The sequence below is a fragment of the Acipenser ruthenus genome, chromosome 39, assembly GCF_902713425.1.
Source record: "Acipenser ruthenus chromosome 39, fAciRut3.2 maternal haplotype, whole genome shotgun sequence".
In the NCBI taxonomy this organism is placed as follows: Eukaryota; Metazoa; Chordata; class Actinopteri; order Acipenseriformes; family Acipenseridae; genus Acipenser; species Acipenser ruthenus.
Window position 1 is genome coordinate 6,785,125 of NC_081227.1, and position 65,012 is coordinate 6,850,136.

At 47.2% G+C, this 65,012-nt stretch overlaps 3 protein-coding genes across 6 annotated transcripts; 1 reads left to right on the forward strand and 2 right to left on the reverse strand.

Moving 5' to 3' along the window:
• Nucleotides 1–162: 162 nt before the first annotated feature.
• LOC117966497 (probable ATP-dependent RNA helicase ddx6) lies at nt 163–12,565 on the reverse strand. 2 transcript variants are annotated; one of them, XM_034912583.2, is made up of 14 exons: nt 12,454–12,565; nt 9,293–9,883; nt 8,578–8,641; nt 8,199–8,303; nt 7,353–7,482; nt 6,744–6,890; nt 6,059–6,153; nt 5,597–5,719; nt 5,334–5,462; nt 4,981–5,097; nt 4,799–4,862; nt 3,959–4,060; nt 3,592–3,777; nt 163–3,238 (listed from the first exon to the last, which is right to left on the reverse strand). In XM_034912583.2, exons 2-13 carry the CDS (start codon nt 9,493–9,495, stop codon nt 3,602–3,604), a joined length of 1,455 nt encoding a protein of 484 aa, XP_034768474.1. In that variant the 5' UTR covers nt 9,496–9,883; nt 12,454–12,565; the 3' UTR covers nt 163–3,238; nt 3,592–3,601. The 2 variants fall into 2 exon arrangements, with proteins under 2 accessions (XP_034768474.1, XP_034768473.1); XM_034912582.2 differs by having other exon boundaries at nt 12,394–12,549.
• Nucleotides 12,566–19,763: 7,198 nt separating this feature from the next.
• LOC117397434 (C-X-C chemokine receptor type 5) lies at nt 19,764–26,210 on the forward strand. The gene is made up of 2 exons (XM_033996304.3): nt 19,764–19,917; nt 24,292–26,210. Exons 1-2 carry the CDS (start codon nt 19,882–19,884, stop codon nt 25,399–25,401), a joined length of 1,146 nt encoding a protein of 381 aa, XP_033852195.3. The 5' UTR covers nt 19,764–19,881; the 3' UTR covers nt 25,402–26,210.
• A 2,266-nt stretch (nt 26,211–28,476) lies between these two features.
• On the reverse strand, nt 28,477–60,744 carry LOC117966530 (B-cell CLL/lymphoma 9-like protein). Of its 3 annotated transcripts, none has more exons than XM_059009427.1 (9): nt 59,830–60,744; nt 39,923–39,992; nt 39,272–39,662; nt 36,595–36,732; nt 35,776–35,953; nt 34,947–35,031; nt 31,848–34,380; nt 30,835–31,161; nt 28,477–30,088 (listed from the first exon to the last, which is right to left on the reverse strand). In XM_059009427.1, exons 3-9 carry the CDS (start codon nt 39,570–39,572, stop codon nt 28,962–28,964), a joined length of 4,689 nt encoding a protein of 1,562 aa, XP_058865410.1. In that variant the 5' UTR covers nt 39,573–39,662; nt 39,923–39,992; nt 59,830–60,744; the 3' UTR covers nt 28,477–28,961. The 3 variants fall into 3 exon arrangements, with proteins under 3 accessions (XP_058865410.1, XP_058865409.1, XP_058865411.1); XM_059009426.1 differs by having other exon boundaries at nt 36,595–36,735; nt 59,830–60,743; XM_059009428.1 differs by having other exon boundaries at nt 30,928–31,161; nt 36,595–36,735; nt 59,830–60,741.
• Between the last annotated feature and the right edge of the window lie 4,268 nt (nt 60,745–65,012).

A 65,012-nucleotide genomic window follows, 5' to 3' on the forward strand; every position in this document is an offset into this window, starting at 1 on the left:
GTCTCTCCATCTCATTCCCCCCCCCCCAAACAAAACCACAAAAAAATTAACCCACCTCCCTCCATCCAAATTGATTCATTTAAAACTTAGATGCCCTACCCCACCAAACTATAAAAAAAAAAAAACCCTCACCTGCTATCTTGCGCAGATTATTTTAACCCCTTTTTCTCCCTCAACATGCTCAGAAATGTCCACTAGTTTCTTTTTTTTTTTTTTTAACCCCCCTCAATAAACTCCAGTGGAAATGTCTCGAGTGTCAGGGCTCAAACTCCGGAGGGAGAAACAGGGTTAACCCTTCCAGTGTGGAGATGCTGTAAAGGTTTGGAGTGTTGCGTGCCGGGGTGGGAGTTGCATGATCTCATGGCGAGGTCTAGACCTTCCTGCTGGCTCTCTCTCGTTTGACACACTGCACCACTCCAAAACCTTTACAGCATCCAGACTTCAGAAGCACCTTTTAAAAACAAAAAAGGACACTTCTTTATTAATACCCAGATAAATGAGCTACCCTCCGCTCAGAGCCTCACACCCTAGCTAGACTAGCACAGACCCCAAATAGAGGGGGAAGGGAGTCGTTGGGTGGTGAGACTGTGCTGGAGGGATAAGCTCGCACAATAATACTTTAGTTTATTATTATTACTGCCCTCCCCCTCCCTCCCTCCCCCCCCACATTTTCTTTTGTAAGAGCCAAGTTTGAGGGTCTGTGAAGCATTGTACCGATCTAAAGTCTATTAGAGTCTGCACAGCGAGCCCGACGGCTTTAGTCTCTCCCTTATTGATTTTGCAGCTCCTGTTCGCCAGGCGTGCAAACACACACAAGCTGTTTCCTCCGTTTCTCAGACGTACATATTTACAAAAGATCGTGTTCCAATACTCAGTGGCGACCCCTCTGTAGTCACAGCTCCGCTGCAGTACAGGGTACAGATTAGTTCAACCCCCCCCCCCCCCCCCCAAACCCCAGACACAGGGGTTCCATGCCCATTCAGAGTCGGCAGTCTGAGCATTACTGCCCTTTCCCGCTTGTCTGTACTTTGTTGCAGCTACAAACTGCAGTTGTTTTGTGCAGCATGTTTGTAAACTCAAATACATTTGCACATGAAAAAAAAAAAAAAAAAAAAAAATCCTATCTTTAGAAAGCTCACCCAAGAGGCACCAGCGTACACTTCAGAGTCCCAAATCCAGCACACAAGTGCACTAGCTTCTTACAGGCGCGACTGCTTAGCCCAACACTCGATTAGATTTCATAGATTTAGATATTGCACACAGTCATGTGTTTGAATGCTTACAAGACTTTGGGGTTTAAATAGCCCTTGCAAGTCTCATATTTCTAGGTGGGCAGCGACAGCAGCTTGAGATCTGTATAGAAAGCCATGGAAGAGAAAGCCTGCAGGATACAGGGGCCTCTTAAGCAGCCAGTGCTTAAAAGAGCTAAGGCTGGGGAGAAAAAAAACACACATCATAAATCTCTTCATATTAATATCGACCAGGCCAATCAAGCATGCTGTGAGGGACAAGGCTGCAAGCCAACACTGAATGGGGTGAAATATTAACAAAAAACGGATTAAAACGAGGCAAATAAACTCAACTTGGCAAGCAAAGACAGTATCACTCTCCACCAAGTCTCCTCTCCCCAATATGTCTTATTTCTTAGCTGTAAAAGGAGAGAAAGAGAATCTATTTAGATGCTTCCTAGTTATTCCACCCATACTACTGTATTTGACTGAAAAAAGCTCAGCAGCCAAATACTGGATGTGCCACAATGTCTGTTCAAAGAGTACATTCTTACCAGGATAAAACACACTTCCCAGCCAGCAGGACTTTACATTAAGGTATATATTAAATATTTTAATTTAGGTAGTTTACTTGGCTACTGTAAAGGCATCTTAATTGCACGACTCCAGAGAACTGGTTTATTTTTTTAATACGTCCAAAAAGGTCACAGGACACCCCATTGGTCAAGACTGAAAGTGATCTATTCCAGCTATATTAAATGTTATTTCTACTGCAGAAGGCAGGGTGGGGTGGGCAAGTTTCTCTGGTTTAAATGCGGTCAGACCATTTCGGAATCGAAGGACAGAGTGTATTTCACTTGTTTTAGGTAAAGATAGTAAATGTAGTGTTCTCTCTGCTTGTAAGAATTATTTCATCCCCAAATTGGGCATGCAACCAACTCTCACAGCAAATGCTCCAGCCTTGGCAACTTGTGTTCAAATATAAAACCTAACCAAAAACACACAAAAAACAAAAACAAAACACCATTTACAAAGTTTACACCGTGTGACACAGATTCCAGGGGCATGAGAAAGCACAGGGACTTCAACACAGATTACTTTACAAATCGCCATCGCTCGTAATCTCATTTAATGTTGCAGCTGAAAAGATATTTCCTGTTAGTGTTTCAACTGAGCATCAAAAAATGAGTTGTTTTAGTGTGCCAATTTTTTTTTTTTTAAATATAAAATAAACTTCTGCAAACAAATCATGAATATTTAGCCCTAGCCGTTTCTTCAGAAACCCGTCAGATGCGCGCGCAGTATTTTTGCAAACGCACACACAGATGGCAAGCAAGCTTCTATTGGTAGTTCAATTTCAACCTCTCCTGTTACTGGTTTTTCTATTTAAAAAGTTCCAGCCTGCCCTAGATGCAAGTTTGATGTAAAATACAAAATTAACTGCTGGGGTGGGAAGATTGGGCATCAGCAGGGCAGAGAAGTGAGCAGGCAGGGTTCTTATTCAGTGGTTCTGTTGCTTCGTAAGGCACTTCATACAAATAGCTAAAAGCCTTCAAATAAAAATAAAAAAATGAGGGAGGGGTTGGGAGAAGTTCAGATTGGCTGCACTGGTATGACAACGCTCACAGGTAAATGAAGGGTAAGGAGAGGTTTCACTAAGAGTCTAGCAGGTTTCTGTACCCTGCTGCAGAATTGCTTTCAAGTCCCATCCTCCTTCCCTTCCTTCCTTGCTCCTCCAAGTGCTTTTGCTCAACAGTCTGGTTCTGTTCGTGCTACTGAGACCTCAGCCTGATGCACGCAGTGTGGAGCGAAGTGAGCGAGAAGGCAAGTTCCACAGTATGCCTCTTTATGCTCAATCTCCCAGCAAAAAAAAAAAATGAAATGATGCGTTTCCTCTTTTACAAGTCCAAAAGAGAAGTGAAGAACAATATCCCCAAGAAAATGGTGTCAAACACGAGCTCAAAAACAAAAAAAAAAAAAAATTCAGTTCATCAGATGGCGATGTACTCCTGAAATAAAACAAATACAGGTTACAGGTTTCTGTAATTCAGAAGCATCTACACTCTGAACACTGAAAACTAGCCTTCTAAATCACAGTTGGCCTTTTAGCTCAATTTACTTAGTCCTTTATTTAAAGAGACTGCCAGCTGACATGGCTGAGAACTGTACAATGTATAGAACACTATGCAATAGAACGGGGCCATGTTTTACCGTTGTTCCTTTCTCTCCAGAATATACGGCACCCAAACTGTAGTTTCCTACCCGCTCGCGCATCCCGTGCCAAACGGAACAGCAGCAGCCGGTCCCATCGCTCAAGTCTGCAGGGTTCCCAGCTCCCCGTGCCCCCAGTCCGGTCCCTTACCTGGGGCTCCTCACAGCTTGTCCTCCTCCCCGGTCTCGCTGTGGTACTCTGCCACATACAGGCTCTTGTCGATGCTGCCGGGAATGGGCTTGATCTCCGTGCCCAGCTGCTCCTCGATGCCCTTCAGGTTGAACCGGTCGTCGTAGGTGATCAGATTAATGGCCAGACCCAGGTGCCCGAACCGGCCTGAGCAGAGACAGGGCAGAGTGACACAAACCACCAACACAGGAATCACCCACAGGGCTAATATCAGTAAACCTGTGCACTACCTTACAATCTGTTCACAGCATGTTATTTTATAATGCGCGTCAATGATATTCTGATGTGGTTCAAAACCAAAAACTAAACTCCACATTCTCTTGCGTACCGGATCTGCCGATGCGGTGCAGGTACGTCTCCGCCAGCTTGGGGAAGTCGAAGTTGATCACCACGTTCACAGCCTGGATGTCGATACCACGAGTAAACAGGTCTGTGGATCACAGAGGAGAGACCTCACTTTACAAACACGCAATATTCACTGCATTACAAAACACACGCAAGATGAACTGTGCGTTAGAGAAACCCAGGCCAGTGATCCTCCAAGCCCTGTCGAGGACTGCAGCTGAATCTGGAACACAGCTACACAGACTTGCTGGTGAAAGAACAGAATTAAAATACACTGGTTTGAAATCTCTGCTTGTGTACATTTTGTGAAAAAAAAAAAAAAAAAAAAAAAAGAAGCTTTCCAGTTCATACAAGTTCTAAATTGGGATTTAAATTCCAGCTGTAGAACAGGGTGGGATCTTCATACAGCTCATGCCAATTTATTTATGAACCCAAAAATGTAGGGTTGCAACCTTTATACAACTTGTTTTGCTCAGTGCAGCAGGGTACCCCGATGTATCTGTGTAACACCGAGTCCCCTGGTCCCATCCTAGTCTGTTAAATAAATGCTCATTGTCTGAAACGAAACACAGCTCAACGAAATACTTAGGACTGGGTGAATGTCTTTCTGCAAACTGTAGATAAAAAGGAGAGGTTTCTGTCTTTCTGAGCCTGTTTCTTGGACACTGTAGAGGCGCCTGCCTCTGTGCGATGACCTTCCAATTCTGGTTTGTGTGTTTGTTTTTTTTTGACAGTGTGTGAATTCCACCCGACGAACCTCCGTCGAATTCCTGGCTAGCGAACAAACCTTCAAAACACAGTCCTAGAAGTTTGAGAAACTCACCAGTGCAAACGAGATTGCGACACAGGCCATTCCTGAAGTCGTGGAACACACGGTTACGATGCTCCTGAAAAAAAAACACATGAAAAGAATGAATCCCCAGCCAGTACAGAACCCAGCGTCTTAATGAACAGTTAAAAACCCGGTCCTCCGAGGGAGAGATCCCCTCGCCGCTCCGTTCTTACCTGCCTCATTTTAGCGTGGATGTAGAAACAGGAGTAGCCCAGCTGGGAAATCTTTTTAGCCAGCAGCTCTACCCGCTGGGACGAGTTACAGAAGATTATAGACTGGTTTATCTGGAGCTGAGAGGCAGAGGGCAGGAGGAATTACATGTTAAAACAATAAAACACAATTAAAAGCTGAAGACCACCGGCGTTCATGGCTTAGATCAGGAGCTTGAAGTTTGATAAATAAACAGTTTTCTTTACACAGGACCTGAACAATTTTTTTTTGTTCAGCCTAGAAGCGTCAGCACTGGCTCCTGGTTTTCTGTAAGACACGCTTCATGTTGCTCGCTCGGGTTCCCCCGCAGACTCACCCGTGAGAACAGGGTGTTGAGACAGTGCACCTTCTGCCTCTCCGTCACGTAGGCATAGTACTGCGTGACCCCCTTCAGGGTCAGCTCCTCCATCAGGTTAATCTCATAGGGCTTCTGCAGGTGCGTGCTCTGGGGGTGGAGAGAAGGGAGCGCAGTGAGGGGCTGGTCACACAGTGGTCACCCCCCCCACCCCCCCATAAATCATGTAAAGTTACAGCAGCTACAAGGGGAGCAACAAGCCTGAGGAGCTGAGCCAGTCTTACCATGAATTTCTGTACACTGGTGGGGAAGGTGGCGGAGTACAGCAGGACCTGTCTGTTCTTGGCCAGAGTGCCGATGATCTCCTCCATTATCTGCACAAAGTCTTGGGAGAGCAGCTTGTCTGCCTGATAGAGAGGGAGAGGAGGGAGGCTGGATTACACGGATATCAAAACTGCGCTGTCCCGACACACAGAACACATTCCGTTTTCACAAAGAAACGCACAGAATAGAGGCTGCAGTTTTATCATGCATTAAAACATAAAAGCATCTTATTTTATTTAGGTGCAACTTGGTTGGAACAGAACAGTTCCTACAAAATAAACATTTTCTGAAAGTAATCTAGCATCAACAGTTTAAAACCCGGACAAAAAATAAAACCCTGATCTTGGGCTGCAGCTGGAACAATGAACTTTGGGGTATAGTGGTTAGATGATCACAAACAGCTTGCGGTATTTGTAACTCACCTCATCCAGTACAATCATCTGCACTTTGCTAACCTTGGCCACCCCCTTCTTAATGAGATCCAGGATGCGGCCCGGTGTTGCGATCACCACGTGCACTGCAGAACAAACAAGGAGGAGCGACAGTGTGAACTGAGACAGGTCAGGACTGCACGTGCACTACGAAACAAGGAGGAGGAGCGACAGTGTGAACTGAGACAGGTCAGGACTGCACGTGCACTACGAAACAAGGAGGAGGAGCGACAGTGTGACCTGAGAGAGTCGGGACTGCACGTGCACTACGAAACAAGGAGGAGGAGCGACAGTGTGAACCGAGAGAGTCAGGACTGCACGTGCACTACGAAACAAGGAGGAGGAGCTGTGTGAACTGAGACAGAGTCAGGACTGCACGTGCACTACGAAACAAGGAGGAGGAGCGACAGTGTGAACTGAGAGAGTCAGGACTGCACGTGCACTACACAGCACTGGTGAGAGGGACCCTTCTTGAATTCAATTCATTCACCAGCTCCTTTCAGGGTTCAACAAATGTTACAACTTCAGGGTGCAAATAAAATCAAATCCCCATCAAGATCTGAAGCATGACTGGCACCTTTTGGTGGGGCAAGACAAGAAAACAAAGTGGTTTGTGCTACAAAGCTAGTTAGCAGTTCATGTGAAGAATCAGTTTTGCATCTCCAGCAGGACTGACCAGTCTCGTCCAGCCTCATGATGTCATCGCGCAGGTTGGTGCCTCCCGTGGTAGCCATCACCTTGACTCCGCCCATGTGCTTGCTGACCTGGATGGAGATCTGGCTGACCTGCAGCGCCAGCTCCCTGGTGGGGACCACGACCAAAGCTGCGGACAGAAAGGGTCAGGAGGTCAGAGACACTGTATCCTACCCCCACTCTTCAGACTAGCAGTGATACCCCACACAATCCCCAGCTCACGAGAGGAGAGACAGCCTACATCAAAGAATGCTTTGTAACCAGGTTTCCTTCTATTACAAGACGAAACTCAAGTGTATTCATCATAACCAAGTCACATTTATTAAAAATCGACCACTTGGTAGAATACAATTCACTGTAGAATGCAAATTCAGTCAAGTCGTTCCCATGATAGAAGCAAAACCTCAGCCAGTCAAACAGGAGACAGAAAAAAACATGTCCTTTATCCTCAACATAAGGAGCTGAATCCTGCTTACGCAAAGAATGGTTAAACGTGTTTCAGCCAGGGTTAACGCACGCTTTTCCAGCTCTCGCTTCTGAACTCAACGCTTGACTCAAACGCTTCAGTGAAAACGTCACCGAGTCTCCTCACCTTGTATGCAGTCCTTCTTCAGGTCTATGCGTTCCAGTAAGGGGATGAGGTAGGCTCCACTCTTTCCTGTGCCGTTCTTGGCTCTGGCCAGAATATCCCTACCAGACAGTGCAATGGGAATGCTCTCCTCCTGCAGGAACACACACTCAAGTTACCACGGGGCGGTGCTGGCTGTGCACCAGCATGCACACTGGCAAATACGGGAGAACCCAAGGATCTTATCCATGTGCTGAACCGAGCAACATAAACTCCTCCCTTCTCTGGAGCACTTTGTTCCAGTAAAACAATCCAGGTTTTTGTTTTAACCAGGACCGAAATCTGAATCTCTTCCCCAGTTATGCCCATAATAGCATTCACAGCCTCCAGCATTGTATATCTGTGTGTTGCTGTTTTAAATTCTACTTTAAAATAAGTTAAATGCACTGTATACCTTATTTTAACTCTTTAAAAAAAGACGCTCTGGTTAACTGTAAAACGTGGACTGGCTACACCCTTGAGCTGGAGTTGCAATTATTATTATTATTATTATTATTATTATTATTTCTTAGCAGACGCCCTTATCCAGGGCGACTTACAATTGTTACAAGATATCACATTATACATTATTTCACATTATACAGGTATCACATTATTTTTACATACAATTACCCATTTATACAGTTGGGTTTTTACTGGAGCAATCTAGGTAAAGTACCTTGCTCAAGGGTACAGCAGCAGTGTCCCCCACTGGGGATTGAACCCACAACCCTCCGGTCAAGAGTCCAGAGCCCTAACCACTACTCCACACTGCTGCCCCGAACTCCAGCATATTCTGGTTTCCACAACCCACCCGGTGCTGCCCCTCACCTGGATGGGCGATGGCTTCTCCCAGCCCATTTCAAATATTCCCATCAGCAGCTCCCGCTTCAGGCAGTAATCTTCAAACTCGTTGCCTTTTGTCGCCGTCACATCCTGAAACACAAGGCAGGCGTGAGAGTTGTGATTGTGGGCTAAGGTATCAATTCCACCAGAGAGTCGCTTTTAAAAAACACACTACTGTTCAATTATTCAGGTACAGCAGACTGCAGTACAGCCGCACGCCATCCCCGTTCCCTCTTAGATCAGATCAATAACTTCATTTTAAGCTGAGACTGCAAACGTGTTCTTAGTAAAAGTTTAGTATTTAACGTCAAAGTGAAAACAGGTTTCCTAGGGGGGGTATGGCTTCCAAGTTAGTTTCTCTTACCGAAGTTTTCATTCTCATATCCTTGGTTGGGACTTGCAAATTCTTCTTCCAGTCATCACCTGGCCTGGAGGGGAGGGGAGAGGGACAGGCAGCATGTTGGTGGAGAACTCAAACACAAATTTACAAAACGCATTGAAAACAAAGTTACATTCAAACCCATTTCAAAACAGCGCTTCAAGAGGCCCACACAACAATCAAACTTAAAAACATGGGATTTCTGCTTCAGAAGCACCAAAATAAAATTCAATTCAATAAAACATTGACAAAGTCATTTGCTACTGAAATGTAGTATTTCTAAATAGTCTAACTTCACTGCAGCTGTAGACAAATCTGTTCTTGCTAACCCATTCAAATCTAGAGGTGCTTGAATGGCTACTTCAGTAGTTTCAACCAGGTGTTACACCAGTTTATATTCTGGGGTGAGGAGCACAGACTAGAGCAATCGCTGTAGCAGCACTCTAGTTAAAGTCTCACAGGCCGTCTGCAAGTGCGGTCTTTTTAAATGTGCACAGGAAAGCAATGCCTGATTAAAACAAATCAATCCTGGAAGAGACAAACACCTGTACTAATAGGGGGAGTACGCGAGGACCAAGGTTAAGAACCAAGGAGTCCAGATTTCCAACAGCCTCTACACAGCATTCCGCACCCCCCTCAGTTTTCCCTGGAGAGAGAAGAGGGGAGTCGGTCCAGTCCAGTCTCCTCGCTCACTACTCACTTGATGGTGCTGTTGGGGGTCTGTGCCGGATAGGGGTTCCCATTGTTCACGCTGGCGTTCTTGATCTGGTTGGTCTGTTGCGTGGGGGTCACCCCTCCGCCACCCCCCCCTGGGCCCCCTGGGGGCTTCACGGGGCCTCGAAGCTGCCCATTCTGATTGGACAAACCCAGAATCACCGGCGTCTCCATTCTCGCAGTGCTCATCCTTATACAATAGAGTCTCTGTTTTTACAAAATCTTTAATACAACGTTTGAATTCCAAAAGTCTGCAGCATAAAAAAACCTGCAATCTTATTTTATATATATTTATATGTATGTATATGTATACAATTCTCCAAAAAGAGATTTCTGTAGTAGTTTTTTGTCGAGATTTTTCCTTTGAATGATCTCTCGTTTTAAATTGTCGCTCAATAGAAGTTTGAGTCCCCAATATTGCGATGCAGGCCAGCACCTGTTACAGTCTCTCTCTGTGAAGCAGTCCGAGAGTCAAACGGCCCAGCTTCTGTGAAGTCAGAACAAATCACTGGGGTGTTAAAATCCACTCTCGTCTCGCTGCTCTAGCCTCTGGCGGTTTGCCACTGTTCTCTTCAACCTGCAAGGGCAAAAATAAATAAAATAAGGGGGTGGAGGGGCAACTTCAGCAAGAGAGATTGCATGAGATTGGCATGAAGCAGCGCAGTGCACAGCACAGGGTGACCAGGGGGTGCAAAACTCCAACATGACAGAGCAGTGTGTATACAATACACATCTCTATATATAGACTGAACTACTTCTCTTGCACGAGTGTCTGCCAGCCGTGTCCCTTTCATTCTCCGTTTCTGGAGCGTCAGTTTCTCCGGCTGTGCTGTAAAATGACTTCACGTTCCCCATGCTGGGCTAGATCATACTGTTCACAACCAGTAATGCCACGCAGCTCCCTCCCAGTTCAGCACTGCTTACAGGCACAGCAAGCAGTCAGTCAGTGCCAGAGTAGGGCAGAGCTTGGGACCCGGGAGCATTGTCTATTGTTTTATTGATCAATTAACAGCTATTATATTTATTTCTGTTCTCCCGCTACGAGTGGCACTGTGACTCGCTTGTTGCAGGGTGGATTTTGATAATTCAGTACATAAAGGATTGTGCAGACAGATTTGACAGCAGCTCTGAAGATCCACTCCCAGCTGAATCTCACATTCCTTATGCTAATGTTCCTAATTCAAGCACTTCTAAAAATCAGTAGGTCTACTGTTTTGCAAGCAGGTCCCCAAATTAATGCACAAACTTGCCGAAATAAATTGCTGTTACAGTTGAACACAGGATTTTTTGTTAATAAAATACATTAATATTGAACTCCTGAATACCTTGTAGTTACATGTTTGTTAATCTAGTCCTACTATTCAAGTGAAGTGTGATTTCCTGGTGGCTGTCCATTCACCCTCAGCAGGCTGCCATGGTGGCCTGTGGTCACATTTGGGGTTGTGACCGCTGATCTACAGGGTACTGTACCAGAGCAAGGCCCTTATATCTGATGCCATCCCATCATGCTTCCCCTACACTTCACCCTCCAAAAGCATCCCAGCAACACTGACGCATGGCGATAGAAACCGCTTCCAGCTAGTTCACCAATACAAGACTGCTCTGGCAAGACCACACTGTGACACAGCCGTGAGTGAACCCCACAAGGAGAGCTCACTGAACGGCAGATCTGTGGAAGACTATAGTCAACAGCCAAGGGGGTAATCCCGTCTGGGATCAATGATAAATAGGATTACAGATTGCAGGAGGCTCTTTCAGAAGCATTGCCTGATCAGCTAGGCTCGGCACCCGACGGTGAAGAGCCTAGCTGATCAGGCAATTGCATTTCCATGCAATTGCATTTCATGCATCAGGCAATTGCATTTCATGCATTTATAACTGTAACAGTGTCCTAGTCCTACCTTCTCTTCTACACTTAGACGGATTCCTTATGCACTCTTGCTCTCTCTGTGCTAAACTTGAAGTAGATTTTCTGCTTAACTATCTAGACCATTTATGATTTTAAAGACTTCAAATCGAGTCTCCTTTCCCTTCCTTATTCTAAGAGATTCAATTATTTTTAACCTGTCTTCGTTGCTCATGTCAAATCACAATAAAACCCCTTTCTTCCTGCATATTAAAAAGCAAAACTAAGGCCTAACCCACTATTGTCTATGTTATGGTGGAGACTGGACTTGCAAAAGGGACCACATGGGGGGGGAAAAAATAAAATAAATTCATAATATTTAATAGTTTAAAAAGTAAAACAATGTTTTAATCTTGCAAGGGCTTTATTTGAATACAAGAGCCCTCTAATAATACAAATTAACTGTAAAGGCATCGAATTGACCCGATGCAAAACAAAAAACCTAACGTTTTGAAATCCATGACGAAGACTGCGGAAGGACTGGAGTGAGGGGGCGGGCAAGCGCTTTCAATTCAAACCAGGCGTCGTTTTGTGTATATTGCAATTTTACAGTACAGTTAATAAGTTGTTACTTCTCGAAAGCAATATTGACGTTTCTATTGTTTTCTGTAAATAGACATACTGCAAAAAACAACGTACGATTGGTCAACATGTAACAGACTGTGTTATACAGTTAAATGTTATACAGGACAATTTAACGTGTTTATAAAACGCCAAGTTAAGCCACGGAATTATAAAAAATAATGAAACATTGAGTTTTTAGTCATTTCTTAGCGACAGGGTCAAACTGAAACAAGTGTAAACTATAACAGAAAAATATTTAACCGCTGTAAAAAGAAAACAATCAGCCGATGACGATTTAAAATATATATTAAATAAATCATAACATGAAATCCAGCCTGGTGTCGTAGGAAATTCAAAACTAAACACATACCGACATATCTGTGAAATGTCACCATATCGGGAAAAAAAAACACGTCTTCAGGTTTAAAACCAAAGACCAAAACATTCAAATACGTCTCAAACTGCATAAACATTGCATAGGCACATCACCGGCAGCTTAGTAAAATACATTTAAACACTGTTTAAACATCGTAACCGAAAACGATGACAACGTCCAACAACGTCACACCAAGAAAAAATATATAAATATATATATATTATAAACACTTGAATTTCACCTAACAAAAGTCAGCCCGAGCACCAGAAACGTCTCCAAGGTGCGAATAAAGCGTCCTTACCGCGGATTTCTGCGATAGTTGTCGTATTTCTTTAGGTTTTCATTCAGTTTTTTATTTTCGTGTCTGTTTTATTTTCTATAAACTGAAACTTCAAGATGGCTTCCTTCCTGATTTAAACCCTCCCCGTTCAGTCAGCTGACCACCGCTTAATTATAATAATCAATACATTTAAAATGACCTCAACCTTTACAAAGTCCATTTCGGTGTTCTCAAATTCTCTCATAAAACCCAAAAAAAATTAACACTATCAGCAGGCATTTTAATTAATTTTTTTTGTTTGTTTATCCACATTTTTTAAATGTAGCCACGCCTTCATTATTAACCAGTTAGCTGTTTTTTTTAATTTAACGACGTAACTGTGACATTTTTCCAAGGCTGTGTGTTACGCAGTTTGTGCTTAAGCTTGAATTTCAAGAGGCAGATTTAAAATGTTTGCCAAACTTCATTGCTAACCACGGTTTACACTTTTTTTTAAAAAGTCAGAACACTGCACAAGCAAGCCACAACAAAAGGAGACTGCTCAAGATCCTCCCGTAGAGGATCCTTCTAGACTGGACCATGTTCCTCCTCAGGATGCAGAATGGATCCAGACTGCCCGGCTCTAGACTGGGAGGAAACCTCCAGTGGAGGGGTGCAGGTCTGCCGGTGCCCCTTCTGTGCAGGAATGGAAGCTGCATTTGAGTAATACTGCAGCCTGTGAAGGGCTTTCCTTTAAGCTGGTTAACAAACTTGAAAAATATGAGCAAAGGTGGTTTAAATACATGGCACTATTCAAACGCCCTTGAAAACCTCATCATACCAGATGACAGCCCCGACCGTGTGAAAGCTTGCATGTTTAAATTGAAATTGCTGTGAAGGAGATTGATGTTTAGAACCATCCAGTAAGCAGGGTTTCATTTTTTTCATTTTTTTGTTTGTTTGTCTATTATTATTATTATTTTCATCTTATCTTTTTATTTTATGTCTTCATATATATATATATATATATATATATATATATATATATATATATATATATATATATATATATATATATATATATATAACCAATTTTTCACTTTTTCATTTAAATTCCGTTTGTAACTTTATGTCGTTGCTGTGCATGTTAAAAATTCATAATGGGTTTGAAGGAAACTGTCAACGACGCGTATTAGTTTCAATATCTCCATTAAAATCTGCAGCAGGATAGTTTACTCTTTCTCAAAGCAGTTATGTTTAAGTTATTTACAGTATTCAAACTTTTTTTTAGGTAAGTGATTAAATATATATTTTTTGTACAAACTCCACGTGTAATAGTTATTAATCGGAAGCTTACTTAACTTCAAACGTTTTTAGCATAAACTACATTTTAATGGTGTTGCTATACGCTATTTTATTTATCCCGTGCAAAAAATAAAGCACTCATCTCTGCTCTTAACTAATAGCCTGTCTGGTAAATAGATTTGTATTTTAAGCAATATAACCGATCATTCTCTAATTGTGTTTACCACCAGCTGAAGAAAGTACTTTAGTTTACACAATACCATTTTTCTAACAAACTGCTGCGTCACGTTGTTTTGAGCAAATTATAGATCTTAATAATATAATAATTCATACTGTGGTAAATATTGTGCAACTTTAGGGTTCTTTTAAAGTTTTTAAAAGTCTTTAAAAAAAATACATAAAACTGCTATGCCTTTTTTTCAGCTTTTTGGTGTAGTAAAATATGAAATTTGAAAGTTCAAATCACTGACTGTGTTTGACGGCGCTTGGATACACAATCATTACACCACAGAAGCACATCGGCTCGGTGTGCAGGACGGGAGTGTTTCATTTTAATGTGGTGGTGGGGAACGCAAAGGGTCTTATGCAGGGCTGTAGTTGTTTTAAAATATTTTATATATATAAATAAATAAATAAAAAGTTCCCCCTTCATCAGGGCCCCCCTTCGAGGCGTTGGGCCCGGGGTAATTTCCCTGTCCTCCCCGCCCTCTCGGTGGGCCTGTCTGCATCACATCTTGTGATGAAGTTCATTTTAAATAGCCCGATTTTAATGACATTCCCCATTCACAAACTGTTGCACTGCGGTACATGCATGTGCAAGGCTTTTTGTGGTCATGTGCGATTCTTTTGGCGGCTTTAGTTTGGAACAACAAGTTTATGCAAATCCTGAATCGCAAATTCCGATTTATAACGGAGCTAATTCTCTGGCTCCATACAGAAAAGCACGCCATGTGGTTAACACCTTTCATCACCTACACCTACAGTAGCAGCTGCTGCATGAAGCGAATTGGATCACCAGTAATTAGGTCACCTGAGTTATAACAGAAGATTTGAAGATAACGTATATTGGATTAGATACGATAAGAAATCGCTTTCGCTACAGCAGCAGTCTTGAGGTGCAATATGTAAAGAAGCGGGTGCTACAGTGTTGTTGACTAATAATATAGCTCAGTAAGTTTAGATCAGCATTATTTTAGTCAACTGTTTTTTTCCAGGTTGGCAGCCTCCAGTGCTGTAATAAATCTGCAGAGCTTGTTTTTCTTTCCCTGTGTGTTTGTGTGAGATACAGGTATATGCAGCAGTGCCAGTTTTAGGTCATATCTCCAGATCGTTGTAAACCACAGTGAGCACGCATGAAGCCTTCAGAACAAACCGGAGATACTTCGGAATCTGAAGAATATATCCTTACATAACATCAACTCCTCAAGCTTTTCAAAGATTCCAGGTTGGGACAAACCATTAGTCAGGTGAACTTAATAGAGTTCATTCAAAAAAAATAATAATTTGGTAGAATAGATGGATGGATTCAAGAATTTGGTAGATTGAGCCTAAACTTTTGTTTGGTAATGTCACGGAGTTGATCTAAACCCTTGATTGGCGAGGTGTGGAGGTAGTTCAGGTAGCCTCCTTGTCTAATCTATTATTATTGATTTCTTAGCAGACGCCCTTATCCAGGGAAACTTACAATTGTTACAAGATATCACATTATTTTTACACACAATTACCCATTTATACAGTTGGGTTTTTACTGGAGCAATCTAGGTAAAGTACCTTGCTCAAGGGTACAGCAGCAGTGTCCCCCCCACCTGGGATTGAACCCATGACCCTCCAGTCAAGAGTCCAGAGCCCTAACCACTACTCCACACTGCTGCCCCAATTATAGTTGATAAATGCTCACATTACTCAACTATAAATTTACAAGCAGCAACGATCTTACTCTAGGCATGTAATCTTAAAATACATACTAGCCTATTAAAAATCCTCTAGACTTGATATATCCTTAGCCAACCACTTTTTATGGTCCATTAATAAGAATCATGGGCTACTAATGGAAAAATCCAACCTATTGTTAAAAACACATTGTATTAAAATTGGCAACAGCTCAAATGGTTTTATTTCTCAGAGGTAAGAATGCAACAGTTATGAATTCACTTAACACTGAATTATAAAATCTAAATAAAAAGAAATAAGTTTTAGTTAAATATATATACATTACTAAAGAACACGTTATCATAACCCTGGTTAATACCCGCTGACTGTGAAAACAGCACAGACTGGGGACCAATGGGAAGCATGGCATGCCTGCAGTGCAGGGAGCTGACTGGAGAGCCATGGGAAGCATGGCATGCCTGCAGTGTAGGGAGCTGACTGGAGAGCCATGGGAAGCATGGCATGCCTGCAGTGTGGGGAGCCGACTGGAGAGCCATGGGAAGCATGGCGTGCCTGCAGTGTGGGGAGCTGACTGGAGAGCCATGGGAAGCATGGCATGCCTGCAGTGTAGGGAGCCGACTGGAGAGCCATGGGAAGCATGGCGTGCCTGCAGTGTAGGGAGCCGACTGGGGAGCCATGGGAAGCATGGCATGCCTGCAGTGTGGGGAGCCGACTGGAGAGCCATGGGAAGCATGGCGTGCCTGCAGTGTGGGGAGCTGACTGGAGAGCCATGGGAAGCATGGCGTGCCTGCAGTGTAGGGAGCTGACTGGAGAGCCATGGGAAGCATGGCGTGCCTGCAGTGTAGGGAGCTGACTGGAGAGCCATGGGAAGCATGGCGTGCCTGCAGTGTAGGGAGCTGACTGGAGAGCCATGGGAAGCATGGCGTGCCTGCAGTGCAGGGAGCTGACTTGAGAGCCATGGGAAGCATGGCGTGCCTGCAGTGTAGGGAGCTGACTTGAGAGCCATGGGAAGCATGGCGTGCCTGCAGTGTAGGGAGCTGACTGGAGAGCCATGGGAAGCATGGCATGCCTGCAGTGTAGGGAGCTGACTGGAGAGCCATGGGAAGCATGGCGTGCCTGCAGTGCAGGGAGCTGACTGGAGAGCCATGGGAAGCATGGCGTGCCTGCAGTGTAGGGAGCTGACTGGAGAGCCATGGGAAGCATGGCATGCCTGCAGTGCAGGGAGCTGACTGGAGAGCCATGGGAAGCATGGCATGCCTGCAGTGCAGGGAGCTGACTGGAGAGCCATGGGAAGCATGGCATGCCTGCAGTGTAGGGAGCTGACTGGAGAGCCATGGGAAGCATGGCATGCCTGCAGTGTAGGGAGCTGACTGGAGAGCCATGGGAAGCATGGCATGCCTGCAGTGTAGGGAGCTGACTGGAGAGCCATGGGAAGCATGGCATGCCTGCAGTGTAGGGAGCTGACTGGAGAGCCATGGGAAGCATGGCATGCCTGCAGTGCAGGGAGCTGACTGGGAAGCTGGGACCAGCCTTGCTGTTTGAGGGTGAAGAGGAGAACAGAAAAAGATGCGGTCCCTCTTGACCTGAAGAGAAGAGCTTGCTTGCTTGTTGATAGATAGTTTTTCTCATACAGTACAGTTGCATACTGCATTTTCGACAATTGAAAACAAACCGATCCTTTCTGGTCACTGCACCACTTTCTGTAAAAGCAGAACTATCGCTGTCTTTTCTTTTAACACCTTTTCTGTGAAGCAGCAACACCTCGAATTGTCATAGACTAGGCAAGAGCTAGGGACTTTTTCTCATGAAACATTTTCTCTCAAAACTTACACCCCTTATGGCCGTCTAGACAGTGTATTTCTATCAGTCAAAAGGTCAAATGGACGTGTTGAAATGTCCTTCACTATCAATGGAGAGAACCAAGTCCAAAACATTCATTTTGGTCTTCTGTACTCCATAGTACATTTTAAATGAGAATTAGAATCGTTGATATATTCTTTGAACAATATCAAATCTGCTTCAGAACGAGTCCAGAAAACTAGTTGAACCAGGTGTTTTTTTTGAAGCGAGTCTTGTCCTTTACCTTCTTGCAAATGTGTGGTGAAAGATCCATTTATCAATTCATAGGGCAGCAGTGTGGAGTAGTGGTTAGGGCTCTGGACTCTTGCCCAGAGGGTCGTGGGTTCAATCCCAGGTGGGGGACACTGCTGTTGTACCCTTGAGCAAGGTACTTTACCTAGATTGCTTTAGTAAAACACCCAACTGTATAAATGGGTAATTGAATGTAAAAAAAGAAATAATGTGATACCTTGTAACGATTGTAAGTCGCCCTGGATAAGGGTGTCTGCTAAGAAACAAATAATAATAATCTATTGCGTCAGTGTTTTTTTTTCTGTCTGAGCCGATTTTGGTGCCTCATTCCTGCAAAATTGTACAGTATTATATCTTGAAATTCAGATTAATGCTAGTGGAGTAAGTGTATTTCTTTTTTATTTTTGATGGACAATGGGGCCATTCTGATTTATTGCGTCTCCATAATGACAGATTCATCAGTTGTGCATTTTCTTTGTCAGGCCCGATTTTGATTCATCATTACTCCAAAATTCTACAGTGATTTCTCTTGAAATTCATAATAATGCTAGTCAGGTAAGTGTAATATATGTGCACAGTTTTATTTCTCACGGACAATTTATTTATTATTGCATCTCCATAATGACAGATTCTCCAATTCACCAAGTGCTGTTTTCTGAGCCAAGTTTGGGATGTAATTTCTCCAGAATTCTACAGTAACGTATCTTGCAACTCTAAATAATGACAGTATAGAGGGGGGGGGGGGGGTGTCTACTGTCTAAATTGTTTTTTTTAGCACTGACAGCTTGACCGCGAATTTGAAAGGGTCCGATAGCTTGACCGCAGTGCTTTTTAGTCCAGTAGACAATATTCTCCTGTGTATTTCTGCACATGCTATCCCTGTGATGCAGCTCGGTCCAGCACACTACCTAACTCACTTATTTTCATGTGAAAGTTTATATTTTATATTTCATTTTATTCCCATCATCATATCTGCAAGCTCGAAGCTTTCTGGAATTATGTTTTCCAAATGCTGAGATGAAACACGGGCTACCACTCTCCAAAGGGGGGGAATACCGCATCATCATATGAGGCTGTCATGCATTTGCGTCTTCCTTATGTCCCTGTATAAAGACAAGACGATTTCGTTTTTTTTTTCTGTCCCCATATGAGGTCTCCGTCCCATGCATGAAAGGGTTACGTTAGCGGACCTTGCTTTTGAACGTGATTTGCAGAAGCACACACTGTGACATCTTTCAAGAACTAAAAGTAAACTCCTGATTGGTCCTCCCCTGTTGAGTTCAAATGTTATTTATTTCTTTGTTTTTTTTATTTATTTTACCAAAATGACATCCCAGTTTCACCTCCACTCTGTGCATTTGACGTATACAAGTCTGTGAAAAGCAGATTCTGAAAAAAAAACTATTTGGTTAAAGTCTTTGTTTGGATACTGAACTGCTCCCTCCCTCCCTCTCTCACCCCTCTAAGAGAAAGGGTGCTCCCTCCAGTCCAGGGCAGGCTTGAGGCATGGAGACTGAACTGCTCTCTCCCTCCCCACCCCTCTAAGTGAAAGGGTGCTCCCTCCAGTCCAGGGTGGGCTTGAGGCATGGAGACTGAACTGCTCCCTCCTTCCCTCCCTCGCCCCTCTAAGAGAAATGGTGCTCCCTCCAGGGCAGGCCAGGCTTGAGGTATGGAGACTGAACTGCTCCCTCCTTCCCTCTCTCGCCCCTCTAAGAGAAAGGGTGCTCCCTCCAGGGCAGGCCAGGCTTGAGGTATGGAGACTGAACTGCTCCCTCCTTCCCTCCCTCGCCCCTCTAAGAGAAATGGTGCTCCCTCCAGGGCAGGCCAGGCTTGAGGTATGGAGACTGAACTGCTCCCTCCCTCCCTCTCTCGCCCCTCTAAGTGAAAGGGTGCTCCCTCCAGGGCAGGGCAGGCTTGGAAGCTCTACCTGGTTTATCATACTCTCCATTACATTATCTACCAAGTCAACACCCCCCCTCCTAAAAACATCAAAAAATTCATAAATAAAATCCTCCCTCCCCTTCCTCAGCTGAACAGGAAACATCTTGTGCTCGCTGTCACACGGCTGGGTTTGAACAACACTGTAACAAACAGATCAGACTGAGCCACAGAGCTGCCAGACACTCAGGGGCACAGGGCTTCACTTCTGGGGTCAAAAGAAGACTGGACAAAGGAGACGAGGCGATGGACGGATACGACACAACCAAAATCACGTTAGATGTAAGTGCGACCATTGGCTTATTTGGAACCCTCTCAGTGTGGAGAGGTTAATCAATGTGTTTGCATGTTCACTGTGGTTATCATTCTATTAAAGGGGTATCAGACTAGATTAAAAGCATGGAAATGTATTGTGCTTATGCCATGCATGCAGTGCACTGTACAGCATAAAACACAGGCAACTGCAAAACTACAGGGCAAATGGACCACATTTCAATAGGCAAACCTTGTGTTCTGTATCCGAGCTGTGCCTGCTTTCAGAGAGATAGTGCTGATGGTATTATCATTGCAGTGTGCTGGTCTCTTGTATTAATCCTTTATTTTGCAGGCACACGTACGGAAGCTTGCAACTAGAGAGATAGTGCTGATGGTATTATCATTGCAGTGTGCTGGTCTCTTGTATTAATCCTTTATTTTGCAGGCGCACGTACGGAAGCTTGCAGCTAGCCTGGAGAAGCACTTGCTCAAATTTACAAAAAGCTTGCTGACCTGCTTTAACTTATAATGTGTCTGTCTGTCTGTCGGATTGCCATTTTAGAGTTGCACAGATTTGCATTTATATAGAGAGAGAAAGAACTGCTTATTTAGTTGTGATGAAACTTGGACCTTTTTTTAGCACAAAATCTATTAGAATCTGTCTTGGATTATATGAATCTTGGGTCCATCTATGTAATTCTAGAGCTTTGCTTACACCTAGAGAGCTGCTTGTACCATGGCGATGAAACTAATTGAGAGGCTCCATTAGCTCAAGTTATACAGCGTGGGTGGGCTGTCTGTCTGTCTGTCTGTCTGTCCGTCCGTCTGTCCTTGTGTCAGTTTTCAGATCTACCCAGAGAAGTGCTTATTCAGTTATGATACTAGATTTGCATACACAGAGGTGGCTCTGTGGCTTAGATACTGCATTCAAAGTAGATTTTTCAGCAATCTATAATTTACACAAAAATGTATTATAAAAAATACTGATTTGGATGTATTAATTATTGCTTAGGTTTATTATTCCTGCCCGTGCAGATGCAATCAATACCAGCTGCTTCTGTGCCCTCACCTCCCTCTCTCTGAAGACGAAACAGTGGAGGTCTTGACAGAGAGCGATTTTTTATCGCAGTTAATTGATAAATAGGGTGACGTCTGTTCTTACTATTATTGGGATTGGCACGGACAAACAAATCTGCTTTGACTGAAGAAATGCACGCAGCTGGAGCTTATCGAATCAGAATCGGAGCAGCAGCTGCTGATTAAATTGTTATCTGGTTTCCAGATCAGGACAGATTCGTTAACTGAAGCACTCGGTGTGAAGGAGGCGATGAGGAGGCGTTCTGCTACTGTGAGCCTCAAAAGTACAGCTGTGTGTTTTTATTGAGCCTTTAATTAAGCAGGAAAGTTCCACTGAGGTTAGAAATCACTCTTTTCAAGGAAGACCTGGTCACGAAAGTGGCATACCAGACACAAAAAACACGCATTCAAATGAAAACAACCAATACAAACATGTTAATCAAATTACAAAAACATAATAACACTTTAGAAGCCTCGGCCAAAACAAAAACACGTCTCAGTTGCGTTGATTTTTTGTTTAAACTAATTTAAAGGTATCAATACAGTAAGTTTCAATTCTTCCTGGCTCCTTAATAAGAGATCAAATCTACTGCCTGCCTGCCTGTCTGCCTGCCTGCCTGCCTGTCTGTCTGTCTGTCTGTCTGTCTGTCTGTCTGATAGGTGTGTCTGTCTGTCTGTCTGTCTGATAGGTGTAACATGGTTGTTATTTTCTTATGGGTGGATCAGAGGTTATGAAAATGGAGACAGTTCTCCTGGCTTCTCTCTTCAAACCTCGCTCTGAGTGAATCTGCAGACCTCTCACAACAAGGTGTGAAACAGCAAAGCACAGCAAGGCCGAACACAAGGAACAGCAAGCAGCTTTGCAAACTTAGTCAGAGACTTCCTTGTTTAGAACTCTGCCTGCAATTGCAGAAAAAAACACCTCTTATCAGTATCCTTGCTTAAATAATAAAGATTACTGTCATCACAGCTTTACTGAACACATTAACAGCGCAAGCTATTTTACGACTTCAGAACTGACTTGTAAACCCCTCTTCTCTGTACCACACACAACCTCACATGCAGAGCGAAATATAGAGGGAGGCTCTTGGGCAGCTCCCAGGTGCGTGTGCAGGGGTTGCAGGAACAGCTGTCCCAGTGAAAGGGATTCAGCGCGTCATTGTGAGTTTCCGCTGTGGTCATAGTGCTATACACAAGGGAGGGGACGGGCATGTCTCATCTCAGAATGACAAGAGCACGCTGACACAAACTACATCTGCATTCCTTAAAATGAATGAGCATTTATATATACAGCTGTAGTCAAAAGTCTACACACCCCCAACGGAAATTTATCATTTCTAGAAATTTCTCTAAAACAAGCAATTTTTTGTAGCAAAAGTTTTGCTTTTGTGGATGAGGAAAGAAAGTTGCAAAACTCCAAAAATGCTAATTCAAATGTATTCATACCTTTGATGCTATGATAAGGTGCTAGAAATTTCAATATGATCATGCAGAACCTAATTCTAGAAAAGCCTAGAACATGCTGGATTGTAGGTGTACATTCTTAGAAAGTATAAAAGGGTTAGAAATAGGATGATTTCTGTCATTACCAATAAACCAAAATGGGAAAAAAGTAAAGAGCTATCTGAAGACCTATCAGAAGGATACAAGAAGATTTCCAAGCATTTGAGTATCCCAATTTCAACTATCGTTTCTATTATCAAGAAGTACAAGAATCATGGTACTGTCACAACACTCCCTCGGTCTGGAAGAAAGAAGGTGCTTTCACCAAGAACAAGTAGAAGAATTGTGAGGAAGGTTAATAACAATCTGAGATTGACTGTCAAAGATATTCAAAGTGAATTGGCTGCAAGTGGGACTGGGGTTTCCATTTCAACCATAGGTCGAGTATTGCATGGTGAAGGTCACAATGGTCGCAGGCCAAGGAAAAAGCCACTCTTAGGAAAACGTCACAAGGACAATCGCTTAAAGTTTGCAAAATGCAATATGAATGATGGATTCGAGTTCTGGTCAAAGGTTTTGTGGAGTGATGAAACAAAAATCGAGCTATTTGGTCACGCTGATAGTCGTTCTGTTTGGAGAAAGTCTGGTGAGGCGTACAAAGAAAAGAACACCATACCTACTGTCAAGCATGGAGGTGGTAATATCCTTCTATGGGGGCTGTTTCTCCTCTAATGGCACAGGAAATGTAGTTCCAGTACATGGTAAAATGGATTCTATAGCATACCAAAAGATACTGGCCAATCATCTGAAACCCTCCGCTACAAAACTTGGTTTAAAGCGCAACTGGACGTCCCAACAGGACAACGATTCAAAGCACACATCAAAATCTACTTCAGAATGGTTAAAGAAGATTAAAATCAAGGTTCTGGAATGGTCTAGTCAAAGTCCCCATCTAAATCCGATTGAGAATCTTTGGTGCCTCAACTAGCTAGTAATTTCATTTTCTTTGTCAGAGTATGAATTAGCATTTTTGAAGTTTTGCAAAAAAAATTACTGAAATAAATAATTGTAGACATCTATTTCCTGTACCTTTTTTTCCTCATCTACAAAAGCAAAACTTTTGCTACAAAACGCTTCTGTAAAAGGAATTACTCATCACATCGTGCTAGAGTCAAAGCTGATTCATTTGAGGTTCACTGTGACATCAGGCCAGAAGCAGGAAGGGAAAAACACTGACACCAAGTAAGTAATGCAGTTCAAAAAAAATGACACGGCGTGCGCCGTTTGATTTAAAAAATACAAAAATAAATAAGGTTTTAACAAAAAGACTTGCTCACAGAGCGAAATAAAAGCTTTAAACAAAACAAAATCACAAACACAAAAATAAACAAACCCAGGTCAGGCTGAGCAATAGCCTCCACTGTTCCCCTAGGTTTAATTTTAGATGAAGTTTCGTTTCGTTTCTGTTTCGCTCCTCTCGCTCTCACGCCTAACACCTACCCCGAGTGCAGAGAGCTGCAGGATTTTATGGAGGTGACCATCTTCTGCACAAGGTTTTTAAATTATTCCTGGCAGAGGACGAGCACCAATCTCGCCTCTGCCAGAACACGTTTTAGAAATAAAAACGAAACAACAACAAAGCCAGCGGCGCTTCGCCGTCATATAAATACATAAACACAAAAACAAATAAATACAAAACAATAACTTGCACAGGGGCGGAGGGGGAGACCCAGTTCTCAAAATAAACAAATCATAACTGTACATGGCTCCTTGCCCTGTTACATTCACATTAAAGAGTTAAGTGAAACTGGATTAAAGATTCAAAACTAACCCCTTCTACAATCAGCAACCCCTGACAATCCTTTGTTCCCTCGTCTACAGGTTTCTGATCTGCTCATGTTTGACGAGTATAACGACACATATGCTTCAGGGTCCAACCTGGATGCAGAGTACACGTGCGACAACGACTCCCCCCTCGGCCTTGCCAGCATTGAGCGCTTCCGCACCATCTTCCTACCTGTGGTCAATACCATCGTCTTCCTGACAGGGGTGTGCGGGAACGGGCTGGTGCTGGTCATCCTGAAGCGTAACAGGCGCTCCCTGGGCGTCACCGAGCTCTACCTCCTTCACCTGGCTCTGGCAGACCTCCTGCTCCTGCTGGTGTTCCCCTTCTCCCTGGTCCAGGCCCTGGGGGGCTGGGTCTTCGGCCCCTTCCTGTGCAAGGTCGTGGGCGTGGTCTACAAGCTCAACTTCTACTGCGGTGGCCTGCTGCTGGGCTGCATCGGGTTCGACCGCTACCTGGCCGTGGTGCACGCCGTGAAGAGGTGCCGTGGGCGGCAGGCTCACACTGTGCACCTGATCTGCGGTGCGGTCTGGCTGCTCTGCTTCTGCTTCTCCGTGCCCAATGCAGCTTTCCTCTCGGTCTCCCCCGCGGGCTACAACAACAGCAGCGACCAGCTATCCTGCAGCTTCACCAGCTACGGCACCCACGGCTACAACTGGGACATCGCCAGCCGATTCCTGGCCCACATCTTGGGATTCTTCCTGCCCCTGGCCGCCATGGTGTACTGCTACTCCGCCATCGTGGCGACGCTGTGCCGCAGCCAGCAGAGCTTCGACAAGCACCGCGCCATCCGGCTGGCGCTGCTCGTCACCGGGGTCTTCGGCCTCTGCTGGCTGCCCTACAACGTCGCCCTGTTCCTGCAGACCCTGGTGGTGCTGGGCGTGGTTCAGGAGAAGAGCTGCTCCTTCCGCGGCGCGCTGAGCCACGCGGTGACGGTAACGGAGAGCGTCGGGTACATGCACTGCTGTCTCAACCCCATCCTCTACGCCTTCGTGGGAGTGAGGTTCCGCCAGGACCTGCTCAGACTGCTCAGGGATGTGGGCTGCCTGAGAGCGGAGCGGGCCGAGTCACTGAGCCAGCTGGGACGGACGCGCATGTCCTACTCCGAGGGAGCGAGCACCAGCACCACCGCAGGATACAACTTTTAGGAAGGGGGTGTGGGGGGTTGTATAGAGAAACTACCAGGCTTGCAGAACTACACGAGTCCTGTGTTACATGCTGGAAAACAAAAAATACAAAAACTGTACAAATATGCTCCATACACAATTCAGATTGATATATTAGTTATTTCTTCAGCTGAGATCATTATACATCAGAAACAGATGTTTAGATGTGTCAGTGCTCAAGTTGATTCAATAGGATGATGACGGGATAGTCTTTAGCTGTGGCAGCTCCTGTAGAAGCTAGCTTACCTGCAGCAAATATCATAACAGAGGCTTGCAATAGGGGCTTAGCTGCAGCAAATAGAGGCTTGCAATAGGGACTGTAGATGGAAATGTTTGCCTATAAGTGGCAACTAAAAAATTCTTTAATATTAGGGGTCTCACCTTTGATGGAACGACCATGCATTTGCAGAAATTAACTTGTCTGCTGCCACAATCTTACTTTCCCCATGTGTACCAAATGCAACGTTGGCCCACATGTACAACTTAAAATCGTTTTTTTTTTTCTTAATTATTTTAATGTGAAAAAATAACAGCGTGGAACAGAATTAAATTACTAGGGGAAAAAAAAACTCTCATCTTGTCCTTTAAAACTTAATTAGCATATTTAGAATCACTTGGTCTTATAATAAATACCCAACGTCCTGCATGCCAGTTCTGAATGCCTGTGGTTGCAGTGTGGTTAGAATCCACATGATTAGTGTTCGGTGCAATGCTGCATCCCTTATTTAACAACGCATTAGTCCTTGTGTTGGATTCATGTTAATCCTTTTTGAATAAATATTGAATGCTTACTTGCAGTTCGCGTGTGTACGTGTTTGTGTTCTGATATAAATGAATACATTTAACACTCTCAATACATCACAAGCACTACGATGGGGAGAAACATTTGAAAGCTTGATTTAATGGAGGGTCGGATATATTTTTTTTTAATGGATTTAAAATGTGATTCATTGTACAAGTAATGGAGTTAAAGTAAATATTTTAAAGTCGGTAATTGATATGAAGATTGGTCATCGCGTAAAGCGTGGCTGCAGTGATTGATCAAACTCCTCCTTGCAGGTGGTTCCTGCTCGCTAGAAGCTGTTTTATATTATTCCTTCCCTGCAGCAATGCAAGACCTGTGCGAAGGAGCTGGGTGCGGTCTGCCTTCGTGGTTCTGCAGCGTTTAACCTCATCACCTCCTAACAGCACTGCATCACACAACGCTGTCCTTACACATGCACATTAGACAGTCTAGTCTGGAAACGCTGGTTGCCAGTGTTTTTTTTAATTTGCTTTATGGTGTTTTTATACAGCGAGTCGTGTATTTCCCCCGTCTGTGGTGAGAATTAGGCGTAAACAGCACCCTTTATTATTTCAAAAGAAATCATAGAAACAGCAGTTAGAGGCGTTAATCATGAAACAAGGGACAGGTGAAGGAAAAGGAGAAATGAATTTGTGGTAAAATAAAAAAAACCCCAAAAGATCTTACTTGGTTAATTCCAAAAGGGATATTAGTCATAAGATGCTGTATTTGTTCTTCTTTATCACTGAAACCTAAAACAGCTGTGAGTTGTGAACATTTTTATTTTTAATCATTACCATTAAAAAATGTAAATATGTGAGCAGGTTATTTTCAGAACACCAGTACTGCAGACAGTGCATTCAGCTGGAACCCCAGTTCCTGACAATTTTTTTTTTTCTTTATGAGAACGTCTCAGATCAGTAAACACTTTGAGCCTGTTTTGAATCAAGCTCCCACTGCCCGTGCAATGCAAAGATGGAAAGAAAAACAGGGTGTCACAACTCTGCACTGGCCAATCACAGGACATAAACCCAGCGGAGCACGCGAGGGCTGTCCTCGACCGATCCCAGCGTCCCGGTAAACCCACTTCCCGGGACTCCCTCATACAGATCCGGTGCCAGGAACGGGCTGCAATCCGGCACACCAGGCTTCCTGATCTCGCCCTCACGAGTCAGCGCGTCGCTGCCCTGCGCCACACAGCAGTACGCCCACTCTACGTTCTGCCAGTGCAATGCTTGGTTCCAAAATAGACAGGTGTGGTTTCAACCCTAGGTGTACATTTACTTACTGTGTCAAGCCTCTGCACACAGGCACACTCGCAGCACATGCACACAGGCAGGTATGTAAATATGAAGACCGCATGCACACTTAGCATGGTATGGAGTGATGTGAATAAAACATTAGTCACACAGCTGTTTCCCCCATACAACCCCTGTTCCTCCCCAGTGCTCACAGCTTGCCTTCTTGGCATCATGTCTCTAAATCGTCTTCTCTGTCTCTCTCTCAACTGCTCCTTCAGTAATCACAGCTCAGGACCAGGAGGTGAAATATCAGCTATAGCATATTCACAGCATATCCAACAGGGAGCTCCATTTGATATTACTAAACGATATATGGTATTAGAATAAATATACTGTGGTGTACAAAGCCGAGTCTTGAAGTATCCCAGCGAGTCAGCATCAATAACAGGACTCCCACGCCATACCCTAGCCACTCTGTGAAGACGTAACTCTGTCCTAAACCTGTCCTGCCTTCATTTCGAGCTGCATCCTCCGCTCCCAATCTCTGTTCTGCGCTGGAAGCACTCTCCAGGATTTCTGAACTGCTGTTAAGATTTTAAAAGGTATCACTGCTTCCCGATCCCCCAGCATGGAGTTGGTTAACTCAGAGAAAGTAAGCAGTGCCAGCTCAGAATTGAGGCCACTCCCCCCCAGATTTGAAAACTTGGACACAACATGAGGACGCATTTGATTGAAATTATTAAAAAATAAGTAAATAGTTTTTTTTAATTAATTTAAATCAAAATGAGTTGCATCATTTGGCAAAGAAACAGATAGCTATAATTATATATATCATTTTGGAAGAGTTAAATTGTTCAATGAAGTGGCCACCGTTTATGACATAGCTTGTCTACACTGAGATCTTGATATTAATTTGGGGTCCTGTAGCACTAACAATGTAAAATACATATTTGAAAACCCTTCGAAGTGGAGCACACAGTTTCACTCCCCCTCTCATCCCAGCCGCTATGAAGAAAGTGCACACGCAACTCATTGGATTTCTGACACAGTTTTTTTTTAGGCTTCTATTAAAACACAGGAATACAGAACAGTTGAAAACGATCACAAATTGCAGCATGTTATTTACAGCACTTTTTTTTCTAATCCCTTGCACAACAGTGCGGTAGCCAAAAAAAAAAGAATAATAATAAAAAAAAAAAAAAGAATTGGGGTAGTTCTGTCTCCCTGCCCCTCGGTTAACTGTTAAAAGAAATGGCTTCATTTTTATTTTTATGATTTCGTTTTAAAACCGTACAAGTCCCGTCCCACCCCCAAAGAGTCTTTAAAATCCTGGTTTTAAAAAGGCGTCCCTGTTATTTTTTTTACATTTTTATTTTCTGAAAAAATTAAAATACCATCATTACGATCAGGATTGACCAAACAGAAAAAAATGAAAAAAAACACAATATATATATATTTTTTTTAAACGTTTGTCTTTCACAACCGTTTTTTTTTTATGCATTATTTATTTATTTTTGTTAAAAGGGCAGGTTAGCCATACTGCCCGGTCCGTATCCCATAGGCCCATCCAGAGATATACTCCGCTGTCTCATCTGCGCTGGGACCATCATGCCTTGCTGCAGGTTCGGCGGGCCCATCAGAGCCCCCTGGGGGGACATTAAATGCCCCTGCTGGCCGTACATGTCTCCCGAGACGGACATGCTTCGCTGCTGCTTGGCCTGCATCATCATGAGGTTCTGCTGGGCCAGGAGGCTGTGCTGGGAGGGAGACATGACACCCGGGTGGGGGTGCATGTTGTTCACCATCATGCCCTGCTGGGGAGGGGGCATGGCTGTCCTGCCCATCATATGGCCCGGGTGGCACATCTGCATGCCCCCCATCCCCCCCATGGATCTGGGACCCCCCATGGGGGGGCGGCCGGGAGGGGGCTGGACGGGCAGCTGCTGCTCTGCCATCATGTTCTGCAGGTTGATGAGATGGGGGTTGGAGGAGGAGGAGGATGGAGGCTGCTGCTGCTTGTGGTGAGGCTGCTGTTGCTGCAGGGACTCGTTGCTCTTGGGAAAGTACTGCAGGGTGCTGCTGGGCTTCTCCGACGGGATGATCCGAGAGAGGTCGAACTCGGGGATGCCCGTCGGAGTGGAGCGGATCACATCGCTCAGGTCTGCGTCCCCCAGATAGGAGGCTGAGGGGGGCCTGTGCTGCTGCTGCTGCTGCTGCTGCTGGTGGGACAAGCCCTTCAGGAGGTGCATCTGTCCTGGATGAGGCACCATGACTTCATCCGGAGGGGGCAGAGTCATGCCGGGGGGGTAGGCTTGAGGCAGCCCCGCTCCCATTCCCATCCCAGGGGAGTGCATGGGTCCGTGGGGAGGGGGTTGCAGTCTGGGAAACCCTCCTCCGGTTACACCCCCACCCATTTGGTTTTGGGGCAGCATGGGGGAGCCGTTCCGGGGGCCCATGTGATCCTGAGGGCCCCCCGCCATGAGCATGGGGTTCCCCCCACCGCCGTGCATGCTGGGCATGTTCATAGGGTTTGGGGAGTGTAGCATTGGCCCAGAGGGATCGTGGGATAGAGGGGGCTGCTGCCCTGGCAGGACCATTCCCATGGGGCTGTGCATCGGAGGGGGCTGGTGGTTACCCCCGACACCTGGGGGTTGGAGAGAAGAGAGAGAGAGAGAGAGAGAGAGAGAATGTATATAAATCCATCGACATACATCAAGAAATTACAAAAGTGTTCAACCTCTAGGCACATGCGAGTCTTTCTCCCAGTCCTGATCTTCACTACATACTTAGCAGTGTGGAGTAGTGGTTAGGGCTCTGGACTCTTGACCGGAGGGTTGTGGGTTCAATCCCCAGTGGAGGACACTGCTGCTGTACCCTTGAGCAAGGTACTTTACCTAGATTGCTCCAGTAAAAACCCAACTGTATAAATGGGTAATTGTATGTAAAAATAATGTGATATCTGTACAATGTGAAATAATGTATAATGTGATATCTTGTAATAATTGTAAGTCGCCCTGGATAAGGGCGTCTGCTAAGAAATAAATAATAATAAAATAATAATCATAGAAATCTTTGCATTTTAAGTTCTATTTGCTACACTGCACTGCTCTGAAGGCTGAATGAAATCTTAACTACATCCCAGTGTCTGTCTGCATTCCGATTGCTGGGTCAAATCCCCAGTTCCTGGGGCAGCGCCGTGCGTTCCTCAACGCTCTTTTGAAGGCTATGTGAAAACCTCCACTTCTCTCTGGTCTCATATGACCGACTATATGAAGTCTCCAGTCCGTCCCTGTGGCCCTTCCAGTCCTGGTCTTTGTTCCAACCCTGTTCTAAACTGAACCAAATGAAACCTCTGTCTAGCCCCTGAATTAGTTCATGATCTCATTTCACCTGTTAAACCTGGAGTGGAATCACAGCTCTCCAGGACCATGACTAGACAGCCCTGCCTGTCTAGGATCACTACCCGCGCCCCTCTGCTCTCACCTGCCATGTTCCCTCCGGGCAGCAGGGGGCGGTCTGGCAGGAGCTCGTCGTCCGAGGTGGCGATGGTCTTGATGGCGTCGTGGTAGAGGGGTGTGGAGCTGGGCATGGCGTACTTCGACATCTGGGACATGATGAGGGACAGGGGGTTCTGGGAAGGAGCGCCGCCCGGGGAGGAGGTGAACGGCATGCTGGGATTGATGCCTCCGCAGGTGTTGCTCCGTGGGGGGTGGGGGCCTGTGGTTGAGGGGAGGGGGGCAGAGAGAAACGGGATTAGTTCAAAACCCAACACTTTATAGAGGTATGGTCAAGACGTCGTACGTTTAAGTGTTCAGTTGCGTGCGTTTCTTGCAGTGTCAGGCACGAGAGGGGCTATCAAACAGAGATCAAGAGGAAATACGCTCTCAGCTTGATTAGAGGGAGCCACTGAACACTGAAACAGAAGACATTCAAACTAAATAATATTACACAAAAACACACACACAATTCCGATATTACTTCTAACTGGTTTATAATTGTTGTTAAATATATATATATTTTAAATGTACTTTGTAAGTTAATACAACGCAGTCACATCTGTAGACCTTGAAGGCACTGCGATGAGGGGTGACAAGAGAGCACAGTTTGAATGTTAACCACATGCTTACACAGGCCTTGGTTTACACAGTGGTTAGTCTCCAGCGCAGGACAATTTATTTTAAAATGCTATATTTTGTTAGTGCTTCACATGTTCATAAGAACGAAAGCCTTAACAATGCACTGCTCTGAGCTCTCAGTCTCTGCTATTGGGCCATTTGATAACTTTTACTGAAATAACTTCCATTTAAATTTGAGAATAGTTCTCATAGTCCTCTCATGGACCTTGTGAGAAGCTTTCAGGACCACAGATTTAGAACCGCAATACCAAAACCCTGCCTTCTCACCTGAGTCCATGGCGTTCCCGCCCTTACCCCCCTGAGGCACCCCCGGGCTGGGTAGTGCAGTCTTTGGGGAGGGGGCCCAAGCACCAGGGGAGGGGACGGGCACCGAGGGAGACTTGAGCCTACTGGGGGACCCCCCTGTGGGAGAGCGCACCCCCAGAGATGAGGGTCCGAGCACCTGCGGGGACGATTTCATGGAAGAGGAGGGCGGGGGGCCGGGATTGGGGGGTCCCCCTAGCGAGGACAGCTGGGGAGACTTGAGGCCGGCCGGCGAGGGGGAGGGAAGCATGGGGGAGTGCACCTGGTTGACGGTGGGGGATTTCAGGTGGTGGGGAGGCATGCCGGGGGAGTTCATGGGGTGAACGTTGATGGTGAGGTCAGAGGGTCTGCGCCCCCCCAGAACTCCCCCACCACTGCGGGGCATGTGGCTCAGTCTGGAGGTGCCCCCCATGGGCGGCCCTTGCTGGTCGGGGCTGAACATTTCTTGCGGGGTTTGGGGGTTGCCCATGTCCTGGGGCAGGTAGCCTCCTGGGCCCCCAGGGAAGGGTCCTTGATTAGGGAAGGGTCCGCCACCCGGCATCATCATCTTGTTCCCGGCCATCCCCCCTCCGTTCTGTGCTCGGGATCGGGCCATCTCCTCCTGGTGCAGAAGCTCGTTGAGGGGACCCCCCGCTAGCCTCATTTTCTGGGTCATGAGCATCTGCTGCTGCTGCTGCTGGTTCATCTGCAGATTGAGGTTCATGTTCATATTCACGTTCATGTTCATGTTCAGGTTCCCCATTTGATGCTCAACCAATTCTCTCATGGGGGGCTGCTGGTGACCCCCTCCGCACCCCACACCCCCCATCGGAGACCCCATCATGGCCCGGGACCCTGGAAAATCCATGGGGTCCCCCACTGAGTTAGCGAACCCCCCTCCTGGACCCCCAGCTTGCTCCATCATCCTTGGCCCGTTGCCTCCCCCCTGCTGCTGCTGCTGCATCCTCTCCATCTCCATCGCCTGGTTCATGGCTGCCTGCCTCTGCATTCCTTGTATCTGCCTCTTCTCCATCATGCGGAACATCTCCTCCCTAGCCCTGGGGTTCAGCATTCTTTCGGGGTCCCCCTGCAGGTGCTGCATGGGTGGATACCCCCCAAAACCAACTGGGGGGCCACCACCACCTCCTCCTCCTCCCATCGGGGGCATGTCCTCCAGCCAGCCCATACTGGGCCGGCCCGGAGGCCTCTGCATGGGGTTCATGGGGCCCATTGGATCCAGGCCCATCATTCCTCCAGGGTTGCCCCCTCCAGGGTACCCCCCGCCCCCAGGCCCGGGCCCCAGCCTCTGCATGCCAGGATGGAAGCGAGGCCCCCTTGGACCCCCTCCCTCAAGGTGCATCTCTAGCATTCTGCCTCCGTTGCCCCCACCCCCTGCCATTCCTGGGAGCCACTGCTGCTGCTGGGGTGGCAGCGGCTCCCCGGCTTTGCTGTGATAAGGAGGCGGAGGGCCCCTAATCATCCCAGTCATGCCCATTTCGGGGCCCCCGTCTCCCATCATCCTGGGGTGCGGGTGGGGGTGCAGCCCAATCTGCTCCTGCTTCCTACGCTTCTCCTGGTAGTACTCCTCCTGCAGCTTGCGCCAGGCCATCTGCTCGGGTGTCAGCCCGTCCTGCTGGTTCATCAGCAGGCACATGTCCAGGGAGGACGGGGAGGAGTGGGGGGGCAGGCCGTGGTGGGAGGGGTGCATGTGGGAGTGAGGAGGGTGGGGGTGTTGGAGATGCGGAGGAGGAGGACCCCCACAACCCCCTTGGGACATGGCGGGCTCATCCAGCCCGCCAACCAGGCTTTGTGTCTGGGAGATAATAGACTGCAGAGGCTCTTCGTATTTCTTGACTTGCTGCTGCTGGTTTGGGTTCCCTCCCAGGGCAGGAGGAGGGGGGGCTTGGGGGCTGCTGTTGGGTCCGTTATTACTGCAGTTTGGCCCCAAGCTCCCGTTGTTGTTGTTGTTATTAGTACTGGGATCTCCTCCTGGACCGACTACGCCACCCCCCCCACCACTGCGGAGCAGCAAGCGCTCAATGTCTCTCAGGGTCTGCAAGGAGCGCTCCCTGTGCTCCAGCTGCTGCTTGGAGAGACCCTCTGTGTTCCCGCCCCTCTGGGCTGGCACGTTCCCAGGGTCCGAATCTCCTTGCTGGGCAGGGGCAGGGGGAGGAGGGGTGGGCGGGACGCTGGGAGGCTCTACCAATCCTGGAAGTGGTTTTGAGGAGCTGCTGTTGGTCGCACTGCCCCCGGACGGGGGGAGGCTGTTGTTGCTGTGATTGTTAGTGCTGCTGCTTTTCTTGTTGCCCCCCGAAGACGAGGGCAGAGTCAGGGCATCTGGGGGCTCGTCTGTCGCTCCTTCTGGGGGTCCCACGGAAGAGGGGGTGCCGGCTGGGTTCAGCTGCCCGCTCGAGGAAGGTCTGGGGGTGCCGCTCTGCGATTTGGGGGTCCCGCCTGGAGGGGTGGCAGCGTGGAGCTGATCAGGAAGGCCAGGGACCTTGGAGGGAGGCGGGAGGCACTGTGGAGAGAGAGAGAGAGAGAGAGAGAGAGAGAGATTTGTGAGAGTCAAGTAAAAATACAATACGTATCACTATATATACAGACAATAATTGGAAAAACATCACTGTACATGCTTGAGAGAGTAATGTCAAGGGACGCGTGGGAGGGGTGTGGATGAATTATTAACCAGGCAAACTGTTTGCTACAATTATATTTTCCTAATGCATTACTAGTGTAAAGTTTCATGCTGTGTTGTAAAGCAATGAAAATTTCACGTTATAAAGCATTTCAAGTTTGCGATTGCTGTGACCTGTTTTACACATCTGAAGATGCATCTTTGATTAGTTGTAACCGGTCCTCCGTGCATTTCACAGTTCTGTAAAACAAGAAGCTTGAAATAGCTGGCTGTAACCCAGTTTAAGAGATGAAACGCTTCCATTGATAAAACAAATGAAACAGGAAGCAAGAAACAAAATCGAGAGAGCGAGGGAGAGGGAGAGAGGGAGGGGGAGAGGGGGGGAAGCAGAGACAGACCGACAGACCGACAGACAGACAGTACGAGAGTGCGAGGGTGCAGAGACTGACCTTGTCCAGTTTGGTGCGCGGGACGGTTTGCTGGTGAAACACCACGATGGAATCCGCCCGGCCCTGCATCACCGCTTCGGCAGCACTGCGGAGAGAAAGCAGGTCAGTACAGAACCAGGACCTCCTCGATACACGATGCACAGAGAGCAGGTCAGTACCAGGACCTCCTTGATACACGATGCACAGAGAGCAGTACAGTACCAGGACCTCCTCGATACACGATGCACAGAGAGCAGTACAGTACCAGGACCTCCTCGATACACGATGCACAGAGAGCAGTACAGTACCAGGACCTCCTCGATACACGATGCACAGAGAGCAGTACAGTACCAGGACCTCCTCGATACACGATGCACAGAGAGCAGTACAGTACCAGGACCTCCTCGATACACGATGCACAGAGAGCAGTACAGTACCAGGACCTCCTCGATACACGATGCACAGAGAGCAGGTCAGTACAGAACCAGGACCTCCTCGATACACGATGCACAGAGAGCAGTACAGTACCAGGACCTCCTCGATACACGATGCACAGAGAGCAGTACAGAACCAGGACCTCCTCGATACACGATGCACAGAGAGCAGTACAGTACCAGGACCTCCTCGATACACGATGCACAGAGAGCAGTACAGTACCAGGACCTCCTCGATACACGATGCACAGAGAGCAGTACAGTACCAGGACCTCCTCGATACACGATGCACAGAGAGCAGGTCAGTACAGTACCAGGACCTCCTCGATACACGATGCACAGAGAGCAGTACAGTACCAGGACCTCCTCGATACACACTCTTGTTTCTGCACTCCTGAAGTGACTTGCTCACTGACCTGTTGGCGAGGTTGGTGGTAAAGACGTAGACCAGGGGTTTGGGGCCGGTGCCCAGCTCAGCACGAAGCCCCGCTCCCATGCCCAGCGGCACCACCGAGGAAGCTGATTCACAGAGCGAGGAGAGCGGGTTCGAACCAGGGGGCGGCTGGGGGGGCCCTGCCCTCGAGTGGTCCCCTCCTGAGAGCGAGAGAGAGAGAGAGAGCGAGAGAGAGAGCGAGAGAGAGAGAGAGAGAGAGAGAGAGGGGGGAGATGTAAACTATTAGACTCAATTAACTCTTAACAACTATAAAAGAAATCCATCTTTTCACAGCACATTCACCACTGTCTGAATATCAGTTATGGGGGTCAATTAATAAGAAACACAGACAGGGGTGAAATCACTGCAGGGGCACCAAGACCTGCCAGTGCTTTAAGCATCACAATAGACCCTATTTGAGCCCTATTTTTTTTTATCTACTTGGCCAATTTACTGTAGAAACTGAAATTACATTTTATTAAGCTGCAACGTACCAAGCTGAATGACAGCAGCACCAGCCAGTGCCTCTGCACAGCAAGGATTCCCCTCACCCGTCAATACCGGTGTCAGTCACTAGGTGGTGCTACAAGGCTGGGGAATTGCAGGTCTGCCTGCCTGCTTGCAGGTGAGCTAACCCAAGAGGAAGCCAGCACCTCCTGCGTCTCTTTCAATGCAGTCTGGGACCTTCTTCAATAGTGAGACTAGCTTTATGTGGCGTATTTCACTTCTTTATACACCTGACCTGCTTTCTTTTTAAAATCTACACCTTCAGTCCCCCAGTAGTATCCCAGAATGCACTCACGGTGCTTGGCAGGGCCGGGGGCGGCTGCGATTGGCTTGTCCTCCTCCTCCTCGCTCTCCGCTCCCGAGCACCACTCGTCCCCGCTGTAGGGCTGCTTCTTCTCCAGAACGCAGCGGCGCTTACTGCGCATCACGCCCTCTACTGGACAGGAGGAGAGAACACACCGTGTTCCCCAAATAAATTCAAATGCCCCAAATAAATTCAAATGACACACATTTCCATTAGGCATTTTTTTACACAAATCATTTCATAAAAAAAATAAATTGCATGTAATTCGTTAACAGAAGGGGAGATGTTTATTTTGATGGATTTCCTGTTTCCCTGAACAGTACAGATAATGTAACAATGTACTGGAATCTTTGATAGATTCTGTTTGCTATTAAACTTCAGCATCGTCATCGTTGGTTCAGCCGGCTTTCTTTCATGGACTGACGTTACTCTGTGAACACAGGGACATATGAAGAGACACTTCTTTCAGCATTCACAGAACTGACAAATATCGATTAGCCTTTCTTGCTAAATTGGGAAATAGTTTTTCTGCATTTCTCCAAAATTCGGTCAAAGAAATTCCTTTTGCATATCGCGGATATCCCTTCATTTCTGATTTACAGTGCGCATCAAACCCTGGAATAGAATCCAACGGGAGGCGTTCTTTATCCGAACTACAGACTTGTTGTGGGTCTAAAATTGATCAGGGTTGTAGTAACTCAATTTTTCACAGTTTGTGGAAAGTCTTCACACACTGTTTGTTTATTCTGGCATCTGTACTGGGTATGAAATTGTTAATTCTGCAACTTTATTATACGTTTGATGCACTCTAATTTTACGGCTTTTCAAACCACTGTATCAGATCCACTAGTCCCTTACCACGCGTTGCAATCAGGGAGAGTGCAGACACCAGGTGATACTGCTGCGTGCGATCTCTCAAAGAAATGCGGTTTGAGTTTGTTGGTGCATCTATTTATTTCTCACAATAAGCTATTTCTAGAAAGTGTCCCTGGTAATTAGGGGGTGTTTTCTAATTAGGTTGATGCCTTAATTACTGTTTAGATCAGTTTAGCTGGAGTGGCTACACAGACATCTGGAGGATTAGGATTGAACTGCAGATCAGTCCTGTTCTAATTCTCCCATGAATTTCGCAGGGCCTGCATTACAGCACACTTTAACTGGTTATTATAACAATCGCTAATTCTAATAACGTACACACTCTACAACAGGGGTGCGTGTGTGTGGTTTTTATTTGAGGTTCGGGAACTATCAGTGCTGTTTCTGTGTATTCAGAAGGTTCCCCATGTTTCCACTGCCCGCATTATTCTGTGTTTAATAGCGAGGCAGAGCGCAGACTTAGAAACTCAGTATTTAGAAAGCTCTGCTTTTACTATGACATTGTTATGAATCTCACCGACTGATTCACTTACTTTTATTCACATAGAAAAATTAAAAAGTAACAAAAAACTAACACACTATACAGTTTAAGGGTAATTCTTTTTGATTGTAGTTTAAAAAGTGTAGTTTACAGCTCTGGGGCCCGGTTCACAATGCTGTTTTCATGACACAGTCTGCTACACTGCTGTAGAGAGCTCGAGGAGTCTGGAGCAGCTGTGCGCTCGCTTCCTCGGCAGGAAGCTCAGAGTGCGCGGCTGACTTTGCTGAAAGCACGTGGCTGACTGTTTCACCGAGAGCGCGTAGGAGTTTCTCAGCTGAGCAGCAGCCAACGCAGCGCATCAGAAAGCGACCGTTTACTGAAACTCCGCAGCGCTGCCCGGCAGCAGCGCATTAAAACTACCTCTGCACTCTTCCTGGCTTCATAGAACCCTCCTATTCTCCACTCAGAATTAGAAAAAGATGCGTCTCTCTCCCCCCCCTCCTCCCCCTCCTCTTCCTCCCCCCGAATGGTTAGATTGAAACTTACGATATTAATAATATTGAAGTCTGCAGCGTGGGCCAGATTCTCTGAGCTTTTTTACTCATGCAATTACAATTCAAATTGAAAAAGCGATACGAAACTGGAGATACCGCACCAGCCCCTTGATTTTAATACTATTCATAATCACTGTGTTGCAGGTTTTAAAAAAAACAAAAACAACTTTTTTTACAAATGCAACAGTACTGGATTCGTTTCATGAGAGTCAGCCTGTTCGCTGGGACATGTGGCAAGTTAGCTGAACAAGTTCTGCCTGGCATGTATAATTCACGATCTGTACCGGGGGGGGCAAAGCTTAAAGCTGGAGTGGAACGGCCCTCCAGGACCGTGACTGGACCCCCCTGATCTACACAGTGGGGGTTGCTTTGGAAAGTTGGTACAGCAAGTGGACTTTGGGTAACTGTCCTCACCCTTGTCAATTTCCATAGCAGAAAAATCTCCTTTTCTTTTGTATTTCAACTTAGGCTATGCAGTAATAATTACACACACACACACACAATTAGTATCACAGATTTACTGAACGTCCGGTCAGCAGGGTTTGAGCTCATTAGCGCTGCTAATAAAAGGATGAAAGAATCTCTCAGGGACGATCGCGGCAGGATTATATATAGACAGTCAAAGGAAGGACGCAGTCACATCTCTAGACCCTGTGTACCTGAAACCAATCTTCCGCAAAACGTTTTTCATGCTGACTGGTAACAAACAGTAGCTTTGCTGTTTTTTGCTGAATGATTTCATGATTGAATGACCTACCTTTGGAGTCGGGTTCGAGGCTGGGGGTCAGGGCCTCTCTCTGCTCCCCGGAGTCGATGGAGACGCTGCGCTCCCTCTTCCCCTTCAGTGGCCCAACGCCCCCCCCTGCCTGGCTCTTGAGCCCCGAGTTCCCCGGAGAGATCTGATTGGCTTTGCCTCCTCCTCCGCCACCATGATTCCCCGCCCCCGCGCCCTTCGACCCCAGGCTGCCGGCGGGCCCCTGGCTTACATTCTGGTGCTGTGATTGGGCGCTGCTGTTCACTTGCTTGCCATGATTGGTCAGTTTACTGTCCGGGTGCATTTGATTGGCTGGGACTTGGGGAGGGGGGTGGAGGGGTGCGAGCCGGATTTCCACCGTGCTCTGCGGTCTCCGCTACGAGTCTCAAATCACCTGCGAGAGGGAGGAGGGAGGAGAGAGAGAGAGAGAGAATAACATGCCAATATATTGCAGCCACCTCATTCTCAGTCCTCAGCTCTCCAGCGCTGTCATCACCAGCACCTTAATAATAATGAGCACGAGTCTAAACACTCCATTCTCAGCTCTCCAGAACTCTGGTACTTTTCAGCCAATCAGAAGCCTGGGTTAGTCCAGGGCACTTTTGTAACAAATGTTTGGGATGAATAAAAAGGAAGAGTAACAACCAGACTCACTGCGATGGGCTCTTTAAACAGACTCTGAAGCATACCGGCAGCCAACGCCTTTCATTGCTATTCCTCCGTTCTGAAAGAGAGAGAAGTGAGTGAGAGAGAGACAGAGCGAGACAGACAGACAGACAGACAGACAGACAGCGAGAGAGAAGAGAGTGAGAGAGAGAGCGAGAGACAGACAGAGCAAGAGAGAGAAGAGAGCGAGAGCGAGAGAGACAGAGAGAGGAGAGAGGAAGAGAGACAGACAGAGCAAGAGAGAAGAGAGCGAGAGAGAGACAGCGAGAGAGAGAGAGACACAGACAGAGAGAGGAGAGGAAGAGAGACAGACAGAGAGGAGAGGAAGAGAGACAGACAGAGCAAGAGAGAAGAGAGCGAGAGAGAGACAGCGAGAGAGAGAGAGAGAGACAGACAGAGAGAGGAGAGGAAGAGAGACAGACAGAGCAAGAGAGAAGAGAGCGAGAGAGAGACAGCGAAAGAGACAGACACAGACAGAGGAGAGAAGAAGAGAGGGAGAGAGGGAGAGAGAGATGCAAAAAACTTTAAAAACTCTTTGTAAATGTTATTTTTTTACTTTAACACAGTTGGTGTGTTTAACTCTTAAACAGAAGCCCTCCCATAGAGATCAAAGTGAATGACAATCCAATATTAATGTGCACAAGGCTGCATGTGAGCCACACTAATGACTAGGATTAAACACAGAATATGAAACAGCAGCCAGAGTTACTGCAGCATAAACACCAAGGACAACATTCCTCAAGCATGTTTCTGATAACGTTTCAATTCTGAATGTTCAGAGTTTGTATAGCGCTTTAACTTTGAAACTTCAAAACGCCCCCATGCCGCAGTGCACTGTGGTACTTGTAGTCATTAACTCCCCACGTCGCAGTGCATTCTGGTCCTTGCAGTCCTGCTTCTCTTAAAGGAGTTGAAATTGAAACACAGGCGCTGCCCCTGCCCCTGGTGTTGAGGAGTCTATGAGTCATTAGGAGGCAATGCTTTGCGTTGATGTGTGAATTCGATGCAGTAAACACACCTGGTACAAACCCAGAGTCCCCTTAATAGACCAGCGGGATACAAGCACTGCAAGGTCAGGATCTGCTGTAACTCAGAGTGCCAGAAATCACTGCCAAATGTTTACGGATAGGACCTTATTGAGAACGAAATCAAACCAGCCTGACCTAGGCATAGAAGGGCACACATCTCAAAACGTCCTTACTTCCTGTTTCAGGCTCTATTTTGTAGACACTATTACAGGGATTTTGTTTTATTTAAATTTCTCTTTTGTGAAACGCGGTTCTTTACTAAACTGTAAAAGATTATTTATTTTTTTTACATGTGGTTTGACTTGTCATGCGATACCAGTGTTGGCCACGGGGTGGCAGCACAGCGACTGCAGACTGAATTCCTAGTTAACCCTCGCACTGCCTCACAAACTTTTCCCAGGGATTAACATATCTGATAGTGACACCAAATTCCCAAGGCTTCCTTCACACGTGTGCTGCTTTTCTGTACAGAGCAATCCATTTCTTAGCTGCACGATTACATTTACAAAGACATCCAACCAGGGCCCAGGCTGTCTAACAAAAACGCTGCGACGCTGCATGAGACGCTGAGTGGCAAACACCACACAGTGAAACAGAGCTGCCCAACATGTCTGACTAACCCAGCCACACCAACCAGCAAGAACTTCTGAAAGAGAGGCGAACACAAACCGCTCACAAACCAAAAGCAGACAAAAATACAACAGGGTTAACACCATGGCAGACACTCTGCGTATGTTTTGCTCTTATAAAACACTTCAGTTTGCTATTTTGACTGGAACTGCTTCTGCCAAAGCCCTATACAAAAGCCTGCAGTCTTTTCAAGTCCATTAACAGCCTTGCCTGCGATACCGCACCTCGAAATCAGAAGCCTCACATACAGTAAGCTCAAGAGCCATGGACTGCTCTGCCTGCTGTACAGCACACTAGACTCACCCCAACCCGTCACAAGGACTCGTTTCTCATTTGACACTAAAGCCCGCTTGTACCACAATTCTGCAGCTACTCAACAGAGCACAGCTCTCCAAAACCTTTCCCATTGAGGATCCAGGACTCTCAAAGATCTCAGAGGCAATGTTAGGGGTCCCAGTGAAGCACAAAGTCTTACACAAGCCTTACCTTTGTTCAATTATTAAAAGTTTAGACAATTTTCAAACAAGAAGGGACAAACCCTAAAAAGCCGCAAAAACAGTTTGTTTCTGTCTAAAAGAACGAGGAACTAAAAGGCACAGCAATAGAATCCACAACAAAATGCCATAAAGATCAAAACGGTGGTAACGTTAACAGCAGCAGTGGGACAGCAATTATCATCAGGCTGTACAGAAGAGAGGCGAGGCAGCCCTCACAACACTGCACTGCACTCTGAATACAGAAGAGAGGCGAGGCAGCCCTCACAACACTGCGCTGCACTCTGTGAATACAGAAGAGAGGTGAGGCAGCCCTCACAACACTGCACTCTGAATACAGAAGAGAGGCGAGACAGCCCTCACAACACTGCACTGCACTCTGTGAATACAGGAGAGGCGAGGCAGCCCTCACAACACTGCACTTTGAATACAGAAGAGAGGTGAGCCAGCCCTCACAACACTGCACTCTGAATACAGAAGAGAGGCGAGGCAGCCCTCACAACACTGCACTCTGAATACAGAAGAGAGGCGAGGCAGCCCTCACAACACTGCACTGCACTCTGTGAATACAGAAGAGAGGTGAGGCAGCCCTCACAACACTGCACTCTGAATACAGAAGAGAGGCGAGGCAGCCCTCACAACACTGCACTGCACTCTGTGAATACAGAAGAGAGGCGAGGCAGCCCTCACAACACTGCACTCTGAATACAGAAGAGAGGTGAGGCAGCCCTCACAACACTGCACTCTGAATACAGAAGAGAGGCGAGGCAGCCCTCACAACACTGCACTGCACTCTGAATACAGAAGATAGGCGAGGCAGCCCTCACAACACTGCGCTGCACTCTGTGAATACAGAAGAGAGGCGAGGCAGCCCTCACGACACTGCACTGCACTCTGTGAATACAGAAGAGAGGCGAGGCAGCCCTCACAACACTGCGCTGCACTCTGTGAATACAGAAGAGAGGCGAGGCAGCCCTCACGACACTGCACTGCACTCTGTGAATACAGAAGAGAGGCGAGGCAGCCCTCACGACACTGCACTGCACTCTGTGAATACAGAAGAGAGGCGAGGCAGCCCTCACAACACTGCGCTGCACTCTGTGAATACAGAAGAGAGGTGAGGCAGCCCTCACAACACTGCACTCTGAATACAGAAGAGAGGCGAGGCAGCCCTCACAACACTGCACTGCACTCTGTGAATACAGAAGAGAGGCGAGGCAGCCCTCACAACACTGCACTCTGAATACAGAAGAGAGGTGAGCCAGCCCTCACAACACTGCACTCTGAATACAGAAGAGAGGCGAGGCAGCCCTCACAACACTGCACTCTGAATACAGAAGAGAGGCGAGGCAGCCCTCACAACACTGCACTGCACTCTGTGAATACAGAAGAGAGGTGAGGCAGCCCTCACAACACTGCACTCTGAATACAGAAGAGAGGCGAGGCAGCCCTCACAACACTGCACTGCACTCTGTGAATACAGAAGAGAGGCGAGGCAGCCCTCACAACACTGCACTCTGAATACAGAAGAGAGGTGAGGCAGCCCTCACAACACTGCACTCTGAATACAGAAGAGAGGCGAGGCAGCCCTCACAACACTGCACTGCACTCTGAATACAGAAGAGAGGCGAGGCAGCCCTCACAACACTGCGCTGCACTCTGTGAATACAGAAGAGAGGCGAGGCAGCCCTCACGACACTGCACTGCACTCTGTGAATACAGAAGAGAGGCGAGGCAGCCCTCACGACACTGCACTGCACTCTGTGAATACAGAAGAGAGGCGAGGCAGCCCTCACAACACTGCGCTGCACTCTGTGAATACAGAAGAGAGGCGAGGCAGCCCTCACAACACTGCGCTGCACTCTGAATACAGAAGAGAGGCGAGGCAGCCCTCACAACACTGCACTCTGAATACAGAAGAGAGGCGAGGCAGCCCTCACAACACTGCGCTGCACTCTGAATACAGAAGAGAGGCGAGGCAGCCCTCACAACACTGCACTGCACTCTGTGAATACAGAAGAGAGGCGAGGCAGCCCTCACAACACTGCACTGCACTCTGTGAATACAGAAGAGAGGTGAGGCAGCCCTCACAACACTGCACTGCACTCTGAATACAGAAGAGAGGCGAGGCAGCCCTCACAACACTGCACTGCACTCTGAATACAGAAGAGAGGTGAGGCAGCCCTCACAACACTGCACTGCACTCTGTGAATACAGAAGAGAGGCGAGGCAGCCCTCACAACACTGCGCTGCACTCTGAATACAGAAGAGAGGCGAGGCAGCTCTCACGACACTGCGCTGCACTGTGAATACAGAAGAGAGGCGAGGCAGCTCTCACGACACTGCGCTGCACTCTGAATACAGAAGAGAGGCGAGGCAGCTCTCACAACACTGCACTGCACTCTGAATACAGAAGAGAGGCGAGGCAGCTCTCACGACACTGCGCTGCACTCTGAATACAGAAGAGAGGCGAGGCAGCCCTCACAACACTGCACTGCACTCTGTGAATACAGAAGAGAGGCGAGGCAGCCCTCACAACACTGCGCTGCACTCTGAATACAGAAGAGAGGCGAGGCAGCCCTCACAACACTGCGCTGCACTCTGAATATAGAAGAGAGGCGAGGCAGCCCTCACAACACTGCGCTGCACTCTGAATATAGAAGAGAGGCGAGGCAGCCCTCACAACACTGCGCTGCACTCTGAATACAGAAGAGAGGCGAGGCAGCCCTCACAACACTGCGCTGCACTCTGAATATAGAAGAGAGGCGAGGCAGCCCTCACAACTGTGCTGCACTCTGAATACAGAAGAGAGGCGAGGCAGCCCTCACAACACTGCGCTGCACTCTGAATATAGAAGAGAGGCGAGGCAGCCCTCACAACACTGTGCTGCACTCTGAATACAGAAGAGAGGCGAGGCAGCCCTCACAACACTGCGCTGCACTCTGAATATAGAAGAGAGGCGAGGCAGCCCTCACAACACTGTGCTGCACTCTGAATACAGAAGAGAGGCGAGGCAGCCCTCACAACACTGCGCTGCACTCTGAATACAGAAGAGAGGCGAGACAGTCGAACCAAGAAGAATTAGGTGAGACTTGACTGAAGTCTTTCAGATCATACAAGGAGTTGGCACAGTTAAGCCTAACCAATATTTTAAGCACAGCACAGAAACCAAGGCACAGAGGACACACAGTGTGGAAATGAAATGCAGATTGACTCTGGACAGAGGGACAGGGGTGAGGGTAGGGTTACCTGGCCACACTGCTGTTGCTGAATCACTGGGATCCTTTAAGACCCGAGCTGACAGTGTCGAGACCGATCAGCAACTAGGAACCGGACGAGACCGATTGGCTGAGTGGCCTCCTCTCGCTCGTATTATGTTTCAGTACATCATCTTGAGCCTACCTGTTCCTCACCGTACCCTGCTGATGAAATAAGAGCGCCTCCACCATTCCGCACAGATCTGTGAATAGAAGCTGGGGGCGGGGCGAGCGGGAGTCATGTGATCACAGTCTCTGTTCCCAGGACTCCAGGCCCCTCCCCCTCAGACAGGAGCCAATCGGCTGTGTTGGAGCCTCAAACCACAGGAACTCAATTACATTCCTGGAGTCTGCTTTCATTCTCTCGCTCTCTGGGCTCCGAACTTTAACCCTTTCCTCACCTGTTTAATTTTTTTTTCCTACTGAACAGCTGCCAACTGTCCTTTAGGAGTGGGACCGTGCTGGGGTCCAGCACAGGGACAGACACGCAACATGTCCTTGGCAATGCAGTCCTGCTCTGGGCAGTTACTTTGATGATCCACGGTTTGTTTTTTTCGAACACACACACACAGATATTTTTGCACTGGAGCACCACAATTTCTCTTTTGAATGTAGTTTTGCACCCCCTGCACACCCCCTTCCCGCTGAATTCGCTGGATTGACTACCCTGATGTCAAACTTTGTTGACTGAACTGTAGAATTATAAAACTACAGTCCCAAATCTGTCCTCCCTGACACTCCGCTGTAAACACAGTCTGACACACAGTCTGACACACACCGCTCCCTCTCTCTGTGCCGTGGAGAACCCCACCACAGCGCCGCTCCCCCGGAGAGTGAATTAGCCGGCAGGGGTGAGTCTGCCAGTGCAGGGGGTCAGTATTCAATTATACTGCAGGGACCAGCCTGTCTGCAGCTGAAGGGAGGCAATTTAGAGCGGACTGCTAATTGCACCCGTCAGGGTAAACGAGAGAGAGAGAGAGGAGAGGAACAGAGAGAGAGAGAGAGAGAGAGAGGGGGAGGGAGAGGGAGAGAGTGAGAGAGGAGAGAGAGAGGAGAGGCAGGAGAAAGAGAGAGACAGAGAGGGAGATAGAGACAGAGAGAGGGAGAGAGTGGAGGAGAGAGAAAGAAAGAAAGAGGAGAGAAAGAAAGAGGAGAGAGAAAGAAAGAAAGAAAGAAATCTGGTGTTTTATAATGTGGCTGTTTCAGTTTTTATTACTGCAACTTCTAGTGCTCATTATTATTAAGTTGCTGGTAATGACAGCGCTGGAGAGCTGAGAATGGAGTGTTTAGACTCGTGCTCATTATTATTAAGGTGCTGGTAATGACAGCGCTGGAGAGCTGAGAATGGAGTGTTTAGACTCGTGTTCATTATTATTAAGGTGCTGGTAATGACAGCGCTGGAGAGCTGAGAATGGAGTGTTTAGACTAGTGCTCATTATTATTAAGGTGCTGGTAATGACAGCGCTGGAGAGCTGAGAATGGAGTGTTTAGACTCGTGCTCATTATTATTAAGGTGCTGGTAATGACAGCGCTGGAGAGCTGAGAATGGAGTGTTTAGACTCGTGCTCATTATTATTAAGGTGCTGGTAATGACAGCGCTGGGGAGCTGAGGCCACACCCACAGCCCTCCTCACAGGAAGTGGCACATGTTGAGTCAGGTCAGAGCCGGAGACTCACAAACCTGAACATGAAACCCCCTCCTCCAGACTGCGTCACTGGGAGTCAGGTTACAGACAGCACACGGTTCAGAACGGCTATTCATACATCTACAGTGAAAGCTGAATTAAATCAGCCAGTCGACACAGGGACGGCTGGTTCACAACCGAGGCCCTAAGAGACATTCGCTGGCTTCCACAAAATGAAATCCTGGGGTCTAAAAGTCCACTAAAATAGGACCAAAGTGGTTAAGGTTCGAGTTAGGGTTGGGTTAAGGTTGGAGCTTGGGTTGGGGTTGGAGACATGGGCAGCTTTAGGTTTTAAATTATCCTTTATAAACTACAAGTCAATGTCATATTTCTACTTCAGCCCCCGAACATATATTATAGAATAATAGGGCACAAGTTTAAAAGAGATGTCATCTGTCTACTCCTCTCCTCCCCCCTCTCCTCTCTCTCACACATCCACCCACACACTGCAGCTCTCAAACCTGTCCTTCAGGTTCAACCATCAAGCTGAAACAAAGCAGCTCTCACTGCACACCTCTCAGAGCAGGACATGACAGCAGCTCTCACAGCAGGACATGACCGCAGCTCTCACTGCACACCTCTCAGAGCAGGACATGACCGCAGCTCTCACTGCACACCTCTCAGAGCAGGACATGACAGCACCTCTCAGAGCAGGACATGACCGCAGCTCTCACAGCACACCTCTCAGAGCAGGACATGACAGCAGCTCTCACAGCAGGACATGACCGCAGCTCTCACTGCACACCTCTCAGAGCAGGACATGACCGCAGCTCTCACTGCACACCTCTCAGAGCAGGACATGACAGCAGCTCTCACTGCACACCTCTCACAGCAGGACATGACAGCAGCTCTCACAGCAGGACATGACCGCAGCTCTCACTGCACACCTCTCAGAGCAGGACATGACCGCAGCTCTCACTGCACACCTCTCACAGCAGGACATGACAGCAGCTCTCACTGCACACCTCTCACAGCAGGACATGACAGCAGCTCTCACTGCACACCTCTCACAGCAGGACATGACCGCAGCTCTCACAGCAGGACATGACAGCAGCTCTCACTGCACACCTCTCAGAGCAGGACATGACAGCAGCTCTCAGAGCAGGACATGACAGCAGCTCTCACTGCACACCTCTCAGAGCAGGACATGACAGCAGCTCTCACTGCACACCTCTCACAGCAGGACATGACCACAGCTCTCAGAGCAGGACATGACAGCAGCTCTCAGAGCAGGACATGACAGCAGCTCTCAGAGCAGGACATGACAGCAGCTCTCACTGCACACCTCTCAGAGCAGGACATGACAGCAGCTCTCACTGCACACCTCTCACAGCAGGACATGACCACAGCTCTCACAGCAGGACATGACAGCAGCTCTCAGAGCAGGACATGACAGCAGCTCTCACTGCACACCTCTCAGAGCAGGACATGACAGCAGCTCTCACTGCACACCTCTCACAGCAGGACATGACCACAGCTCTCACAGCAGGACATGACAGCAGCTCTCAGAGCAGGACATGACAGCAGCTCTCACTGCACACCTCTCACAGCAGGACATGACCACAGCTCTCACAGCAGGACATGACAGCAGCTCTCACTGCACACCTCTCATTGCAGGACATGACCGCAGCTCTCACAGCAGGACATGACAGCAGCTCTCAGAGCAAGACATGACAGCAGCTCTCACAGCAGGACATGACCGCAGCTCTCACTGCACACCTCTCAGAGCAGGACATGACAGCAGCTCTCAGAGCAAGACATGACAGCAGCTCTCAGAGCAGGACATGACCGCAGCTCTCACAGCAGGACATGACCGCAGCTCTCAGAGCAGGACAATGCAGTCTATACAGTTACCAGACTAACATTCACCCTAAGTAATGCTTTGTGGTTGGTTTCAGGCAAACAAAACTGTAATAAATACAGGGGTATTTCTTATTCGTAAGAAAATAGTATTAACCACGCAAATTATTGTTCAAATGCAGCATCGATGCGTGGTTAGTTACAGTTCTGCCTCTGCTCCGTCTCTCTCTCTGGCAGCTTGGCATCCCCTCAGGTCCTGCTCCGTAGCTCACCATCAAATCCTTGAACGCAAACAGTTTAGCTGAAAAGCACTTTTTTAAAACCAAGACTACAACAGCAACGTTGGGGGTGTATTAGGCACCATTTTGAAGCTGGTCTTAATTACCGTGCCGTCTTGTTTAGTAAAAGAAATTCAAGTTTGACTGAATTTCGTAACCGGATAGTTTCATGTTTTTGATTACGTGAACAGTTGAGGTTGGCCTGCATTTTTAAGCAGTGTGTGCTAAATAAGAATCTAATGAACGTTGTTGTAGTTGACATGTCTTAATCCATTTTTTTTCAACTGTACCGCATAGGTCGAAGTTATAATACGCAACACTTGACAGCAAGTCTATAAAAAAAAAAGTCATGTTATATATTTTTTCTACAGAAGTGTTTTTACCAGTACCAACGCAAAGTGCTATTTTTGTGTGACTATGTCGTAAAATAAATGTATAACTTGCTGTCCAGCACACAGTATAATACTACGTCACTCTGTGTTTATTTTCTGAAGTAAATGCAACACCTGTTCGTTTTTGTCAAATACAACAAATAAACGATATCTGTTAATTGTTTAACTTGCATAATTATAAAACAGCTTAAATATAGGCCCTAAATTGTTCTGTTAGTTTACCTGCACTGTCTATTTATTATCGGTATGGCTGATATCGGTAGATAATCATCGGCTATCGGTATCAGCCAAGAAAATCTTATCGGTGCACCTCTAAATGAAACGAAACTAAACTCGCCGGCCTTGAGCACCTCATAGGGGCCTCTCAGAAGCTGGTGTAATGTCTGTCTTTCTATCCTCCCACTCCTCCACTCCCTGGCTAGCAAACGCAGGCCCAGCTGCACACCACTGACTCATTCGTGCTTCCCCGTGACACATTGTGTGCGTCTCAGTCTGTGTGTCACCGTGCCTGTCTGTGTTAATGTGTTACAAACATGTTTAAATCTGTTTCCAGAGGGAGAGGGGACTCGGTGTGCCCCTGCATATCCAGAGTCTCCACTCCACAGAGAGAGAGAGAGAGGGAACTCACTGTGCCTCTGCATATCCAGAGTCTCCACTCCACAGAGAGAGAGAGAGAGGGAACTCACTGTGCCTCTGCATATCCAGAGTCTCCACTTCACAGAGAGAGAGAGAGAGGGGACTCACTGTGCCCCTGCATGTGCAGAGTCTCCACTCCACAGAGAGAGAGAGAGAGGGAACTCACTGTGCCCCTGCATATCCAGAGTCTCCACTCCACAGAGAGAGAGAGAGGGGACTCACTGTGCCCCTGCATATCCAGAGTCTCCACTCCACAGAGAGAGAGAGAGGGGACTCACTGTGCCCCTGCATATCCAGAGTCTCCACTCCACAGAGAGAGAGAGAGGGGACTCACTGTGCCCCTGCATATCCAGAGTCTCCACTCCACAGAGAGAGAGAGAGAGAGGGGACTCACTGTGCCCCTGCATATCCAGAGTCTCCACTCCACAGAGAGAGAGAGAGGGGACTCACTGTGCCCCTGCATGTGCAGAGTCTCCACTCCACAGAGAGAGAGAGAGAGGGGACTCACTGTGCCCCTGCATGTGCAGAGTCTCCACTCCACAGAGAGAGAGAGAGAGTGAACTCACTGTGCCCCTGCATATCCAGAGTCTCCACTCCACAGAGAGAGAGAGAGGGGACTCACTGTGCCCCTGCATATCCAGAGTCTCCACTCCACAGAGAGAGAGAGAGGGGACTCACTGTGCCCCTGCATATCCAGAGTCTCCACTCCACAGAGAGAGAGAGAGAGGGGACTCACTGTGCCCCTGCATATCCAGAGTCTCCACTCCACAGAGAGAGAGAGAGGGGACTCACTGTGCCCCTGCATGTGCAGAGTCTCCACTCCACAGAGAGAGAGAGAGAGGGGACTCACTGTGCCCCTGCATGTGCAGAGTCTCCACTCCACAGAGAGAGAGAGAGAGTGAACTCACTGTGCCCCTGCATATCCAGAGTCTCCACTCCACAGAGAGAGAGAGAGAGAGAGGGGACTCACTGTGCCCCTGCATGTGCAGAGTCTCCACTCCACAGAGAGACAACGAGAGAGAGAGAAAGAGGACTCAGTGTGCCTCTGCATGTCCAGAGTCTCCACTCCACAGAGAGAGAGAGAGAGTGAACTCACTGTGCCCCTGCATATCCAGAGTCTCCACTCCACAGAGAGAGAGAGAGAGAGAGGGGACTCACTGTGCCCCTGCATGTGCAGAGTCTCCACTCCACAGAGAGACAACGAGAGAGAGAGAAAGAGGACTCAGTGTGCCTCTGCATATCCAGAGTCTCCACTCCACAGAGAGACAGCGAGAGAGAGGACTCAGTGTGCCTCTGCATATCCAGAGTCTCCACTCCACAGAGAGACAGCGAGAGAGAGAGAAAGAGGACTCAGTGTGCCTCTGCATGTCCAGAGTTTCCACCACATACACACCAGACAGCGAGAGAGAGAGCCAGCGAGAAAGGGAGGGACTCAGTGCGCCTCTCTCTCTCTCCACACTCTAGCAATTAATCACGTAGCTCGCTACGGCACCAGCTACTTATTTTTAGAGCTGGCTGATATTTATAGCCCGGTAGTTTCCCGAGGGAAAGAGATGGAGTAGTAAAACTAGAGAGTTTCCCCATGTGGTGAGCGTGAGGCTGCAGCTAGAGCAATTAGACAACGACTCCCCCTTACTTCATACTACTGCAAACCAAGGCTTCAGCAGACAGACTAGCACAGGTCCCCTTAAAGTCTGCTTCTACCAATCCATCCCATAACACGACAGGGTACAAAGGTTACACCCAGGCGGAACAATACAGGAAGGCTGGTGTCACTGCGTCACGTGACCACAGCCTCACCTTTAAAACCTTAACACGCCAGCGGGACAACGAGAAACAAACAAGGGCCTCAGAGAGGCTGCCTGGCTGACGCAGCGACACTCCCTCCCTGCCTCTCCGATAGAATAATGTAAGACTACACCGCTCTCCCGGCTCCACCCTCGCTCCCACTCAGGGACGCAGCGCTGGACTTCAGCTTGATAAAGCAGATCAACTAGAAATAAAAGAAACTGAACAGGAAAAAAAAAAAAGAGGAGTCATTGAACTGTTTCGAAGCTTCTAAAGCTCTGATGCGGATTGTGACAAATCGACAAGGCTTTCCAGGACGTCCCACCTTGCCCGTTTGTGTCGGTGACCTCCCTCGCTCACACCCACAGTATATACCCCACCAAGGAGACACACACACCCACTTTGAAAACTCACCCCCAAAGGAAGTTCAACTGGGGTAGTTTTGTTACACACAAAACCACACTGCTACTGTAATGCAACACTAGCTGATGAAACAGAAGACAAGAAATTATGAGAGAGAGAGAGAGAGAGAGAGAGAGAGGGGGGGGGGAAGGCTGGTGTTCAGGAAGGACAGAAGGAGAGGCAAGGAGGTTGAGCTGTTTTTTAGAGAGAATCACTGAGAGAGAGAGAAAGGGAGGAGACGAAGGAGAGGGAGGGTGGTATTGTGAAAATGTAGCTGAACTTGCCAAGTTAGGAACACAATGAGTTTGCTTCAGTTGCCCGATGCGTCCCTGACTCTCAGTCTTTTGTCAGACAGGGAGGGAGGGAGGGAGGGAGTGGACGAGTGAAAGAGTGGAGGAGAGAGGGTGGAGGAATGCACCCCGTCTTGTTGCAGCATGCCTGCGATTCTTTGAGGAAGACAGTCTGCTTGCTAGAGCAGGGAGTGGATTCTCACAGTGGCAACACATTACTTCAATTGAAGTCGCTGTTACTCCGTTAAAACTGACTTCAAAATTAAAGCAGCTGAACAAACTGAAAACCAGGCGCGGCCCCCGATCCTGGCTGCGACGTCTTTGAGTTTCTCATGTGCCGCGGCGTCACGTATTGTTATGTTCTTACAACCCTTGATGTGTTTGCACAGCAGTGAGTGTACCACGCGAGACAATGGAGTTCATGTTCAATATTTCTCTGCCATGTCTACAATCGGATGCTGTGAGCACACTGCCTTACACTCCAATACATGCTGCAGCAATTGAGGACGCACATGTGATGGAGGGTAGCTTACAATGGCTTTTCTGAGGAGTTAAAAACATGTCCACTACCTAGAAACGTGTTTAATATTAGTTTAGTATTGGGGGGGAGGGGGCAGGGAGTGGAGAGCACAGCTGAGTCGGTGCAGGAGCTGGGGAGTCGAGGGGTTAATCCAGTCTATAAATATCCCAGTCCCCCCTTCCCCTCCCTCACTCACTCCGAACCCCCCTCCCCTCCACTACTCTTCTTAAACCTCCAACCATCTGCTCAAGTTCCTAAAAGAGACACACGAGAGCAGCACACTGCGAACAGAACAGAGCGCTGGAAATATATTGGAGAGAGAGGAGAGAGAGAGATAGGAGCAGGGGGGAGAGAGGGACCGGAGCAGAGGGAAGGGGAGGGGAGGGGAGAGGAGCAGAGGGGAGGGGAAAGGAGAGGAGAGAGAGGGACCGGAGCAGAGGGGAGGGGAGCAGGGAGGAGAGAGGGACTGGAGCAGAGGGGAGGGGAGCAGGGAGGAGAGAGGGACTGGAGCAGAGAGGAGGGCAGCAGGAAGGAGAGGAGAGGACAGGAGCAGGGGGAGAGAGGGATCGGAGCAGAGGGGAGGGGAGAGGAGCAGGGGGGAGAGAGGGACCGGAGCAGAGGGGAGGGGAGAGGAGCAGGGGGGAGAGAGGGACCGGAGCAGAGGCGAGAGGAGCGGGAGGGTGAGAAAGCTACCACTTTCACTTTTCCTCTTATCCTTCTTTCCCTCCTTCTCAGTCCTCCTGCTCCCTCACTCCTTCTCTCGAAGTCAGTCTCTTGTTTATCTCTCCACTAAGTCGCAGGGGAGAGAGATGGACTCACTCAGAACAAAAGGTTACTACAGGTCAGCTCCATCCTGCCAGGGCCTGTTCTCTACATCAGGAGTTAGTGTGTGTGTGAGTGTGTGTGTGAGTGTGTGTGTGAGTGTGTGCGTGAGTGAGTGTGTAAAACAATTAATCTGTTTCTTCAGCTGAAAAACAACAAGAAAACACACAGAGACAAAATCTGAAGATCTTGTAATGTGTACTGATGTCTAGTGGAGGCGGGGTGGTCTAGTGGTTAGAGCTGAGAGACTGGGAGGGAGGGAGGCAGTGTGGTCTAGTGGTTAGAGCTGAGGGACTGGGAGGGAGGGAGGCAGTGTGGTCTAGTGGTTAGAGCTGAGGGACTGGGAGGGAGGGAGGCGGTCTAGTGGTTAGAGCTGAGGGACTGGGAGGGAGAGAGGCAGTGTGGTCTAGTGGTTAGAGCTGAGGGACTGGGAGGGAGGGAGGCAGTGTGGTCTAGTGGTTAGAGGTGAGGGACTGGGAGGGAGGGAGGCGGTCTAGTGGTTAGAGCTGTGGGACTGGGAGGGAGGGAGGTGGTCTAGTGGTTAGAGCTGAGGGACTGGGAGGGAGGGAGGCAGTGTGGTCTAGTGGTTAGAGCTGAGAGACTGGGAGGGAGGGAGGGAGGCAGTGTGGTCTAGTGGTTAGAGCTGAGGGACTGGGAGGGAGGGAGGCAGTGTGGGCTAGTGGTTAGAGTTGAGGGACTGGGAGGGAGGGAGGCAGTGTGGTCTAGTGGTTAGAGCTGAGAGACTGGGAGGGAGGGAGGGAGGCAGTGTGATCTAGTGGTTAGAGCTGAGGGACTGGGAGGGAGGGAGGCAGTGTGGTCTAGTGGTTAGAGCTGAGGGACTGGGAGGGAGGGAGGCAGTGTGGTCTAGTGGTTAGAGGTGAGGGACTGGGAGGCAGTGTGTCCTCATGCTCCATGAAGTATCCTGCTTGTGTGTGTTTTGAAAGGGAGGGGGGGTTGTCATGGGAACAAAACAATCACACAGGCTTCTGCAAACATGATCAGTTCCAAAGAGCGTTTACCGGGCTGGGAGGGAGCGAGGGAAAGAGGGAGAGGAATCTCATTTCATTTAGGCCTATCTAAAAAGTGGAGGATCGAAGTATTAAATTAATACCATGTTTCATGACAGCTGGATTAGCGATTCCCAGACATGCTGCATGGAGAGGGGAGTGACCTGCGAGATCTGCATTTACAGACGATCGCCTCCAATACAACCCCTTTGCAGAGGATTTCATCCTGGCAGGGATCCTTAGAACAATACGGTCCACCTTGGAACTGTTCCATAAATAGGCTCCAACCCTAAAGTGACACGCAGACCAGGGGTGGAAGCAAGACTCCCACTGCAGAGCGGTTTGATCCACTCCTGGTTTTAATGAGACACACCTGAGCTTGTGACCTGTACACTGTAGCTAGACAAGCTCATAGCAAAACCTGGAATGGGTGAAACTGCTATGCAACAGGAGTCTTATTCCCACCCTGCAGACGCTGTTAGATCCCTTCTTTAATAAAATGATGGCTGTATTCACATTGGCCACCCTTCTGAATTCATATCAATCTGGCTAATGTTTCAACACTACAGAAAAACACAAAAATTATTATTTTAAAAGGGCACAATGAAGTGAACGATCAGGTTTTCCTTTCATCCTCTCTTGGAAATATAAAGAAAGCTGTGCTATCTTTATACAGGAGTAAAAGTCACAGGCTGAGAGACCGAGACACAGAAATCCGAGCTAAACTTTACGAGCGTCACTTTTTCAAAACGTCAAACTGAAATCATGAGTGGAGAGTCGCGTCTCCTCTCAATGAGAGCCTTGGTGCAGGGGGACTGGGCAGCCTGCACCGTGCGGTACAGCGACACAGAGGCAGCTGTATTCACAAAGCATTCGCTCGGCAGGAAACGCACGACCACCCTGGCACCTTTCTCTGTAAATTAGGTTAAATAAATAAATAATAATAATAATAAAGGGTTAATTTGCACTGCATGTGACAGCATGTACACCCTGCCCACGAGTGGGGATCAGTTTGCGCTCAGGGTCGAAGATCACAGCTTTTCCAAAGCATTCTGGGAAGGGCGCCAACTAGAGCAAAATGGTAAACAGAGAGAGAGAGAGAATGGGCTGAAGAGACTTAACCACACTCCCAGACCCCCGTCTCTCCACTGCAGCCACACTCCCTCACTCCCAGTGCCCCGTGTCTCTCCACTGCAGCCACACTCCCTCACTCCCAGTGCCCTGTCTCTCCACTGCAGCCACACTCCCTCACTCCCAGTGCCCTGTCTCTCCACTGCAGCCACACTCCCTCACTCCCAGTGCCCTGTCTCTCCACTGCAGCCACACTCCCTCACTCCCAGTGCCCTGTCTCTCCACTGCAGCCACACTCCCTCACTCCCAGTGCCCTGTCTCTCCACTGCAGCCACACTCCCTCACTCCCAGTGCCCTGTCTCTCCACTGCAGCCACACTCCCTCACTCCCAGTGCCCTGTCTCTCCACTGCAGCCACACTCCCTCACTCCCAGTGGCCTGTCTCTCCACTGCAGCCACAGTCCCTCACTCCCAGTGCCCTGTCTCTCCAATGCAGCCACACTCCCTCACTCCCAGTGCCCTGTCTCTCCACTGCAGCCACACTCCCTCACTCCCAGTGCCCTGTCTCTCCACTGCAGCCACACTCCCTCACTCCCAGTGCCCTGTCTCTCCACTGCAGCCACACTCCCTCAGTCCCAGTGGCCTGTCTCTCCACTGCAGCCACACTCCCTCACTCCTGTACTGTATTGAATGTGCTGGCTCTCAGATCCACAGCACTGAGTTCTCTATACTGTACTGTATTGAATGTGCTGGCTCTCAGATCCACAGCGCTGAGTTCTCTATACTGTACTGTATTGAATGTGCTGGCTCTCAGATCCACAGCGCTGAGTTCTCTATACTGTACTCTATTGAATGTGCTGGCTCTCAGATCCACAGCGCTGAGTTCTCTATACTGTACTGTATTGAATGTGCTGGCTCTCAGATCCACAGCGCTGAGTTCTCTATACTGTACTGTATTGAATGTGCTGGCTCTCAGATCCACAGCGCTGAGTTCTCTATACTGTACTGTATTGAATGTGCTGGCTCTCAGATACACAGCGCTGAGTTCTCTATACTGCACTGTATTGAATGTGCTGGCTCTCAGATCCACAGCGCTGAGTTCTCTATACTGCACTGTATTGAATGTGCTGGCTCTCAGATCCACAGCGCTGAGTTCTCTATACTGTACTGTATTGAATGTGCTGGCTCTCAGATCCACAGCGCTGAGTTCTCTATACTGTACTGTATTGAATGTGCTGGCTCTCAGATCCACAGCGCTGAGTTCTCTATACTGTACTGTATTGAATGTGCTGGCTCTCAGATCCACAGCGCTGAGTTCTCTATACTGTACTGTATTGAATTGAATGTGCTGGCTCTCAGATCCACAGCGCTGAGTTCTCTATACTGTACTCTATTGAATGTGCTGGCTCTCAGATCCAGAGCGCTGAGTTCTCTATACTGTACTCTATTGAATGTGCTGGCTCTCAGATCCACAGCGCTGAGTTCTCTATACTGTACTGTATTGAATGTGCTGGCTCTCAGATCCACAGCGCTGAGTTCTCTATACTGTACTGTATTGAATGTGCTGGCTCTCAGATCCACAGCACTGAGTTCTCTATACTGTACTGTATTGAATGTGCTGGCTCTCAGATCCACAGCGCTGAGTTCTCTATACTGTACTGTATTGAATGTGCTGGCTCTCAGATCCACAGCGCTGAGTTCTCTATACTGTACTGTATTGAATGTGCTGGCTCTCAGATCCACAGCGCTGAGTTCTCTATACTGTACTGTATTGAATGTGCTGGCTCTCAGATCCACAGCGCTGAGTTCTCTATACTGTACTGTATTGAATGTGCTGGCTCTCAGATCCACAGCACTGAGTTCTCTATACTGTACTGTATTGAATGTGCTGGCTCTCAGATCCACAGCGCTGAGTTCTCTATACTGTACTGTATTGAATGTGCTGGCTCTCAGATCCACAGCACTGAGTTCTCTATACTGTACTGTATTGAATGTGCTGGCTCTCAGATCCACAGCACTGAGTTCTCTATACTGTACTGTATTGAATGTGCTGGCTCTCAGATCCACAGCACTGAGTTCTCTATACTGTACTGTATTGAATGTGCTGGCTCTCAGATCCACAGCACTGAGTTCTCTATACTGTACTGTATTGAATGTGCTGGCTCTCAGATCCACAGCGCTGAGTTCTCTATACTGTACTGTATTGAATGTGCTGGCTCTCAGATCCACAGCACTGAGTTCTCTATACTGTACTGTATTGAATGTACTGGCTCTCAGATCCACTATATACTAGGCTGAACTACACACAGAAAAACCCTTTTCACAAAGTGCGTGTGTCTGATCCTGTTGCACAACGATCTGGATTGCATGAACAAAACAATGTTGGGGATTGGTGAAACTTCAGATCACACAGATCCGTCCTGAAGCGTTTCCTGAATATCGAGCTGCGTTGTGTTTCTATTTGAGCGGGTGACTGTAGCGCAGGCCTGTCTGACTAACACGTCCTCTGGGACGAATTATCAGAAAATACGCTCTTCTCGCCAAAATTCAAATGCTAAAACCGAGTCTGTAAATGAATGCCAGCTACAATTACAGTTGCTCTCTCGAACTACATTGAAGGGATAGACAGACATTTTCTGAACTTTTTCTGGTATGTAGGGAAAGCTTAATTTTAACTAATGCTAAGGCGGTGGCTATTTTCAATTAACACAGTTCAAAACAAAGAGTGATATTCTGTCCTTTTAGCACGACAGTTTTAAAAGCGTACAACCCGCAGTGACGGCGACTACCGATTACCTTCGGCCTGCTTCGGCTCACACCAACCTGAAGCGGGAAACCCCGCCCACACCCCATCATTACAGGGCAAGCCCGCAGTCAATCAGGGGGAACCCGGTCCCTGGTTGGTCAAGTTATGTCGAGTGAATTGTGACAACCGTAATCAAACTCAAAGCGATATAAAGAATCTGGTGCTGTAGCTACGATCACTTTAAAAGAAAAGGTAACACTGCCTTGATTCAGAGAGACTGGTTTTCACAGGCGCAGGATCATGATACAGGGGTCCGAAACACTGTGTCTTAGGGCTGGCTGTGCTCGGTGTAGTCGTGTAGTGCAAGATTGCTTTAGCATTGCAATGTCTTCACCGTTATCCAAAGCGAGAAACCATTTCTATTCCAAGCAACCAGTCCATCTCACACACACACTAATATTTATATTTATATATATACACACACACTAAAACGCTATTTAACTTAACAACTTAATACTAGGGCCCATTCACATGCAATAAACATATTTAATAACAAAATAAACTTTATTACCCCAAATACTGTACTATATTCCAGTTTATCAAAGAAAGTTTCCAATTATATAATTAATTTACCTCCATCATTGTGTGTGTGTTCAATATATATACATACACACACACACACACACACACACACACACACACATATTTATATATATATATATATATACACACACACACACAATATGCAACATTATTACCCTATGATATCAAATGAGTATAAAATATACTGCAAACTAACACTGCCAAATGACCCCAAATGATTAAATAAGGTACAGTATTGCATAATTCCTTCAAACATTACCAACTGCAATTCAAACACACACACACACACATATAGAAGTAATGCAGGCAAGGCAAAGGGGGGTTGACAAGAAAGAACTAAACACAGCAATATTAAATAACGCACACGCGTGCACCTCACACATGCACCCGAAATCAGAAACGCACACCATTATACAAACTGTTCCATATCGCTTCTTACAATCTCACCTCATGTCTGTTTGAGGCCGGTGTCAGAAGTGCCTGCACGAATTCACTGGCATCCCTCGCAGTCACCGCTGCTGCGTTGTCTGTTCCCCCCCCTGTTTAGGCGCCTGGCGCCGGGCGAGTGTTACTCCGAGCGGGGCGCCGCTCGGCCCGGGCAGGTCGCGGTGCTGGTGCTGCTGGTTAGGCGGTGTTTGTGCTGCTGTGTGCGGGTCGGAATGGAAGACCGGTCCCTGGTGCTCATGACTTTCCAAGCGGGTACCAGTAGCGACGGCAGCAAAGTGGCTGCTCACGGCAAAGGGAAGAGCATTTTCAATGAGGGAACCAGCTGAACCTACAACACAGACCCACACTGTCCGCACTCACTTTCACTTAATCCAGCCGAGCAATGAAGAAACACCGCTCCTCCTTGAACGATCTTCACACACACACATTCAGAAGAAAAAGGCTGTTGTTTTTTTTAAATTACCAGACGTGTGTTTTGTTGCTTTTGCAGTTATTGGTGTTGCAGGACTCTCCCCGTGCTCGGTCGGTAATCTTATCGTGCAATATGTAATTATAAGAACAAATGATCCCCTGTGTTGTTCTTCCGTGTCGGACCTGCGCCTTTTTGAATTCCTGCGATAATAAGGATCGGTGCCGCGCAGTGGGCACTGCTGTTAAATAGCCGGCCACATACACCCTCTACCTAATCTTTCTGTTTCTCTTGCTTCGGCTACTCTGGATAATCATTTAGAGAAACGGGATCTTTCAGCTTGTCTTCATGCTAGCACGAAACCGCCATGTCACAATAAGAGCCGGGGTATTACCTCGCTCCCTCCCTCTCTTCCTCCCCCCGTGGCAGTCTCGTTAACGCCACGGCCCTGCTTGCTCTGTTCCCTGCACAGCGCAGCGCAGACCAGCCTCCCTGCGGCCCGACAGGGAATTAGCAGCAGTCTTAATTATTTTTTAGATGTTGGTTCTAGCATTGTGGACATTAAGATATCGCTTAACAAATATGTAAAGTGTATTCCCATCCCTCTGCTTATCTTCCATAACTTTAAACACAACCAATCATTAGATGTTCTAAAGAAAATATTTCAGATTATTCAATGATTCGATTTTCTACGTGTTTTCTACGTGTCAAAAATACCCTTTTTGATTTTTATGACGGGTCGTTGTGCCTCATGTCAGAATATGATCAATTCGCTCATGTTTAGCGCACCCTTATAAAAGTTTCACAGTGAAAACATGGTAAAGCACAGGTAAGCATGGTAAATTATAGCAAAGTATGGTAAAGCATATTTTAAAAAACATGCATAACCATGGTAAACTGTAAGAGATGCATGGTATAACCATGGTAAACTGTAAGAGATGCATGGTATAACCATGGTAAACTGTAAGAGATGCATGGTATAACCATGGTAAACTGTAAGAGATGCATGGTATAACCATGGTAAACTGTAAGAGATGCATGGTGTAACCATGGTAAACTATAAGAGATGCATGGTATAACCATGGAAAACTGTAAGAGATGCATGGTATAACCATGGGAATAGAGCAGAAATACTTTGGTAACTGGTATAAGGGCTCACCTAATACTGTTCTATAACTTGCCATGAATGGAGTGCTCACCTCTCTAATCCACACACCTTCAGAGAGAGGGAGGGAATGAGATAGGGATGGGGAGAGGGAGAGAGGAGAGGCAGAGAGATACACATTAGATAATGGGTTTGTAATGTACTTATTTCTTCATGCATTAGGAAATGGTTGCCCTGGTGCATGCTGTTGCTCTGTAAAGCATAGTGTTACTGTGTTTTACCATGCTTCACTGTGCTTTACCAAGCTTTACCATGCTTCACTGTACTTTACCATGCGTCACTATGCTTTACCAAGCTTTACCATGCTTCTGTGCTTTACCAAGCTTCACTGTGCTTTACCAAGCTTTACCATGCTTCACTGTGCTTTACCAAGCTTTACCATGCTTCACTGTGCTTTACCATGCTTCACTGTGCTTTACCAAGCTTTACCATGCTTCACTGTGCTTTACCAAGCTTTACCATGCTTCACTGTGCTTTACCATGCTTCACTGTGCTTTACCATGCTTCACTATGCTTTACCAAGCTTTACCATGCTTCACTGTGCTTTACCAAGCTTTACAATGCTTCACTGTGCTTTACCATTCTTCACTGTGCTTTACCAAGCTTCACTGTGCTTTACCAAGCTTTACCATGCTTCACTGTGCTTTACCAAGCTTTACAATGCTTCTCTGTGCTTTACCATGCTTCACTGTGCTTTACCAAGCTTCACTGTGCTTTACCAAGCTTTACCATGCTTCACTGTGCTTTACCATGCTTCAGTATGCTTTACCAAGCTTTACCATGCTTCACTGTGCTTTTCCAAGCTTTACCATGCTTCACTGTGCTTTACCAAGCTTTACAATGCTTCTCTGTGCTTTACCATGCTTCACTGTGCTTTACCAAGCTTCACTGTTCTTTACCAAGCTTTACCATGCTTCACTGTGCTTTACCATGCTTCAGTATGCTTTACCATGCTTCACTGTGCTTTACCAAGCTTTTCCATGCTTCACTGTGCTTTACCAAGCTTTACCATGCTTCAGTATGCTTTACCATGCTTCACTGTGCTTTACCAAGCTTTACCATGCTTCACTGTGCTTTTCCAAGCTTTACCATGCTTCATTGTGCTTTACCAAGCTTTACAATGCTTCACTGTGCTTTACCATGCTTCACTGTGCTTTTCCAAGCTTTACCATGCTTCACTGTGCTTTACCATGCTTCTCTGTGCTTTACCATGCTTCAGTATGCTTTACCATGCTTCACTGTGCTTTACCAAGCTTTTCCATGCTTTACCATGCTTTACCATGCTTCACTATGCTTTACCAAGCTTTACCATGCTTCACTGTGCTTTACCAAGCTTTACCATGCTTCACTGTGCTTTACCATGCTTCACTGTGCTTCCCCATGCTTCACTGTGCTTTACCAAGCTTTACCATGCTTCACTGTGCTTTACCATGCTTCACTATGCTTTACCAAGCTTTACCATGCTTCACTGTGCTTTACCAAGCTTTACCATGCTTCACTGTGCTTTACCAAGCTTTACCATGCTTCACTGTGCTTTACCAAGCTTTACCATGCTTCACTGTGCTTTACTAAGCTTCACTGTGTTTTACCATGCTTCATTGTGCTTTACCAAGCTTTACCATGCTTCACTGTGCTTTACCATGCTTCACTGTACTTTACCATGCTTCACTGTGCTTTACCAAGCTTTACCATGCTTCACTGTGCTTTACTAAGCTTCACTGTGCTTTACCATGCTTCACCATGCTTCACTGTGCTTTCCCATGCTTCACTGTGCTTTACCATGCTTCACTGTGCTTTAGTAAGCTTCAGTGTGTTTTACCATGCTTCACTGTGCTTTACCATGCTTCACTGTACTTTACCATGCTTCTGTGCTTTACCAAGCTTTACCAAGCTTCACTGTGCTTTACCATGCTTTACCATGCTTCACTGTGCTTTACCATGCTTTACCATGCTTCACTGTGCTTTACTAAGCTTTACCATGCTTCACTGTGCTTTACCACACTCCACCATGCTTTACCACACTTTACAAAGTTTTACTATGCTTTACTATGCCTCACAATGCTTTACCAAGCTTTACCAAGCATTACTATGCTTTACTATGCTTTATCATGCTTCACTGTACTTTACCATGCTTCACCATGCTTTACCACAATTTACCATGCTTTACAGTGCTTCACAATGCTTGCCCACACATCACTTTCAAACCTTCATGTAGTTGAACAGATTAAGACGTACGATGGAGGCCTTGAACTAACCTGACAAGGTCTGTTTAAATGATCTAAACAGTGTTGACTCTGAACACCAACACTCTTTAACAAGAAAACAAACACAACCAATCCTGAATTGCTCTGCTAAAGTTGAGTACGTTTTAGTTTACAGGAGCGCTCACTGGAATCTGTCTGAGCTTTGTCTCAGCAGCTCCCCGTTACTTCCAGCTTCACTGTGCTTTACCAAGCTTTACCATGCTTCACTGTGCTTTACCATGCTTCACTGTGCTTTACCATGCTTCACTATGCTTTACCAAGCTTTACCATGCTTCATTGTGCTTTACCAAGCTTTACCATGCTTCACTGTGCTTTACCAAGCTCTACCATGCTTCACTGTGCTTTACCATGCTTCACTGTGCTTTACCAAGCTTTACCATGCTTCACTGCGCTTTACCAAGCTTTACCATGCTTCACTGTGCTTTACCATGCTTCACTGTGCTTTACCATGCTTCACTATGCTTTACCAAGCTTTACCATGCTTCATTGTGCTTTACCAAGCTTTACCATGCTTCACTGTGCTTTACCAAGCTTTACAATGCTTCACTGTGCTTTACCATTCTTCACTGTGCTTTACCAAGCTTCACTGTGCTTTACCAAGCTTTACCATGCTTCACTGTGCTTTACCAAGCTTTACAATGCTTCTCTGTGCTTTACCATGCTTCACTGTGCTTTACCAAGCTTCACTGTGCTTTACCAAGCTTTACCATGCTTCACTGTGCTTTACCATGCTTCAGTATGCTTTACCAAGCTTTACCATGCTTCACTGTGCTTTTCCAAGCTTTACCATGCTTCACTGTGCTTTACCAAGCTTTACAATGCTTCTCTGTGCTTTACCATGCTTCACTGTGCTTTACCAAGCTTCACTGTTCTTTACCAAGCTTTACCATGCTTCACTGTGCTTTACCATGCTTCAGTATGCTTTACCATGCTTCACTGTGCTTTACCAAGCTTTTCCATGCTTCACTGTGCTTTACCAAGCTTTACCATGCTTCAGTATGCTTTACCATGCTTCACTGTGCTTTACCAAGCTTTACCATGCTTCACTGTGCTTTTCCAAGCTTTACCATGCTTCACTGTGCTTTACCAAGCTTTACAATGCTTCACTGTGCTTTACCATGCTTCACTGTGCTTTTCCAAGCTTTACCATGCTTCACTGTGCTTTACCATGCTTCTCTGTGCTTTACCATGCTTCAGTATGCTTTACCATGCTTCACTGTGCTTTACCAAGCTTTTCCATGCTTTACCATGCTTTACCATGCTTCACTATGCTTTACCAAGCTTTACCATGCTTCACTGTGCTTTACCAAGCTTTACCATGCTTCACTGTGCTTTACCATGCTTC

What these genes read in the sequence shown, in the direction of transcription:
- LOC117397434 (XM_033996304.3), top strand. Translation starts at nt 19,882, where the DNA reads ATGGACGGATACGACACAACCAAAATCACGTTAGAT. An exon ending in CAACCAAAATCACGTTAGAT is followed by an intron (nt 19,918 to 24,291) that starts GTAAGTGCGACC and finishes CCTCGTCTACAG; the next exon opens with GTTTCTGATCTGCTCATGTT.
- LOC117966497 (XM_034912583.2), bottom strand. Translation starts at nt 9,495, where the DNA reads ATGAGCACTGCGAGAATGGAGACGCCGGTGATTCTGGGTTTGTCCAAT. An exon ending in CATGAGGCTGGACGAGACTG is followed by an intron (nt 6,154 to 6,743) that starts GTCAGTCCTGCT and finishes TTTGTTCTGCAG; the next exon opens with TGCACGTGGTGATCGCAACA. An exon ending in AGATGATTGTACTGGATGAG is followed by an intron (nt 5,720 to 6,058) that starts GTGAGTTACAAA and finishes CCTCTCTATCAG; the next exon opens with GCAGACAAGCTGCTCTCCCA.
- LOC117966530 (XM_059009426.1), bottom strand. Translation starts at nt 39,572, where the DNA reads ATGCACCCGGACAGTAAACTGACCAATCATGGCAAGCAAGTGAACAGC. An exon ending in CCTCGAACCCGACTCCAAAG is followed by an intron (nt 36,736 to 39,271) that starts GTAGGTCATTCA and finishes CCTCCTGTCCAG; the next exon opens with TAGAGGGCGTGATGCGCAGT. An exon ending in ACCACCAACCTCGCCAACAG is followed by an intron (nt 35,032 to 35,775) that starts GTCAGTGAGCAA and finishes TTCTCTCCGCAG; the next exon opens with TGCTGCCGAAGCGGTGATGC.